Source organism: Zea mays, chromosome 7 (genome assembly GCF_902167145.1).
Source record: "Zea mays cultivar B73 chromosome 7, Zm-B73-REFERENCE-NAM-5.0, whole genome shotgun sequence".
NCBI lineage: Eukaryota > Viridiplantae > Streptophyta > Magnoliopsida > Poales > Poaceae > Zea > Zea mays.
In genome coordinates this window covers 127622150-127694238 of record NC_050102.1, presented here as the reverse complement: position 1 = coordinate 127694238, position 72089 = coordinate 127622150, and the positions used below count along the sequence as shown (strand labels likewise).

At 44.6% G+C, this 72089-nt stretch overlaps 3 protein-coding genes and 1 non-coding gene across 4 annotated transcripts; 3 read left to right on the top strand and 1 right to left on the bottom strand.

Annotated features, from left to right (window-relative positions):
• Positions 1-42484: 42484 nt before the first annotated feature.
• On the top strand, positions 42485-50538 carry LOC100276988 (uncharacterized). Its single transcript, NM_001150667.2, has 4 exons — positions 42485-42595; positions 42671-43010; positions 49393-49482; positions 50054-50538. Exons 1-4 carry the CDS (start codon positions 42579-42581, stop codon positions 50282-50284), a joined length of 678 nt encoding a protein of 225 aa, NP_001144139.1. The 5' UTR covers positions 42485-42578; the 3' UTR covers positions 50285-50538.
• On the top strand, positions 43017-49339 carry LOC118472968 (DNA-directed RNA polymerase subunit beta''-like). The gene has a single exon (XM_035961032.1). The coding sequence runs from the start codon at positions 46136-46138 to the stop codon at positions 47810-47812; it is 1677 nt and encodes a 558-aa protein (XP_035816925.1). The 5' UTR covers positions 43017-46135; the 3' UTR covers positions 47813-49339.
• Positions 50539-52811: 2273 nt separating the features above from the next.
• LOC100279065 (uncharacterized) lies at positions 52812-58823 on the bottom strand. The gene is made up of 9 exons (NM_001354577.1): positions 58211-58823; positions 55830-55967; positions 55672-55741; positions 55514-55584; positions 55343-55431; positions 55120-55252; positions 54811-55043; positions 53570-54046; positions 52812-53416 (listed from the first exon to the last, which is right to left on the bottom strand). Exons 1-9 carry the CDS (start codon positions 58715-58717, stop codon positions 53215-53217), a joined length of 1920 nt encoding a protein of 639 aa, NP_001341506.1. The 5' UTR covers positions 58718-58823; the 3' UTR covers positions 52812-53214.
• Positions 58824-69605: 10782 nt separating this feature from the next.
• On the top strand, positions 69606-69805 carry LOC111589888 (U2 spliceosomal RNA). The gene has a single exon (XR_004851704.1). It is a non-coding gene; the product is annotated as a U2 spliceosomal RNA (small nuclear RNA).
• Positions 69806-72089: the final 2284 nt, after the last annotated feature.

The following is a 72089-nucleotide window of genomic DNA, read 5'->3' as shown; positions in this document are numbered from 1 at the left end:
CTGGCTTCGGAGTAGTCTCTTCCCCACCAAAACGAACTAGCTCTTTCTTCGCTTCACTGAAATAGCCCAATTCAACAGTTTAGGCAGGTCATCTTCGGAGATGGTGGATTTCCCAAAATCCAGGTGGCTGGGTTTACTTGGCACCGCGCTGTAATCATCCTCACACTCAGTCTCCTCAACATCATCCTGTTCTGTTTCAACGGCAGGTGCATCCTCTGATACTACCAGCCCTGAGCGCTTCATCACTTTAGAGATTGGGGCAGTTTCAGCACCTTCGACTTCCTCTCCGTCGCGCGTAACCTTAGATGTGGAGCGCACTCTGACCATCTGTTGACTGAATTTTTTGTTTTTTGAATGTTGAAAATTTTTCTTTATCTTGTTGAAGCTCTTTCTTGCTACGAAGCTTGGGCAAAGAAAATAGCTTTAGTTGAGGATGCAACAAACAACCTTCGGTTTCGGTCAATATTTTGGCAGCACAACAGTGCAATAGCAATGAATGCTATGGTAACTTTACACCTACCCGTCTGTTTATATAGTACCACAGGAGGGAAGGTGAATCGTCAAGGTCTTCCGCACCGGGCAAATAGCCACCCACACTCACTGAACGGTGGGCCATAGGGTTTGAGAAGGTGAATCGCTAGGACGCGTGTAACTGCTGCAGAATGAGGACATTTCGCGCGTGGAATATTTTAATCGTTTCTCGCCAACGAGCTCAGGGAAGGTGTTTTTCGGATCTTCGGCATCCCGAAGCCAGAAAGACTTTTTCATGGATCAAGCTCGTTACAAAAAACGATCTAGTACCGCGAAGGGGCTACTGTTGGGGGTATGCTTCGTAGCCGAAGATCCTAAAGAAAGAGAACACCTTCAGAAGATCCTCTTAAAGGCAGCGCCGAAGCTGTCACCTATAAAGCTTCGGCAGAGTGGCAGATCTCAGGACGAAGGAGCGAACCGACTTAAAGATGAAATGGCTTAAAGACCCATGGTGTTTTGTGTCATTATTGTAGTTGATTTTAAAGGGCATAAATGTAATTTTACATGGGCTGCGCCCTGTGTCTATAAATAGATGAACAGTGCTCCCGTACTGTTCACGGAGATTGAGCATTGGCTTTGGCGTCACGATTGTACTTTCACTTTCTTTCAAGCCGAAGCATTTGAGAACAAGCCCCCAACACTGCCATCTCTCTTTTGGTATAATCTTCACTCATATTTATTTGTTTACCATTGGGGAGAAAGTATTAGGGCTTATAATTCACTCACAAGTATCCGTTTTTGGCGATTCATGCCAAAGGGGGAGAAAGTATTAGCCCAAAGCAAAAAGACCGCACCACCACCAACGAATTTTAAAAATGAAGTTTTCAAATTGGTATCTTAATGTGTTTTCAAAAGGGCGAAAAAGTATCTTCAAAAATTTGTAAAACCCTCTTGAATACTAAGAGGAGAATTTCATTGAGGGGGAGTTTTGTTTAAGTCAAAGGAAAAGCATTTGAAACAGGGGGAGAAAATTTCAAATTTTGAAAATGCTTCTTTCAATCTTATTCATATACCTTTGACTATTTGCAAAAGGTTTTTGAAAAGAATTTTACAAAGAATTTGCAAAAACAAAACTAGTGGTGCAAGCGTGGTCCAAAATTTTAAATAAGAAGAAAACAATCCATGCATATCCAGTAGAAATAATTATATTGGTTTCATTCCAAGCAACCTTTGCACTTACCTTATGCAAACTAGTTCAATTCTGCACTTATACATTTGCTTTGGTTTGTGTTGGCATCAATCACCAAAAAGGGGGAGATTGAAAGGGAAATAGGGTCAAACCTTTTCCTATATGATTTTGGTGGTTGAATTGCCCAACACAAACAATTGGACTAAATAGTTTGCTCTAGAATATATGTTCTACAGGTGCCAAAGGTTCACAACAAACCAATACAAAGTTAAAAGAAAGGGTTCAAAAGAAAGGAGCAAAGAAAACCGAAGGTTGCCCTGGTCTGGCACACCGGACTGTCCGGTGTGCCACCGGACAGTGTCCGGTGCACCACGGACAGTGTCCGGTGCACCAGGGAGATCAACTCCGAACTTGCCACCTTCGGGTTTCTGGAAAATGCTCCACGCTATAATTCACCGGACTGTCCGGTGTGCCAGCGGGAGCAACGACTACTGTGCCAACGGTCGACTGCAAAAGTGAACAGTGAACAGTGAACAGTGCGGACTGCGCGCGTAGAGTCAGAGTAGGCGCCAGAAGGCGCACCAGACAGTGAACAGGAACTGTCCGGTGCACCACCGGACTGTTCGATGGCCCAGCTGTCAGAAGCTCCAACGGTCAAACCCTAACGGTTGGGTGATGTGGCTGGCGCACCGGACTGTTCGGTGCGCCCGTCGACAGTAGAGTTCCCCAACGGCCACTTTGGTGGTTGGGGCTATAAATACCCCCAAACCACCACACTTCAAGGCATCCAAGTTTTCAGCCAACACATTCAATACAAGAGCTAGTGCATTCAATACAAGACACAATTAGAGTGAATCAAAATATCTCCAAGTCCCAATTCCACTCAAAGCAATAGTGACTAGAAGAGAGAGTTTTGCCGTGTTCTTTTGAGCTCTTGCGCTTGGATCGCTTTTCTTCTTCCCCATTTCTTGTTCCCTAGTCATTTGTAATCAAGGCAAGACACACCAATTGTGTGGTGGTCCTTGTGGGGACTTAGTGTCCCAATTGATTGAGAAGAGAAGCTCACTCGGTCTAAGTGACCATTTGAGAGAGGGAAAGGGTTGAAAGAGACCCGGTCTTTGTGACCACCTCAACGGGGAGTAGGTTTGCAAGAACCGAACCTCGGTAAAACAAATCACTGTGTCACACTCTTCATTTGCTTGTGATTTGTTTTCGCCCTCTCCTTCGGGCTCGATTATATTTCTAACGCTAACCCCGGCTTGTAGTGTGTGCTTAAGTTTATAATTTTCAGATTCCGCCTATTCACCCCCCCCCCCTCTAGGCGACTTTCAATAATAATGCTCCTATGCAGGAGTACCCATGAGGAGACTCTTGGGTCGTGTACTAGAAAAATGGTTCTCTATCAAGTGAGTGGTGTCACATTTTCTATGATGCTTTATAATAGTATGCTGATGGTGATGTATCTTCTAGATTGGCATCTGTGATATGCCAATGCTCTCTCAAGAGACATTGATTTGTGTACTCTGATGATGTGTCAATATGTGATGTTTTAACACATCGAAAACTTGTCTAGCATTAATATATGTATTGTTCATTTTCATGTAATCGTTGTGCATCAACATTTCATTGAATAATTTGTGTGTCGTCGCAACGCATAGGCATTGTACTAGTATACTAAATATCATGGTTTGAGATACTTTATCTCCAAACAAGTATTGCTTGGAGTGATGCAAAAGATATTATGGTTGTGTCATTTTAAAACTATAGTATTCCAAAAACATTGTTTTAAAATATTTTGCTTCTAAACACAGTTGGCTTATCTTTGATATTTAATACCTTTCTAAGGGGTGTTTGGCATGTCTTCACTTCACTCTAGAGCATATCTGTTTCAAAACTCTAGATGGAGCCACTCTACTCTAGAGTCTAGATTGCTTTCTCATAACCAGTGATAGTGGTGGGTAAATACCTTTAAACTCCATGTCTAGGTTATTATTTAAGGATTTTCACAGCAGCAAATGAGGTATTCCAAAAATTTATATTGTAGGTCTCAAAACTCCATGGAGTTCGCAACTCTAGAGTTATGGTGTTTGGATAGCTCTAAGGCTGTCTTTAGTGGATAGGGTAAAATAGGAAACGCGAAACTGTAGATAATATTGTTTGACACTATTTGCAGAGTGAAGTTTTAAATAAGAGATGAGATATGGGATATGATATAGAATCTGTTGGAGATGGCATAACTAAGAACTTTTGCTTTGAAGCCACCATGTCAAACAACGTAACTTTTAGTAATTGTAAGAACGTCTTCTGAAGACTTAAGTTTGCTATAATTTAATTACTTGCTAAACTATTAAATTTAACAAGTTAACAAAATAGCAATTTAGATTTTTCTCATTCTCCAATAACAATAAACCAAAGTAAAGGCTCGTATTTTTTTCATTTTAAAGCAAGGTTCTAAATCTCTCACTATAGTTGCCGATATTTCTAGATATTTATAGATATAGTTGTTTGCCTAGGTTTAAACTATGTATTTCAATGTATAATTTAGCTCTTATTAGATGTTATAGTCTGATTTAATTCACTATTAACTATTAAGAAAGATGATAGCTAGATATCTTAGCCCATTGTCACTGCATGTACGCCAAGCGTCCTAGGTGTGACCGGCCCACCTCCCGGCAGCCATGACATCCTTGTCAGTTGTAGAGAGGAAGCAGTAAAGACTGCCTAGGTTTAGTCAAGTTCTTTATTCTAATTGTTTTATGTCGGCGAACTAGTGACATAACTAGCAGTGGGGTAGGTAGGTCTCGAGTTTCTCTATCGCCCCTAGGTCATAGTCTCACTAAAGCCCCTCTATAATGTAGAGGAGTTTATATAGTATAGCGGTTTACTTCAATCTCTCCTAAATTTTTTCTGACTCTGTACTGAGACGAACTAAAGCATGGCAGCGGTGAAACTAAACGGCATCCAAGAACTGATTGTGCCAAAAAGATTGCTTGTGCAAAAAAAAGAATCGTTTGTCAAAGAAGTATAGCATAGAAACCGCCCGACGAAGAAGGGGTACGAGCCCTTGACTGCGAAAACTTACTAGCCATATATGATATTAATTAAGTTGATCGTGCATCACTACAGTTTCTATATATTATATACGATTTCTTTGTATAACATAAACCAATATGAGCTTCTTGCTTAAAGACTATGGTTCAAATTCTAGTGGGCACACCTTTTTGATATTTTGTGATATTTTGTTGAGTCGTGGAGGAGGGGAGCGGTTGTGTGGAGCGGATGTAGGAAGGGTGAAACTCCCACTTTATATTATAGAGATTTCATAACTTTTTATTTTTAAGGAGCTATTTGCCAAAGTGTTTAAAGACATTTTTTCTTTTAAAAAATCAAAACAGAAATTTGTTTTACATAACTCATATAGATGGTGTAAGGCTGTCCGCAACAAATCATGTAAAATAAAGGGATTTATACTGTATATTATACTATTTACAAAGTGAAGTTTAAAATAATGGATATGATAGATAGGTGCTGGAGACATCATAAGAAAGTAAGGAAAAATATATTACGTTTTCAAATCTAGAGCCTTTTAGTTGTTATGTGTTTGAAATCAGGGTCAATCTCTAGTTACCACCAAGTTGAACCATGCAAAAGAATGTACCGTTATGCTAGTTTCTTTCTTTTTTTTGACTCTAGATTGTTGTTGAACCTTAAATTTTACATTTATTTGCATCCTCTATCAAAAACTTTGTGTCGTAGACATTATTGGAGCTGCCCCGAGTGGCCGAGTACATCACTAGCGAACCAAACATTGGAATATATAGTGGATGGATGCAGCAGGTGCAGGACACAATGTCATAGACTAGGCTATAGTTCTGTGCAGAAAAATTTGCCAGCTGCTTGTACTTGTAAGATAGGTGTTAAAACCGAAATCAAACTATACTTAACTCTCATTAATTTTATTAGATCTAATTAGAACAAGTTTAATAATATAACTCATAATTGGCTTTATGATATTGCCATGTCACATATATTCAACTAAAAATCTACTCATATAATAATACTTCCATAATAAAAACTACACATTTAATATTTATCTCTTCCTCTCACAAAGTGTCTTGTATTACCGCATTCATTAGTGCAACTCTTAGCAAGAAAAACATCTCTCTCGCACTCTGATTGTCTTTATTATCTTTCTAACGCTAACTTGGGGTTAAAGTTTTTGTTTAAGTTTCTAAAATTTAGATTTCACTTATTCACCTCAAATAGGTGACTTTCAACATATATCATTAATTTAAAATTAACAAGCAAGTTAGCACAACTGTAAAGCGTATTAGGTCTACTTCAGCATAGTAGAAGAGAGAGAAAAACCCACAACCAACCCAACCCACCCCAGCACACTAGTTTTAGGTTAAACCTAAAACCTGCAAGCAACTTCTCCCATTCTCCCTCATGCCGCCGCTCTCATGTCTCTCCCTGAAAGTCGCTTAGAGGGGGGTGTGTTGGGGACTTGTTCTCAAATGCTATGAATTAAGAACAAGGCAACACAGAGAAGGTTAATGGTTAATGCCCTTCGTCCTTTGAAGCATTATTTCCCTCAGGATATAATGATCTTCAGACGAAGGTCATGAAGGACGTACCTTCATCATCACAGTATATATTAATGAAAGGAGAAGCATATGAGACATGAGAAATAACATAAATGATCATATGACATCATTAATATTTCTTTATTATATCATTATGAATGAACGTGAACAATATTGAATTACATTTATACCTTCGGCTTGACAGAAGGCAAAAGTCCAAGCGTGACGCACGAGCGAGTACAAGTCAACCTGAATAGTACGGGAGTACTGTTCATCTATTTATAGGCACAGGGCGCAGCCTGTGTAAAATTACAATTATGTCCTTCACATTTACTATTGTATTATGGACAACTCATCGAGGACTGGATGGCCTTTTCCCCTTTAAGTCGGTTCCTTTTTCCGCTGTTGAGCCGAAGCTATTCCGCCCATAGCTTCAGAGCAGCATCATCCTTCGTTCTGACCATGCTTCTTGCATTGTGTACGACTTTGATCTATATCCGAAGGTACCTGTTTACATGTTATACTTGGAAAACATTGTTAAACTACGTTTTTGAGGACCTTCGGAGGACGAAGGCCCCCAACAGTAGCCCCTCGCGGTATTAATTCATTTAAGATAACGAATTCAGACTGCGACCTGGACGAAGGCCTTAAGCCGAAGGTCCGAAAAAACACCTTCCCTTTGCTAGAATAGCAACAATCAATGACAGACGGGACCCTCCAACTCGGGGCGCGTCGAGCGTATAAATAAGAACTCACCCTAACCATATTTGGTACGCTATTTGCGCCGCTTGCTTTATTTGCTCAATTTTATAGCTCTTGCTCACCAATGTTTGCTTAGTCTTTCGAGTTCTTTAAGCTTCGTCTTGAAGAGCACGTTTTCGTTATTTCCGAAGAGCAGATGTCTCAAGACAAGAAAGTTGTTGCTGAGACGAAGCTAACCGAAGAGGAGAAGCTCTTTGAACAGAAGAAGGCTGCGGATCCTTATATAGCTGGGTTTCTGGAATCAATGGCAAAATCAAATATAGAGAAGATTACAAAAGAAATGTTGGAGGGCTTGTCTGAGGATACTAGTGACAGTGACAGCTATGATGTAGAGAGTGGGGGTGAAGATTCCGAAGATCGATCGTGGAGGCCAAGCCATACAATTTTCGGAAAGTCGACCATCAAGCAAAGTCACCTTGAGAGCATGAGGGGAAGGTACTTTCGGGATTTATCTATTGTGAGGGCTGGCGAAAACAATACCACTCCTGCACCTGAGAAGGATGAAGTTGTGATCTTTCGAAGCTTTTTTAAAGCTGGGCTTCGGTTCCCACTGAGCAGGTTCATGGTGGAAGTGTTGAAAACCTTCCAAATTTTCCTTCATCAACTGACCCCCGAAGCCATATTGAGGATGGGAGTCTTCGTCTGTGCAGTAAGGAGCCAAGGGATAGAGCCAAGCGCAAAATGTTTCTACAACATGCATGAACTTACGTATGAGACGAAGGCAGGGCCGGTCCTGACATTTCGGGGGCCCTAAGCAAAAATTTATATAGAGGCCCCATATAACTAGATATATGTATATATCATCTACACATCTACACATCTACTAAATACATATCAGTAAAGAAACTGTATATAAGTTACTGTAATATAGGATATTACACATTATTGTTTATAAAATAACATTGGCTGAAATAATAAAAATTTACTTGTCACTTCTCATCTTATAAAATTTCTTCTAACATTTTTGATACAAAATCATCGATTATACTATTGATATCGATATCATTCAATAGCTTCTTCTCGATCATAAAGGCGTCAAACCATTCAACCTTTCTTGACTCATTGCTGATCTTAAATAATTATTTAGTAACTTCAATTTTGAGAAGCTTCTTTCAGCAGATGCAACAGTAACAAACACAGTAAATAATATTCTATAAGCAATAGAGGCATTAGGATAACAATCCACAACTCTAATATGCTCAAAAATCTCCACAGCAGATAATGTGTCGTTAGGCAAAGTAAACTTTAGAATATTCAATTTAGAAATCAAATCATTTAACTCAACATCACATGAACCATCATGAGAGAAAGTGTTTGCAAATTTAGTGCAAAACTCTTCAAGTTCTCTATCATTTAGTGAGCTTAGTGTGCTTGAGCTCAATAAAAACCCAAATATACCTAAATATGGAGAGTTCTTCAAATCGGGTCCTCAAAGAAGTGCTCGCCATGTCAACTAATACCAAAAAATAGTTGACTTGAAAAGCTCTCTCATTTTCTAGAATTTCTTCGTGGCACCTACTTTCATCAAATTGTTTCTTTCTCACCGCTTTACGCTTTATTGGAAATGATGTATTTACACCAAAATCATTTGCAATATCTTTAACAATGGTTACCAGCGAGCAGCGGCTAGAGATTTTGGGAATAGAATAAATATATACCATACATATATATATAAGAGTATATATCTATTTAGGTCGGACTGAGGGCCCTACTAACTTTGGGGGCCCTGAGCGGCGGCATACTCTGCCTACCCTCAGGGCCGGGCCTGGACGAAGGCTACGGGAAAGGAACACTATCACAACAACTTCGGTTGTTACGGATTTACCGCTCGTCCCAACTCAAGCTACCCAGTACCAACATTTAGGAAAAGATGGCCGGGAAATTGGATGGAGGAATGGTTCTATGTGAAAAACGACTTAGCAGAGAGAGAGGATGTTAAGGAGGTCATTATGCATCCCATATGGTCCCGCTTCGGCCTTCGAAGGCCGAAGGTTGAAATCGATGAGGCCGCCGAAGCATGCCAGAAGGCCTTTGGTACTGTATGCTTCTTCATTGGTACAAGAGACCTAATTCAAGAACATATAGCATTCAGAGTATGGCCTCTTGTAGAGAATTGGGAGATGCCAAAGGAGACTATCACCGAGTCTGGCGAAGGTGACTTGGTTCGACTAAAATACACCTTCAGATATGGAGATAAATTTGATGAACCAAATAACGACTGGCTGAAATGTATTGAATCTATAAGTGATGAATTGCTTGGGTCATATTCCAAAGCAGAAGATGATGCATTATCCACATCCTTCGAGGGCCGAGGAAAAAAGAGATTGAATAGAGTTTTTGATGCCATTGGTTTTGTTTACCCTGATTACTGCTACCCGCTGCGGGGATGAGGAAGAAAGAGGAAAACCGCTGCTTCGGCCAAGACTGTTGCTTCGGCCACTCCAGATGAGCCCGCGCCGAAGAGCAGAAAGTTGAAAGTTCTCACCCACCAGCAACGCTATATCGAGACGGCCGTGATACCCGAGTTTGGTGGGGAAACTTCTTCAGCTGCTGAACCAAAGGAGCTTATTCCTCCTACACAGAAAGCTGAGGATCTGGCTATGATGCCGAAGGTACCTTCATCCGTGCTAGGTGAGTCAAAAGTCGATAAAAATAAGGTGGAAAAACCAAAAATTAAAGAAACAGAAGTGTTAGGAATTTTAAGCCCTTCGACAGAAGTAACCATGCCGAAGGTTGGAAAAAGTCTTGTGGCAACTCCCAAAAGAAGAAGGATGGCAAATGTACTAGATGTGTTAGAATCAGTAAAGGCTTTAAGCTCTACTCCTTTAGGGAAAACCGCCGAGGTTTCGAAACTGCAAGCCAAATCTGAATCAAAACCGGCTGAAATTGAAGCTGCAGCAAGCCAAGCTAGTGCCGAAGCTGGGCCTTCAGAGCTTGCCGAGAAAAAACCTTCGAAAACTGAAGACAAAGCAGCAGAAGAAAAAACCTCAGAGCAAACTTCGCCTGAAAAGGTTGCTACTCCTGCTCCCGAAGCATTGGAAGAGAGCATTGATTACATCATCCGCCATGCTTCGAGAAAGACACTTACTTCAGAAGAAAAACGAGAAGCCCAGCATTATGCCCAAAGATTGAAATTCCCGAAAGGGGCACTGGTGTTTAATGGCAGCGGAGAAGAAGACTTTTTATACTGTCTCCTGGATAACAAAGAGATATCCGTCAGCCAGGAGATAGGAAGAAGCTTCGGATTTCTGAAGCTAGAAGACAGCCTCTCCGTATTGTCAAAGGATGAGCTAGCTGACAGTTTAGCATATAATAGCATAAAGGTATGAAAATCAATTCTTATATTTGAAAACGGATTCTTTTATTTATTTATACTTAACTCTGTACTCCTCTTGCAGAGCTTGATCCTTAGCAATGCCCTCAGGGCACAGAAAAATATCGAAGATGAAGGGTATAGAATGGCTCTGGACAACCTTCGCTCAGAGGTGATTGAGCTAAGAAACGAAGGCCTTGAAAAAGATAAAATATTAATTTCATTGATAAACAAAATAAAAGAAGACGAAGCTAATTCGAAAGTTCAAGCTGAGGCCCAGAAGAGTGAAATTGAAGATCTTCGGAAACAATTGGCTGAAGCCAAATTAAAATGTGTTGTCGCTGAAGCTGATCGAGATGCCAGTGAGTATTGGAAAAATTATTTTGAAAAGACAGTTGCAGAGCTTCGCGCATCAAAGGAAAGGTGTTTCGAAAAATCTGTGGAGTGCATAAAAAAAGATGAAGACTAGCTTCACCAACGTGGGCGCCTACTCTAATGAAGACAATTTCATACGAGGCGACCCTGAGGGCGTTATTGAGTGGATCAGTTGTGAAGCCGAAGCTTTTGAGGAAATCCTAAGTGATCGTGGGGACGTTTGCGCCTTCTCTGGCGCGAGAGGAGTTGCCGCTGTCCTGGAGAAGGCGGGTTGCGAACATGTTAAAACCTTGGCTTAGACCAAAAGTGCTTTCTCTGTTGACGATACAAAAGACCCCTCAGCCAAAGCAAGTCTAATAGGCAGAAAATTTTTCACTGATATCTAGGAAAATGGCGGCCGAAAGATGGCTCATGAAATAATGAAGAAGAGCGAAAAAGATATTCATGACGCTCGGGAAGCAATGAAAGAAGCTGAGAAAGCTGCGGAACTTGAAAGACAGATAGGTATTTCTTAATAGTTTTTAGTTTTGTCGTTTATTTTCATGACTTCGAGCTGATTGATGCTTTCTACCACAGCTGAACTACCTCCTCCTCTAGAGCCGTTCGACCCATTGGCTGACCTAGAAATGAGGAAAGCAATAGAAGTCATTAATGTGGCCGAAGCCATTGTCGACGAAGTTGTTACTAAACTGCTTAACGAAGTCGCAGAGAAAGTTCTAAAGGAAGAATAGGAATTATTGTAAAAATATTTTCTAGGGTGTTAATGTAACATTTGCTGAACTAAGTTTGTAATATTTGATGTTTATATTTCTCAATGTAATATGTAAGTTATTTGTATGTCAACTCTTTGCGATGCATGAAATTTTATGTACATACCGTTTTTGAGCCGTTGGCGAAAAAACACCTTCCCTTCTTCTCATGCTTCGCAAAAAAGAATTTTATCCTTCGTAAGATCATCCAGACTTCGTAAAAATGTCGATGCCTCATAATCAATAGATCCCTTCTTCCATATCAGAATTGATGAAGCCATGATTCTTAGCTTGCTTTTGTCTTAGCACCTTTTCATTTTTGTAAGGCAATCTCCGAAGATCGGCTTTGTTTTAATTGATGTCATTGGTGTGGTATGATGTATGATGAGATGCTATGCGATATGATGTGATGATATGATGCAAAGAATGATGCTAATGTCGAAGACACATACTCCCACTGAAACACAATCTTTGCGTCCCCTTAGGAACGATCAAAATCTCTTTGTCGTTTATTTTTTGGCTTCATCTCTTATTTTTCGGTGTAAGTTCTGCATCCCCTTAGGAACGTATTTTGAACTTCTTCGCCTTCTATTTCAGCGATATTCACGTTGACTTTTCGCGCTTCGCCTTATATTTCGACGGTATTTGGCTCTGCATTCCCTTTGGAACGACTTTCGAGCAGAAAACTTACACTGCGCTCCCTTAGGAACGACTTTTTGTAGCTTCGACGAACTTACTCTGCGTTCCTTTGGAATGACTTTCTATAGCTTCGGTAAAAGTTACAATGCGATTTTTAGCTCTGCATTCCCTTAGGAACGACTTTTGAGCTTCGGCAATTTGGGGCTTCATAAATCTGTGAAAAGATATATTTCTCAAAAATGAAGCTATTTGAAAATGACAAGAAGACTAGATTTACATTGATTGTTCTTTATTAAAAAAGAAAATGCCAAGGAATACAAAAGTGCTTCAGAGGTAGGATATGTCTCAATAGATGTGTTTTGATTCTGGCACAGTACTGTTGACTGTGCGGGCTTCGGATTCCTCCCTGAGGTCTCGCTGCTGATGGGTCTAATGGCTCCCTTCTGGCTGCTGACCTCGTGAATAGGCAGGTTGTAGTGGCGGCAGAGGTGGAAGCTGTGGCCAAGAAGCCTGTGGCTGACTAGCCGAAGCAATAGAGGCTACAGAATGGTTGCCCACATACTCTAGTATGTAGGGTGAGTGACACGAAGCAGTGTGCAAAACCTGCTTCGGTTGGCTTTGCCGAGCTTCGGCTTCTGCGATCTCCTTCTGCTTTTGGATAGTAATTTGGCACATTCTTGTAGTATGGCCCTTGTCTTCTCCACAAAATAAGTAGTAGATCTTTCTGGGCTGATCCCCATATCTTCCTCTGAAGCCCCTGGCACCTCGGCCTCTTGGAGCTGGCGACCGGAAAGAGCTTTGTTGATGCCCCGAAGATTGTGAAGTATACTACGGCCTCTGCGGCTGACTTCCTCTGTCGTCACTCTGAGTGGAGTTATGAATTGACCTGACATGCCTTGGGTGGATTCTTCCTCCGAAGCCCCTGGTCATCTCAGAGAACCTGTAAGCCTCCTCCCTTCTTTGGCGGAAGTCGTTGTCAGCCCGGATGTATTCATCCATCTTTTGAAGCAGCTTCTCCAAATTTTGTGGAGGCTTTCTAGTGAAATACTGAGCAGTAGGTCCTGGACGAAACCCCTTGATCATGGCCTCAATGACAATTTCATTGGGCACTATAGGTGCTTGTGCTCTCAGACGCAAGAACCTTCAGACATATGCCTGTAGATACTCCTCATGGTCTTGCGTGCATTGAAATAGGGCCTGAGCTGTGACCAGCTTCGTCTGAAAACCTTGGAAACTTGTCAGTAGCATATCCTTGAGCTTCTGCCACGAAGTAATAGTCCCTGGCCGAAGAGAAGAATACCATGTCTAGGCCACATTGCGAACTGCCATGACGAAGAACTTGGCCATGATAGCTGCATTGTCTCCGTATGAAGATATAGTTGCTTCATAACTCATCAAAAACTGCTTCGGATCCGAATGCCCATCATACATAGGGAGCTGAGGTGGCTTGTATGATGAAGGCCATGGGATAGCTTGCAGTTCTACTGCCAAGGGAGAAGCAGCATCAAAGGTAAAGGTATCATGATTAAAATCATCATACCATCCATCCTCGTTGAATAGGCCTTCTTGATAAAGCTCCCTGTGCTGGGGCCTTCAATCTTGTTCATCTTGAACAAGATGGCATACTTCTTCAGTGGCTTCGTCGATCTGCCTTTGAAGATCAGCCAGTCGGGCCATCTTCTCCTTCTTCCTTTGTACTTGTTGATGGATTATCTCCATGTTTCTGATTTCTTGGTCCAACTCTTCCTCCTGGAGTGTTGGACTAGTGGCCTTCCTCTTCTGGCTTCGAGCCTCTCGGAGAGAGAGGGTCTCTTGATTTGGGTCCAGTGGCTGTAGCGCGGCAGCCCCTGGCGCTGAAGTTTTCTTCGGCGGCATGACGAAGGTCGGTGCTTGCCGAAGGTGGTCAAAAAAAGGGTTCACCGGAGGTGGGCGCCAATGTTGGGGACTTGTTCTCAAATGCTATGAATTAAGAATAAGGCAACACAGATAAGGTTAATGGTTAATGCCCTTCGTCCTTCGAAGCATTATTTCCCTCAGGATATAATGATCTTCAGATGAAGGTCATGAAGGACGTACCTTCATCATCACAGTATATATTAATGAAAGGAGAAGCATATGAGACATGAGAAATAACATAAATGATCATATGACATCATTAATATTTCTTCATTATATCATTATGAATTAACGTGAACAATATTGAATTACATTTATACCTTCAGCTTAATAGAAGGCAAAAGTCCAAGCGTGACGCACGAGCGAGTACAAGTCAACCTGAACAGTACGGGAGTACTGTTCATCTATTTATAGGCACAGGGCGCAGCCTGTGTAAAATTACATTTATGTCCTTCACATTTACTATTGTATTATGGACAACTCATCGAGGACTGGATGGCCTTTTCCCCTTTAAGTCGGTTCCTTTTTCCGCTGTTGAGCCGAAGCTATTCTGACCGTAGCTTCGGAGCACCATCATCCTTCGTTCTGACCATGCTTCTTGCGTCGTGTACGACTTTGATCTATATCCGAAGGTACCTGTTTACATCTTACACTTGGAAAACATTGTTAAACCATGTTTTTGAGGACCTTTGGAGGACGAAGGCCCCCAACAGGGTGAATAGGCGGAATCTGAAATTTATAACTTAAAAGACAAACTACAAGCCGGGGTTAGCATTAGAATTAAAACCGATTCCGAAAGAGAGGGTGAAAACAAATCAACCAAGAAATAAAGCGGATGACACGGTGATTTATTTTACCAAGGTTCGGTTCTTGAGAGCCTAGTCCTCGTTGAGGTGGTCACAAATACCGGGTCTCTTTCAATCTTTTCCCTCTCTCAAACGGTCACTTAGACCGAGTGAGCTTTCTCCTTAATCAAACGGGTCACTTAGACCCCACAAGGATCACCACACACTTGGTGTCTCTTGCTTTGATTACAAGTCACTTGAGAATAAGAATGGGAATAGAAGAAAGCACGATTGCAAAAGCTAAGCGACAAGAGCGACAAATAACACACGAATCACTCTCTCTCTCTCTCAAGTCACTAATCACTAATGATCACTTGTCTCAATTGTGGAACTTGGAGAGATTCGAAGCTTTGACTGTGTCTTGGAATGGATTGCTAGCTCTTGTATTGAATGTGAGAGATTGGAGTGCTTGGGTGAAGTGAATGCAGGTGGTTGGGGTTGTATTTATAGCCCCCAACCACTTCCTAGTCGTGGCTTCATTTCTGCCAACCGCGGACGGTCCGCGCCCCTGGTCCGGACGGTCCGCCCCTCCACATCAACGGCTGAAATCCCAACGGTCAGCAGTAACAGTTATATCAATGGCTATAATGCATTAAATGTGTCGTCAAATGTCGGGTACCGCAGTCGCGGACGGTCCGGTCGTGCACCCCGGACGGTCCGCGAGGACGCTATAATTCATTTTACCGAACCCGTCACCTTCGGGTTTTTTGGTTCTTCACCGACCGGACGGTCCGCGCCTGAGGCCGGACGGTCCGCGCTTGGTCTCGGACGGTGCTTGCTTTTCCATCGGACGGTCCGTAGTGTAGACTTGTGTTTTTGCATTGGTTCTGTCCGAGGCTCACCCTAGTGTTGCGGACGGTCCACCGCAAGGGCCTGGACGGTCCGTGCTTAGGTGATTTTCCAAAAAGCTTCTCCTGTCCGGAATAATCTACGGTATTCCAGACAGTCGACTTTAGAATAGTTGTAGATGAACTTATGCACCTGTGGAATGATCAACTAGACAAACTGGTTAGTCCACAAGGTTTGTGATGGTCGTCAAACACCAAAATCGATTATAGGAAATGTTGAGACTATTTCCCTTTCAATCTACCCCTTTTTGGTGATTGATGCTAACACAAACCAAAGCAAATACAAAGTGTAGAAATGTAACTAGTTTGCATTTTGATAGATGTGCATAAGTTATTTTGAAAATAAAGCATTTCTAAGTATATAAGTTTGATTTGATATTTAACATTTTGGACCATATTTGCACCACTTGTTTTGTTTTTGCAAATTCTTTTGGGAAAATATTTTCAAAATCTTTTGCAAATAGTCAAAGGTATATGAATAAGATTTGAAATTTCTCCCCCTGTTTCAAATGCTTTTCCTTTGACTTAACCAAAACTCCCCCTGAATGAAATTCTCCTCTTAGTTTTTAAGAGGGTTTTAATAGATACCAATTGGAACTTATACTTAGATACTAGTTTTGAAATTCCATATTTAAATATACCAATTGAAAATATCATATCAATTGAAGAAATTTCTATCATAAGATATCAATTGAAAAGACAAACATAAATCATCATTTTGAAAGTTTTTGAAGTTGGTGGTGCGGTCCTTTTGCTTTGGGCTTAATATTTCTCCCCTTTGGCATTAATCGCCAAAAACGGAGACGTTTGAGAGCCCTTTCTCCCCATTGGCATAAGTAATAAGAGTGAAGGGTTTATACCAATTTGGAGTGTGGAGTAACGTGGAGTGACGACGAAGGATAGAAGATATCGGTAGAGTGGAGTGGAAGCCTTGTCGTCGTCGAATACTCCATTTCCCTTTCAATCTATGACTTAGTATAGAAATACTCTTGAAAACACATTAGTCATAGCCTTGGTACATAAATAATAGGAATTATGCATTTGTACCAAAATGAAAGAGATATGATCAAAGGTATATAAATGAGCTATGTGTGCAATGTTTCAATCAAAATTCCGAGAATCAAGAATATTGAGCTCATTCCTAAGTTTGGTAAAGGTTTTCTCATCTAGTGGTTTGGTAAAGATATCGGCTAATTGTTCTTTGGTGCTAACATAAGCGATCTCGATATCTCCCCTTTGTTGGTGATCCCTCAAAAAGTGATACCAAATGGCTATGTTCTTAGTGCGGCTGTGTTCAACGGGATTATCCGCCATGCGGATTGCACTCTCATTGTCACATAGGAGAGGGACTTTGCTCAATTTGTAGCAATAGTCCCTAAGGGTTTGCCTCATCTAAAGTAATTGCGCACAACAATGACCTACGGCAATATACTCGGCTTCAGCGGTAGAAAGAGCTACTGAGTTTTGTTTCTTTGAAGCCCAAGACACCAGGGATCTTCCTAGAAACTGACAAGTCCCTGATGTGCTCTTCCTATCAATTTTACACCCTGCCCAATCAGCATCTGAGTATCCTATTAAATCAAAAGTGGATCCCTTGGGGTACCAAAGACCAAACTTAGGTGTATAAACTAAATATCTCATGATTCTTTTTACGGCCCTAAGGTGGACTTCCTTAGGATCGGCTTGGAACCTTGCACACATGCATACGGAAAGCATAATATCCGATCGAGATGCACATAAATAGAGTAGAGATCCTATCATCGACCGGTATACCTTTTGATCTACAGATTTACCTCCCGTGTCAAGGTCGAGATGCCCATTAGTTCCCATGGGTGTCTTGATGGGCTTGGCATCCTTCATTCCAAACTTGTTGAGTATGTCTTGAATATACTTGGTTTGGCTGATGAAGGTGCCCTCTTGGAGTTACTTGACTTGAAATCCTAGGAAATACTTCAACTCCCTCATCATAGACATCTCGAATTTTTGAATCATGATCCTACTAAACTCGTCACAAGTAGATTTGTTAGTAGACCCAAATATGATATCATCAACATAAATTTGGCATACAAACAAATCTTTTGCAATAGTTTTAATAAAGAGTGTAGGATCGGCTTTGCCAACTTTGAAGCCATTAGTGATAAGGAAATCTCTTAGGCATTCATACCATGCCCTTAGGGCTTGCTTGAGCCCATAAAGCGCCTTGGAGAGTTTATAGACATGGTTAGGGTACTCACTATCTTCAAAGCCGGGAGGTTGCTCAACATAGACCTCTTCCTTGATTGGTCCATTGAGGAAGGCACTTTTCACATCCATTTGATAAAGCTTGAAGCCATGGTAAGTAGCATAGGCAAGTAATATACGAATTGACTCAAGCCTAGCTACAGGTACATAGGTTTCACCGAAATCCAAACCTTTGACTTGTGAATATCCTTTGGCTACAAGTCGTGCTTTGTTCCTTGCCACCACACCATGCTCATCTTGCTTGTTGCGGAATACCCACTTGGTACCTACAACATTTTGATTAGGACGTGGAACTAAATGCCATACCTCATTCCTCGTGAAGTTGTTGAGCTCCTCTTGCATTGCCAGCACCCAATCTGAATCTCTTAGTGCATCCTCCACCCTGTATGGCTCAATAGAGGACACAAACGAGTAATGTTCACAAAAATGTGCGACCCGAGATCGAGTGGTTACCCCCTTATGAATATCGCCGATGATGGAGTTCACAGGGTGATCTCTTTGAATCGCTTGGTGGACTCTTGGGTGTGGCGGTCTTGGACCCTGTACTTCTTGATCATCTTCCTTGTCTTGATTATTGTCATCTCCCCCTTGATCATTGTCCTCCTCTTGAGGTGGCTCATCCTCTTGATCTCCATCTTCATCATCTTGAGCTTGATCCTCATCTCGGGTTAGTGGAGATGCTTGTATGGAAGATGACGGTTGATCTTGTGCATTAGTGGACTCTTCGGATTCCTTAGGACACACATCCCAATGGACATGTTCCTTAGCGCGACGCATGGAGCCTCTTCATCATCTAGCTCATCAAGATCAACTTGCTCCACTTGGGAGCCATTAGTCTCATCAAACACAATGTCACAAGAAACCTCAACTAATCCAGTGAATTTGTTGAAGACTCTATATGCCCTTGTGTTTGAGTCATATCCTAGTAAAAAGCCTTCTACAGCCTTAGGAGCAAATTTGGATTTCCTACCTCTTTTAACAAGAATAAAGCATTTGCTACCAAAGACTCTAAAATATGAAACATTGGGCTTTTTACCGGTTAGGAGTTCATATGATGTCTTCTTGAGGATTCGGTGAAGGTAGAGCCGGTTGATGGAGTAGCAGGCGGTGTTAATCGCCTCAGCCCAAACCGGTCTGGAGTCTTGTACTCATCAAGCATGGTCATTGCCATGTCCAATAGAGTTCTATTCTTCCTCTCTACTACACCATTTTGCTGAGGTGTGTAGGGAGAAGAGAACTCATGCTTGATGCCCTCCTCCTCAAGAAAGCCTTCAATTTGAGAGTTCTTGAACTCCGTCCCGTTGTCGCTTCTTATTTTCTTGATCCTTAATCCGAACTCATTTTGAGCCCATCTCAAGAATCCCTTAAAGGTTTCTTGGGTTTGAGATTTTTCCTGTAAAAAGAATACCCAAGTGAAGTGAGAATAATAATCCACAATTACAAGACAATACTTACTCCCGCCGATGCTTATGTAAGCGATCGGGCCGAATAAATCCATGTGGAGTAGCTCAAGCGGCCTGTCGGTCGTCATGATGTTCTTGTGTGGATGGTGGGTACCAACTTGCTTCCCTTCTTGACATGTGCTACAAACCCTGTCTTTCTCAAACTGAACATTTGTTAGTCCCAAAATGTGTTCTCCCTTTAGAAGCTTGTAAAGATTCTTCATCCCAATATGGGCTAGTCGGCGATGCCAGAGCCAACCCATATTAGTCTTAGCAATTAAGCAAGTATCGAGTTTAGCTCTATTAAAATCAACTAAGTATAGCTAACCCTCCAATACTCCCTTAAATGCTACTGAATCATCACTTCTTCTAAAGACAGTAACACCTATATCCGTAAAAAGACAGTTGTAACCCATTTTGCATAATTGAGAAACTGAAAGCAAGTTGTAATCTAAAGAATCTACAAGAAAAACATTGCAAATAGAATGGTCAGGAGATATTGCAATTTTACCAAGTCCTTTGACCAAACCTTGATTTCCATCCCCGAATGTGATAGCTCTTTGGGGATCTTCGTTTTTCTCGTAGGAGGAGAACATCCTTTTCTCCCCTGTCATATGGTTTGTGCACCCGCTATCAATTATCCAACTTGAGCCCCCGGATGCATAAACCTACAAAACAAGTTTAGGCCTTGTTCTTAGGTACCCAAACGGTCTTGGGTCCTTTCACATTAGAAACAAGCACCTTGGGCACCCAAACACAAGTCTTTGATCCCTTGTGTTTGGCCCCAACATATTTGGCAACTACTTTGCCTGATTTGTTAGTAAGCACATAAGATGCATCAAAAGTCTTAAATGAAATATTAGGCTCATTTGATGCAATAGGAGATTTCTTTTTAGGCATTTTAACATGGGTAGAATGCCTAGAACTAGATGTCTCATTCTTATACATAAAAGCATGATGAGAACCAGAATGAGACTTCCTAGAATGAATTCTCCTAATTTTATGCTCGGGATAACCAGCAGGATATAAAATATAGCCCTCGTTATCCTAAGCCATGGGAGCCTTACCCTTAACAAAATTAGTCAATTTCTTGGGTGCATTAAGCTTGACATTGTCTCCTTGTTGAAAGCCAATGCCATCCTTAATGGCAGGGCATCTCCCATTACAAAGCATGCTTCTAGCAAATTTAAATTTTTTATTCTCTATCTCATGCTCATTAATTTTAGTAGTTAGTTGAGCTATGTGATCATTTTGTTTGTTAATTAAAGCTAGGTGATCATGGATAGCATCAACATTTACATCTCTACATCTAGTACAAATAGAGACGTGATCAATAGTAGATGTAGATGGTTTGCAAGTATTTAATTCTTCAATCTTAGCATGTAAAATAGCATTCTCATTTCTAAGATTGGAAACAACATCATTGCAAACATTTAAATTCTTAGCCTTAGCAATTATTTTATCATTCTCAATCTTAAGGCTAGAAATTGATTCATTTAATTTGTCAATCTTAGCAATTAAACTAGCATTATCATTTTTAAGATTGACAAGAGAATCATCACAAACATTTCCCTTTTCAACCTTAGCAATCAAATTAGCTTTTTCAATTCTAAGGTTGGAGATAGTGTCATGGCAAATGCTAAGCTCACTAGTCATTTTTTCACATTTCTCTATTTCCTGAGCATAAGCATTTTTAACTTTAACATGCTTTTTTGTTTTCCTTAATAAGGAATTCCTCTTGGCTGTCCAAGAGTTCATCCTTCTCATGAATGGCACCTATCAATTCATTCAATTTTTCCTTGTGTTGCATGTTTAAGTTGGCAAAAAGGGCAAGAAAATCATCTTCATCTTCACTAGAGCTACCCTCATCACTAGATATTGTATATTTAGTGGAGGCTCTAGATTTTACCTTCTTCTTTTTGCTGTCCTTTGCTATGAGGCACTTGTGGCCGACGTTAGGGAAGAGGAGGCCCTTATTGACGGTGATGTTGGTGGCGTCCTCATCGGAGGAGGAGTCGGTGGTGCTCTCGTCGGAGTCCCATTCCCGACACACGTGGGCATCGCCGCCCTTCTTCTTGTAATATCTTTTCTTCTCCTTCTTCTTCCCCCTCTTGTCATTGTCCCTGTCACTATCACTAGACATAGGGCATTTAGCAATAAAATGACCGGGCTTACCACATTTGTAGCACACTTTCTTGGAGCGGGGTTTGTAATCCTTCCCCCTCCTTTGTTTGAGGATTTGGTGGAAGCTCTTGATGATGAGTGTCATTTCCTCATTGTCGAGCTTGGAGGCGTCGATGGGGAGCCTAATTGATGTAGACTCTTCTTTCTTTTCTTCTGTCACTTTGAATGCGACGGGTTGCACTTCGGGTGTGGAGGTGCCGCCTTGCTCGATGATTTGTTTGGAGCCTTTGATCATCAACTCGAAGCTCACAAACTTTCCTATCACTTCCTCGAAAGACATTAGCTTGTATCTAGGATCACCACGAATTAATTGAACTTGTGTAGGATTATGAAAAACAAGTGATCTTAGAATAACCTTGACCATTTCATGGTCATCCCATTTGGTGCTCCCGAGGTTGCGCACTTGGTTAACCAAGGTCTTGAGCCGGTTGTACATTGCTTTTGGCTCCTCTCCTTGGTTGAGGACGAATCAACCGAGCTCCCCCTCAATCGTCTCCCGCTTGGTGATCTTGGTCACCTCATCCCCTTCGTGCACGGTCTTAAGCATGTCCCAAATCTCCTTGGCGCTCTTCAACCCTTGCACCTTATTATACTCTTCTCGACATAGAGAGGCGAGGAGTATAGTAGTGGCTTGAGAGTTGAAGTGTCAGATTTGGGCAACCTCATCTGAGTCATAGCCTTCATCCCCCATGGATGGTACCTGCGCTCCAAACTCAACAATGTCCCAAATGCTAGCGTGGAGTGAGGTTAGATGATGCCTCATTTTATCACTCCACATACAATAATCTTCACCGTCAAAAACCGGTGGTTTGCCTAATGGGACGGAAAGTAAAGGAGTGCGTTTGGAAATGCGGGGTAGCGTAAGGGGATCTTACTAAACTTCTTGCGCTCATGATGCTTGGAAGTGACGGACGGCGCGTCGGAGTCGGAAGTAGATGGTGACGAAGAATCGGTCTCGTAGTAGACCACCTTCTTCATCTTCTTTTTCTTGTCGCCGCTCCGATGCGACTTGGCATGTGAAGGGGATCCCTTCATTTTGTTGCTGGACTCCCCTGATGGAGCCTTCCCATGGCTTGTAGACTTGTCACCGCCGGTCACGATCTCCTTCTTGGCGTGATCTCCCGACATCACTTTGAGTGGTTAAACTCTAATGAAGTACCAGGCTCTGATACCAATTGAAAGTCGCCTAGAGGGGGGTGAATAGGCAGAATCTGAAATTTATAACTTAAAAGACAAACTACAAGTCGGGGTTAGCATTAGAATTAAAACCGAGTCCGAAAGAGAGGGTGAAAACAAACCAACCAAGAAATAAAGCGGATGACATGATGATTTGTTTTACCGAGGTTCAGTTCTTGAGAACCTAGTCCCTGTTGAGGTGGTCACAAAGACCGGGTCTCTTTCAACCCTTTCCCTATCTCAAACGGTCACTTAGACTGAGTGAGCTTTCTCCTTAATCAAACGGGTCACTTAGACCCCACAAGGATCACCACACACTTGGTATCTCTTGCTTTGATTACAAGTCACTTGAGAATAAGAATGGCAATAGAAGAAAGCACGATTGCAAAAGCCAAGCGACAAGAGCGACAAATAACACACGAATCACTCTCTCTCTCAGTTACTAATCACTAATGGTCACTTGTCTCAATTGTGGAACTTGGAGAGATTTGAAGCTTTGATTGTGTCTTGGAATGGATTGCTAGCTCTTGTATTGAATGTGAGAGATTGGAGTGCTTGGGTGAAGTGAATGGAGGTGGTTGGGGTTGTATTTATAGCCCCCAACCACTTCCTAGTCGTGGCTTCATTTCTGCCAACAGCGGACGGTCCGCGCCCCTGGTCCGGACGGTCCGCCCCTGCACATCAACGACTGAAATCCCAACGGTCAGCAGTAACAGCTATATCAACGGCTATAATGCATTAAATGTGTCGTCATATGTCAGGTACCGCAGTCGCGGACGGTCTGGTCGTGCACCCCAGATGGTCCGCGAGGACGCTATAATTCATTTTACCGAACCCGTCACCTTCGGGTTTTTCGGTTCTTCACCGACCGGACGGTCCGCGCTTGGTCTTGGACGGTGCTTGCTTTTCCATCGGACGGTCCGTAGTGTAGACTTATGTTTTTGCATTGGTTCTATCCGAGGCTCACCCTAGTGTCGCGGATGGTCCGCTGCATGGGCCCGGACGGTCCGCGCTTAGGTGATTTTCCAAAAAAAGCTTCTCCTGTCCGGAATAATCTACGGTATTCTAGACAGTCGACTTTAGAATAGTTGTAGATGAACTTATGCACCTGTGGAATGATCAACTAGACAAACTAGTTAGTCCACAAGGTTTGTGATGGTCGTCAAACACCAAAATCGATTATAGGAAATGTTGAGACTATTTCCCTTTCACTCCCTCTCCCTCGACGTTGTTGCTCTACTCTCTCTCTCTCCCACTCCTGCAGCTCTCCTCTCTCTTCCTCCCCACCGCTGTCGCACCTCTCCTAGAGCTTTGCGCACCGCCACTGCTTGCGCACCATCGTGTCTCCTCTCGCCTTACTCTCGCGACAAGGCGAGAGGACACCTTATGACTCAAGCTCGTGTTATCACGATGCTTAAGCGACACCTTAACAACCTTGAACGAGACCACACAAACTGTTGTGCGCATTGTCACACTGATTTCTTTAAGAAATACTATGATATAAAATTATGATGCACATTGACACATGTTGTACTTCTGACTTCTGATGAGGACGCAGCACCCATCGGTTCACAATTCAACATTCGGCCCATCAGCTTGTACAAAATACTGGAAATCCCATTACCACTCGAGTTGGAATTTCACATCTAGATTTTGGAATTTAGAATTTGAACTCAACATAATTTAGAGGAGTAAATGTAAATTTGGGAGCAGAGCTATCCATACTCCATGTGCGCATTCTGCATGGAAAATGGGAGATTTAGGGACACTGCTGTACTCAACAATTCAGAGCAAGGGCACTGCTTCGTCCTTTACAGCATCCAACGACTACCAAATAACTACTTACATTCGTAGATGAGGAGGAATAGTTGGATCTTAACAACTAAAGATACCAATTATACACGTGAAAAAATCCACTCATCAAACTGTCGGCGTTTCGACCCTGGGGGGTCCCTGGACCGACGAGTAAATTGTCGCTGCGTGTCCCAGCCCAGATGGGTCAGCGCGAGACGGAGACACAAGGGGGGAAAACAGTAAGGGGAACCCCGGCCTCGTGTTGTCCTGCGCCCAGGGCGGATGCGCTTGTAGTAGGGGGTTACAAGCGTTCACGAGGGAGAAAGAGAGAGAGAGAGAGCCTATGCGTCAGCCCATCCTCCCGCGCGGTCACCTTTTCGTACGAGGGCCCTGGACCTTCCTTTTATAGACGTAAGGAGAGGGTCCAGGTGTACAACAGGGGGTGTAGCAGTGTGCTAACGTGTCTAGCAGAGGGGAGCCAGAGCCCTATGTACATGCCGACGTGGCTGTCGGAGAGGTGTTGGAGCCCTGTTCATGTGGCGTCGTGGCCGTCGGAGGAGCGCTTGAGCCCTGTAGAAGTACAGCTGTCGGGGCTGTCGGATCCTTGCTGATGTCTCCTTGCTTCCGTAGGGGGCTGAGAACCGCCGTCGTCATGGAGCACGCGGGGTGCCATCATTACTTGTTTTACCAGGGCGAGCCAGATGGGACGCCGGTCTTATTCCCCGTAGCCTGGGCTAGCTAGGGGTAGGGTAATGATGGCCCCCCTTGTGGCGTGGTTGGTCCGAGCCCAAGGTCGGGCGAGGCGGTGGCTCCTCCGAGGTCGTGGCTGAGTCCGAGCCCGGGGGTCGGGCGAGGCGGAGACCGTCGTCCGAGGTCGAGGTTGAGTCCGAGCCCTGGGGTCGGGCGAGGCAGAGACCATCTTCCGGAGTCGAGGTTGAGTTCGAGCCCTGGGGTCGGGCGAGGCGGAGACCGTCTTCCGGAGTCGAGGTTGAGTCCGAGCCCTGGGGTCAGGCGAGGCGGAGAACGTCGTCCGGAGTCGAGGTTGAGTCCGAGCCCTGGGGTCAGGCGAGGCGGAGATTCCTATGGCGCCCGAGGCTGGACTTGGCTGCTGTTAGCCTCACCCTGGCGGGTGGCACAGCAGTCGGAGCAGCACAGGAGGTGCTGTTTTCCTGTCAGGTCAGTCAGTGGAGGGGCGAAGTGACTGCGGTCACTTCGGCCTTGTCGACTGGAGAGCGTGCGTCAGGATAAGGTGTCAGGCGATCCTTGCATTGAATGCTCCTGCGATACGGTCGGTTGGCGTGGCGATCTGGCCAAGGTTGCTTCTCCGCGAAGCCTGCCCATGTTGGGCCTTGGGCGAGTCGAAGGTGCGCCCGTTGCTTGAGGAGACCCTCGGGCGAGGCGTGAATCTGCCTTGGTCTACTGTTCCTGCCCGAGGCTCGGCTTGGGCGAGGCGAGATCGTGTCCCTTGAGTGGACGAAGCCTTGACCGGAATTGCGCCCATCAGGCCTTTGCAGCTTTGTGCTGATGGGGGTTACCAGCTGAGATTAGGAGTCTTGGGGGTACCCCTAATTACGGTCCCCGACAGTAGCCCCCGAGCCTCAAAGGGAGTGTGGGTACTCGCTTGGAGGCTTTGTCGCACTTTTTTGCAAGGGGACCGGCCTTTCTCGGTTGCATTTTGTTCCGGTGGGTGCGCGCGAGCGCACCTGCCGGGTGTAGCCCCCGAGGCCTCGGAGGAGTGGTTTGACTCCTTCGAGGTCTTAATGCCTTTCGTGATGCCTCGGCCGGTCTGGTTGTTCCCTCATGCGAACTGGTCGTTGCCCGGGTGCATAGTCAGGTTCCGAGTTCTCGGGCTGGTATGTTGACGCTATCAATGGTTTGGCCGGAGCCAGGTTTGCGAGAGCAGCCCCCGAGCCTTTGCACAGGGCGAGAGGACGGTCAAGGACTGACTCGGCTTTTTTCATACGCCCCTTCATCGCCTTTCCGCAAGGAGGAGGGGGGAAAGCGCCATGTTGCCCTTGGAGGGCGCCGAACATGGTGTCTCCGGTGAGTTGCTAACGGGTGATCCGAGTGGACGCCCGTGCCCCATTCGATAAGGGTCGGCTAGTGGCCCAGAGGCGCGTTCCAAAAGTACCTGCAGGTGATTTGCCGGACCCGGTCCCGTTCGATAGGGTCCGAGGGCTCGATGCCTCCCTCTGATGGGATTCCGTTACAGAATCGCTCCTGCTGGTCTCGGAAATGTCCTAGGGTACCTCGGGAGCGTAGCCCGAGCCTCGGCCATGTATCGGATGTACCCAGAGTCATCCCTCGCTCTACGTGTTCTGGGGCGGCTGTCGAACCCTTCGAGAGGCCAGCCTGCGAACCCCTGATCAGTAGTGGGCGCGGAGCCCGAGTGGCCTGAGGCGGCTGTTGAACCCTTCCGAGGGGCCAGCCTTCGAACCTCTGACCAGTAGTGGGCGCGGAGCCCGAGTGCTCTGAGGCGACTGTCGAACCCTTCCGAGGGGCCAGCCTTCGAACCACTGATCAGTAGGAGGGCTTGGGGCTCGCTTCCTTCGCGGAGAAGGATCCCTTTCGGAGTATCCCCTTTCCCGGTCCCTGTAGCAAGAGAGAGAAAGGGGAAGCGAAAAAGGATACGAAATTGAACGACGTGGCGTACCTTTTTTTGACGCGGTCATTATGGCGGAGGTGAAGCGTCGCCCGCTTCGCCTGCCAAAAGTGTCGCCTGCCCTGCCGCAGAGTTAATGCGACGGGACGAGTGGTTCGCGGGGCAGTCGTTGTGCATGCGCGAGCCGTTCGAGGAACGGAACACGGGCGCGTCGTCTTCACGCTGTGGGAGAGGGCTCTCTTGCTGTTCTAGGAGGGGACGTGAGCCTGCAGACGATTTGACCGCCGCTTCCGCTCGCCTACTGCCGCCATTACTGTTGGCCCACTTCTGGCCATATCGACCGTCGTGCCTTCTCCCGCGGCTGACCGACCCATGACTGGCGTGCCTGGTTGGCACTGCTGGGCCGTGCACAGGGTTGCCTCGAGTCACGGCACCAATTCTGCGGTCGAGGATGCGCGGCACTGGCGCAAGTGGCGGTGCAGTTTCTCGCACGTAGTAACCGGCGCGCCGGTTACATGACGTGTGGGCCTGGGCCTCCATGCTGGATGCGTCGAAGTCAAAAGGGTGCGCCCCCTTGGTGTAGTTGCATGCCGCCTGCATGGCGGTCCGCCCTTTCACCCACTGGTCTGGGCGAAAGTGGAGGAGTGCTTGTAACCGCTGGGCCCCCGCGGAGTCGGCTGGAGAAGAAACTCCGTCGGCCCAGGAGTAGGGGACTTCCCAGGCCGAGGAGGCGTAGCAGCGGTGGCTAGAACCTGGCCAGGTTGTCCACTGGCGGGACCAACCCTGGAGTCGGGCTGCCGAGGCTATGAGCCGGGCCGGTGTCCTCGGGGGACAGCCGGCTGAGGCTACGGAGCGGCCAGTCCGGCCGTCTGCTTGGGCCGGGTTCCTGGAGGAGACCCTGGTGATGATGGCCCAGGCGCGATGCTGACATCTTCCTTCAAGGTGGAGATCCTCCGACCGTGACGCCATCCGAGGCCGGGCCAGATTCCGCCGAAGGTGGAGTTGATGCCGGGGTTGCTGTTGCTCCCCCTACTGACGTCTGATCCTGCAGGAACAGTTTGTCTATAGTGTGCGTATGTTTTTTGCGGCCGCCGAGGCCAAAACATGTCGTCGTCGTGTTGTAAAGTTGTGTTTCTTTTCCCCTTGTTTCGAGTATCAGGACTTGTTCGTCGGTAACAGAATTGTTTATCCGAGCGAGAGTTACTTATCGTAGAAGGTGATGAGTGAGGTATCCGTATCCCGGAGGCGTAGGAGTCCCTCGGCTCGGTCGGCCTTGCCGCTTACGTGTACTCTTACTCGTCCGTAGGATTCTATTATCGATATAGTCGAGATGGCACGAAAAATCGTTTCGGCCGAAAAATTTTCGAGCGCTAAGACTTGTCCGGACAGCGGAATCGCTTATCCGAGCGTGAGTTACTTATCGCAGAAGGTGATGAGTGAGGTATCCGTATCCCGGAGGCGTAGGAGTCCCTCGGCTCGGTCGGCCTTGCTGCTTACGTGTACTCTATCGTTTTCAGGATTCCACTATCGAAGTAGTCGAAAAGCATGAAAGATGTTCTGGCAGGAAGACTTTTTCCGAGGAAAATTTTGACGCAGAGGGGGTTCCCCCCTTCTAGCCCCCAAGGGAGGGTCAGGCTTTGCCGAGGCAAGGTTGACCCTTCCTTGATGGTTAGACTTTATTTATGTATGTGAACGAGGTATATGAATGACTTGAAGACATCTTAAGGGTAGAAGCGACGTAGCTGTCGGATGTTCCAAGCGTTGCTGTAGACCTCGCCTTGATTGTTGGCTAGCTTGTATGTTCCGGGCTTCAGAATCTTGGCAATGATGAACGGCCCTTCCCAGGGAGGCATGAGCTTGTGGCGCCCTCGGGCGCCTTGTCGTAGCCGAAGCACCAAGTCGCCCACCTAGAGGTCTCGGGACCGAACCCCTCAGGCGTGGTAGCGTCGCAGAGACTGCTGATACCTTGTCGAGTGTAGTAGGGCCATGTCCCGAGCCTCCTCCAGCTGGTCCAGTGAGTCTTCTCGGCTGGTCCGGTTGCTCCGGTCGTCGTACGCTCTTGTCCTCAGGGAACCGTATTCTAAGTCTGTGGGCAAGATAGCCTCGGCCCCATAGACTAGAAAGAACGGCGTGAAACCCGTGGCTCGGCTTGGCGTCGTCCTCAGACTCCAGACCACCGAGGGGAGTTCCTTCATCTATCGCCTACCGAACTTGTTGAGGTCGTTGTAGATCCTCGGCTTGAGTCCTTGCAGAATCATGCTGTTGGCACGCTCTACCTGCCCATTCATCATGGGGTGAGCTACGGCGGCCCAGTCCACCCGGATGTGGTGGTCCTCACAGAAGTCCAGGAACTTTCTACCGGTGAACTGGGTGCCGTTGTCGGTGATGATGGAGTTTGGGACCCCGAAGCGATGGATGATGTTGGTGAAGAACGCCACCTCCTGTTCGAACCTGATGCTGTTTAGGGGTCGGACCTCGATCCACTTGGAGAATTTGTCGATGGCGACCAGCAAGTGCGTGAAGCCCCTGGGTGCCTTCTGCAAGGGACCAACGAGGTCCAGACCCCACACAGCAAACGGCCAGGTAATGGGTATTGTTTGCAAGGCCTGAGCGGGCAGGTGCGTCTGCCTTGCATAGAATTGACACCCTTGGCAGGTGCGTACAATCCTAGTGGCGTCGGCCACCGCGGTTGGCCAGTAGAAACCCTATCGGAAGGTGTTTCCAACGAGGGCCCGAGGTGCTGCGTGGTGACCGCAAGCCCCCGAGTGTATTTCTTGCAATAGCTCCTGTCCTTCGGCGATGGATATGCATCGCTGGAGGATGCCTGAGGGGCTACGGTGGTAGAGCTCCTTTCCATCACCCATCAAGACGAACGACTTGGCGTGCCACGCCAGTTGCCGAGCTTCGGCTCTGTTGAGAGGTAGCTCTCCTCGGTGGAGATATTGCAGGTATGGGGTCTGCCAGTTTTGATTAGGCATGACCCCATTCCGCTCTTCCTCGACGCACAGTGCCTCACCCTTGGGGGCCAAGGGTGCCTCGGGCGAGGCCGAGGCTGCCTCGGGCTAAGCTGAGGGTGCCTCGGGCTGAGCCGAGGGCGCCTCGGGCAGAGCCGAGGCCTTCTCGGGCGTGTCGTCAGTCTTGACGGAGGGTTGATGTAGGTCTCGGGAGAAGACGTCCGGAGGAACCGTTGTCCGCCCCGAGGCTATCTTAGCCAGCTCGTCTGCAGTCTCATTGTATCGTCGAGCGACGTGGTTGAGCTCGAGCCCGTAGAACTTGTCCTCCAGGCGCCGGACCTCGTCGCAGTAGGCTTCCATCTTCGGGTCGCGGCAATGGGAGTTCTTCATGACTTGGTCGATGACGAGCTGCGAGTCGCCACGAGCGTCGAGGCATCGGACCCCTAGCTCGATGGCGATGCACAACCCGTTAACCAGAGCCTTGTACTCGGCCACGTTGTTGGACGCCGGGAAATGGAGGCGCAACACGTAGCGGAGGTGCTTCCCGAGGGGTGAGATGAAGAGCAGGCTCGCGCCCGCTCCTGTTTTCATCAGCGACCCATCGAAATACATGGTCCAGAGTTCTGGTTGGATCGGAGCTGCTGGAAGCTGGGTGTCGACCCATTCAGCCACAAAGTCCGCCAAGACTTGGGACTTGATGGCCTTCCGAGGGGCGAACGAGATTGTCTCGCCCATGATCTCCACTGCCCACTTTGCAATCATACCCGAGGCCTCTCGGCACTGGATGATCTCCCCCAGGGGGAAGGATGACACCACAGTCACCGGATGAGACTCGAAGTAGTGTCGCAACTTTCGCCGCGTCAGAATTACTGCGTACAGTAGCTTCTGAATTTGCGGGTAGCGGATTTTAGTTTCGGACAGTACCTCACTGATGAAGTAGACCGGCCTCTGGACGGGCAATGCGTGCCCTTCTTCTCGTCTCTCGACCACGATCGCGGCGCTGACCACCTGATCAAGAGGGCTTCTCCGGCAGCGGGGGGCACCAAGATGGGCGCGCTTGTAAGGAGCGCCTTTAGGTTCCCAAGGGCTTCCTCGGCCTTGGGGTCCAAGTGAAGCGCTCGGTCTTCCTCAAGAGGCGGTACAGGGGTAGGCCTCTTTCACCGAGGCGCGAGATGAAGCGGCTCAGAGCCACAAGGCATCCCATGACCCTCTGTACTCCTTTCAAGTCCTTGATGGGCCCCATGTTGGTGATGGCCGCGATTTTCTCCGAGTTGGCCTTGATGCCCCGCTTGGAGACGATGAACCCCAGGAGCATGCCTCGGGGGACTCCGAAGACACACTTCTCAGGATTGAGTTTTACGCTTTCGCCTTGAGACACTTGAATGCCGTTTCAAGGTCAGAGAGGAGGTCGGAGGCTTTCCTCGTCTTGACTACGATGTCATCGACGTAAGCCTCGACCGTTCGACCAATGTGCTCCCCGAACACATGGTTCATGCACCTTTGGTATGTCGCACCTGCATTCCTCAAACCGAATGGCATAGTAATGTAGCAGTACATGCCAAAAGGCGTGATGAAAGAAGTCGCGAGCTGGTCGGACTCTTTCATCCTGATTTGGTGATACCCTGAGTAGGCATCGAGGAACGATAGGGTTTTGCACCCAGCAGTGGAATCCACGATTTGATCGATGCGAGGCAGGGGGTAGGGAACTTTCGGACATGCTTTGTTTAGACCAGTGTAGTCTACACACATCCGCCATTTCCCTCCTTTCTTTTTCACAAGCACAGGGTTGGCTAGCCATTCGGGATGGAATACCTCTTTGATGAACCCTGCAGCCATCAGCTTGTGGATCTCCTCGCCTATGGCTCTGCGCTTTTCTTCGTCGAATCGGCGTAGAGGCTGCTTCACGGGTCGAGCTCCAGCTCGGATATCCAGTGAGTGCTCGGCGACATCCCTCGGTATGCCAGGCATGTCTGAGGGACTCCACACAAAAACCTCGGTGTTTGTGTGGAGAAAGTCGACGAGCACTGCTTCCTATTTGGGGTCGAGCTCGGAGCCGATCCGGATCTGCTTGGAGGTGTCGTTGCTGGGGTCGAGAGGAACAGACTTAACCGCATCAGCTGGCTCGAAGTTGCCGGCATGGCGCTTCGCATCTGGTGCCTCCCTGGAGAGGTTTTCTAGGTCGGCGATGAGGGCCTCGGATTCGGCGAGGGCCTCAGCGTACTCCACGCACTCCACGTCGCATTCGTACGTGTGTCGGTACATGGGGCCGACGGTGATGACCCCGTTGGGGCCCGGCATCTTGAGCTTGAGGTAGGTGTAGTTGGGGACGGCCATGAACTTGGCATAGCATGGTCTCCCCAGCACTGCGTGGTAGGTTCCTCGGAACCCGACCACCTCGAACGTGAGGGTTTCCTTTCGGAAGTTGGAGGGAGTCCCGAAGCAGACGGGCAGATCGAGTTGTCCAAGGGGCTGGACGCGCTTCCCGGGAATGATCCCGTGAAAGGGCGCCGCACCAGCCCGGATCGAGGACAAATCGATCTGCAGGAGCCCGAGGGTGTCGACGTAGATGATGTTGAGGCTGCTGCCTCCGTCCATGAGGACCTTGGTAAGCCTGACGTTGCCGACGACGGGGTCGACAACGAGCGGGTACTTCCCCGGGCTCGGCACGCGGTCGGGGTGGTCGTCTTGGTCGAAGGTGATGGGCTTGTTGGACCAGTCTAGGTAGACTGGCACCGCCACCTTCACCGAATAGACCTCCCGGCGCTCTTGCTTGCGGTGCCGAGCCGAGGCGTTCGCCACTTTCCCACCGTAGATCATGAAGTAGTCGTGGACCTTGGGGAACTCCTCTGCCTTGTGACCCTCCTTCTTGTCGTTGTCGGGGGCTTTGCCACCTTCCGCCGGGGGCCCAGCCTTGTGGAAGTAGCGCCGAAGCATGATGCACTCCTCAAGGGTGTGCTTGACGGGACCCTGATGATAGGGGCACGACTCCTTGAGCATCTTGTCGAACAGGTTGGCGCCTTCAGGAGGCTTTCGAGGGTTCCTGTGCTCGGCGGCGGCGACAAGGTCTGCGTCGGCGGCGTCGTGTTTCGCTTGCGACTTCTTCTTGGCCTTCTTCTTCGTGCCGCGCTGAGCGGACGCCTCGGGGACGTCTTCCGGCTGGCGCCCCTGAGGCTGCTTGTCCTTCCAGAAGATGGCTTCGACTGCCTCCGGACCAGAGGCGAACTTGGTGGCGATGTCCATCAGCTCGCTCGCCCTAGTGGGAGTCTTGCGACCCAGCTTGCTCACTAGGTCGCGGCAAGTGGTGCCGGCGAGGAACGCGCCGATGACATCTGAGTCGGTGATGTTGGGCAGCTCGGTGCGCTGCTTCGAAAATCGCCGGATGTAGTCCCGCAGGGATTCTCCCGGCTGCTGGCGGCAGCTTCGGAGATCCCAGGGGTTCCCAGGGCGCACGTATGTGCCCTGGAAGTTGCAGGCGAAGGCTTTGACCAGGTCGTCCCAGTTGGAGATCTGCGCAGGAGGAAGATGTTCCAGCCAGGCTCGGGCGGCGTCAGAGAGGAACAGGGGGAGGTTGCGGATGATGAGGTTGTCATTGTCCGTTCCACCCAGCTGGCAGGCCAGCCGGTAGTCCGCGAGCCACAGTTCCAGCCTTGTCTCCCCTGAGTACTTGGTGATGGTAGTCGGGATTCGGAACCGGGTTGGGAACGGCGCCCGTCGTATGGCCCGACTGAAAGCTTGCGGACCGGGTGGTTCGGGCGAGGGGCTCCGATCCTCCTCGCTGTCATAGCGTCCCCCATGCCTGGGGTGGTAGCCTCGGCGCACCTTCTCGTCGAGGCGGGCTCGACGGTCGCGGTGGTGGTGCTCGTTGCCGAGGCGACCCGGGGCCGCAGGCGCTGTGTCCCGCGTGCGCCCGGTGTGGACCGAGGCTTCCCGCATGAATTGGAAAGTTGCGGCGTGATGCTCTGGGGGTATCCCTGCCTTCGGGAGGCAGAGCTTTCGGCCCGTCGGACCGCGACATCCTCCAGAAGATTCTTGAGCTCTCCCTGGATACGCCGCCCCTTGGTGGTGGATGGTTCCGGCATCGCTCGGAGTAGTATTGCTGCTGCAGCCAGGTTCTGGCCGACCCCACTGGAAGCCAGGGGCAGCCTTGCCCTAGCATTGTCGGCGATGCGGTGCTGGACGTTCTGGGCCAGATGATGCGCTTCTCCGGCCGGTGCTCGGCCTGCCCTCTCCTGCCCGATATTTTGCTGGAGCTGCACAAGTTGTCCTACTTCCTCGTCGAGCCTGGCCTGCATCTCGCGGATTTGCTCGAGCTGTGCGTCCTGACCCCCCACAGGGACTGGGACCACAGCTAGCTCTCGAGGGATGTCAACGCGAGGCGCAGGCCTAGGGGGATCACCGTTCTCCGGCATGCCAAGGTGGTTGCCTTCGTCGAGACCCCCTAGATCGATGTGGAAACATTTGCGACTTGGGCCACAGTCCTCGTCGCCGAGGCTGTGGCCACCATTGGAGCAATTGGAGAGGCAGTAGTCACATGCGGTCATGAAGTCCCGCATGGCACTGGGGTTATCGAGCCCGGAGAAATCCCAACCAGAGTCGGGCTCGTCGTCTTCCTCGGAACCCGGGGGCCCATAGGTCGAGACGGTCGTCAATCTGTCCTAGGTTGACCAGATATGGTACCCCGGAAGGTTTGGATATGCCTTTATGAAAGCGTCCACCGAAGCGGGGTTGCTTGGTGGGTCGAAGCTGAATCTAAAAGGCACAGGATGGGAAACGGACGATACCTCTTGATCGACGGATGGTGACGAAGTCACGTCGGGGACGGACTGCACCGTTATCTCAGGTACGAGGCTAACGCTCAGCAAGTCCTTCGCGAGCGTGCTGGCGTCGTCCGTCTGCTTGGGGTTGGCGTGTTGCGGGGAAACGACGCTCGTCTTCGTCTCAAACGCGAGGTCAACGCCCGACGTGTCCCCCGCTAGGGCGCCGACGCTGTCGACTCGCTCGACAACCGACGAGGCGCCGCCTCCTGCTTGGCCATGGTTGCCCCGCCTCCTCCTCCGTCGGCGGGGGAGGTGATGGGACAGACTCGGATGTTGTTCTTCTGTCACGCGGGGAAGACGTCGTCGATTCCGCCGCCGGCGGGCGGGCTGACGGCCGCCATTGTCGTTGTCACGTGGCGGAGGAAGGAGTATCATGCCGTAGCTGCCGTCGAGGGACATGAACTCAAGACTCCCGAAACGGAGAATCGTCCCGGGTTGGAGAGGTTGCTGGAGGCTACCCATCTGGAGCTTGACGGGAAGCTGTTCGTCAACACGCAGCAAGCCCCTACCTGGCGCGCCAACTGTCGGTGTTTCGACCCCGGGGGGTCCCTGGACCGACGAGTAAATTGTCGCTGCGTGTCCCAGCCCAGATGGGTCGGCGCGAGACGGAGACACAAGGGGGGAAAACAGTAAGGGGAACCGCGGCCTCGTGTTGTCCTGCGCCCAGGGCAGATGCGCTTGCAGTAGGGGGTTACAAGCGTTCGCGAGGGAGAAAGAGAGAGAGAGCCTGTGCGTCAGCCCATCCTCCCGCGCGGGCACCTTTTCGTACGAGGGCCCTGGACCTTCCTTTTATAGACGTAAGGAGAGGGTCCAGGTGTACAATGGGGGGTGTATCAGTGTGCTAACGTGTCTAGCAGAGGGGAGCCAGAGCCCTATGTACATGCCGACGTGGCTGTCGGAGAGGTGTTGGAGCCCTGTTCATGTGGCGTCGTGGCCGTCGGAGGAGCGCTTGAGCCCTATAGAAGTACAGCTATCGGGGTTGTTGGATCCTTGCTGACGTCTCCTTGCTTCCGTAGGGGGCTGAGAACCACCGTCGTCATGGAGCACGCGGGGTGCCATCATTACTTGTTTTACCGGGGCGAGCCAGATGGGACGCCGGTCTTGTTCCCCGTAGCCTGGGCTGGCTAGGGGTAGGGTAATGATGGCCCCCCTTATGGCATGGTCGGTCCGAGCCCAAGGTCGGGCGAGGCAGTGGCTCCTCCGAGGTCGTGGCTGAGTCCGAGCCTGGGGGTCGGGCGAGGCGGAGACCGTCGTCCGAGGTCGAGGTTGAGTCTGAGCCCTGGGGTCGGGCGAGGCGGAGACCGTCTTCCGGAGTCGAGGTTGAGTCCGAGCCCTGGGGTCGGGCGAGGCGGAGACCGTCTTCCGTAGTCGAGGTTGAGTCTGAGCCCTGGGGTCGGGCGAGGCGGAGACCGTCGTCCGGAGTCGAGGTTGAGTCCGAGCCCTGGGGTCGGGCGAGGCGGAGATTCCTATGGCGCCCGAGGCTGGACTTGGCTGCTGTCAGCCTCACCCTGGCGGGTGGCACAGCAGTCGGAGCAGCGCAGGTGGCGCTGTTTTCCTGTCATCAGTCAGTGGAGGGGCGAAGTGACTGCGGTCACTTCGGCCTTGTCGACTGGACAGCGTGCGTCAGGATAAGGTGTCAGGCGATCCTTGCATTGAATGCTCCTGCGATACGGTCGGTTGGCGTGGCGATCTGGCCAAGGTTGCTTCTCCGCGAAGCCTGCCCGAGCTGGGCCTTGGGCGAGTCGAAGGTGTGCCCGTTGCTTGAGGAGACCCTCGGGCGAGGCGTGAATCTGCCTTGGTCTACCGTTCCTACCCGAGGCTCGGCTCGAGCGAGGCGAGATCGTGTCCCTTGAGTGGACGGAGCTTTGACCGGAATTGCGCCCATCAGGCCTTTGCAACTTTGTGCTGATGGGGGTTACCAGCTGAGATTAGGAGTCTTAGGGGTACCCCTAATTACGGTCTCCGACACAAACCGAGCGAGAAATAAGAATGGAGAAGCCACCAAACTTATCGAAGCAGCAAACTCTACTCACCAAAAGTGAAGGTGGCTCCAATGGGCACATGATGGCAGGAGAAGCCGGTGGTCGACCTAATCGGGACCATCTCCTGACCACCCCTCTCCTCCTCCCTCCTCTGCACTAGCATCCCTCCAGGCTAGGGATTACGGTGGATAAGGTACCCAATAGGCACATAAAGCCATACCCATACTCACTAGAGAAAAATAGTCATACCCATACCCGCTACCCATCATGGGTACAAAATTACACCATATCATACTCACTAACATTACAGTAGGCAAGATTATTTGAATCGCAAAAATAAATATCGAATAAAAATTGTCGAAACCACACACCTCATCAATATTGAAAGACGCTAAAATAATATATTATCTTTGTGCTAGCAAGATAAATTCATCGAACCCAACATTATTTTATCACAAGGTCAACAACATTTAGCACATTAAATGGCAACACCATATAAGTCAATGCATCAGAGAGAATAAGTCCCTTAATCCAACCCACATGTCATATGTTAGCAGGTTTTCTATTAGGTATCAGGTATGGGGTAAGAGAGAATATACTCATGCCCAACATACCCGATGAGTATAACAAATGATCCAATAGAATACTCATGGATTTCAAAATTTACCATACCCATACCCTAATAGGTTTTTATCCATCGAGCTATTGGGTTTCGGGTACCCACCTCCCACTCGATCTCCCAACGTCACCGCCACAGAGGTGGCTAGCAAAGCAACCTACCTAGCCTTAATGACACGCTTCTTGCCAGCTACCGTGGAGGGCACGATGGACCGAGATCTAGTCCTCACTGGCGCCAAGGCCATGCGTAGTCGTGGCCCAAGGACCATTACGGGGTCGCACCCGTCCGCAGCCTCCGTGCGCCGATGTCGACCCTCATGGAGCCGTGCGACACCAAGGCTGGCCATGCTGAGTCGTGCGGTCACGTTCCTAGGTAGGCCGTATCAAGACCCCTGGAGCTACGTTGGCAGCGTCGTCGCTGTCACTCCAAGGCGCGGCCTCGTGCTGGATCTTGGATCCCATGGCAACGAGCAGGGCGGAGAGCTGGGAGAGTGAGTCGGCGGAGGAGAGTGATTGCGTGTTATTTGTGTTAGTATCATTATCCCTTCTATTTGTTATACAAGATGTAAGGGGGAGAGAAACAAACTTACGTGTTTCGCTCGTGACACACGACGATAAAAACACGTGCTTTAAAGGAGGAGAGACCTCTGCAAGAAGCTACAAAAACTTTGGATTAGATTAGGAGTTTTAAATACTCCAAAAATACTATGGTAACTACTAAATTATAGTATTCAAAATATAGTTTTTTATAAGGTTCAAACATCTTTCGGCAAAAAATACAATGATATTGTTTAGGGAATTCTCAGTGTTAATTTTATTCTCATTAAATGACATGCCACATAAGCAAACAAGGTCACATGACATACAATTTAATGAAGAACAATATGAGAGAGTTTCATGAGAGTTTGATAATTTTAGGGGATGAAATTCTAGATAAATGTTGACATGATAACTTTACGATAAAACTATTTATAGAATAACTTTAATACCATAAAATTTTATCTCAATACTCTATTTGGATATAGATATTGGAGCACGAAATTGGGAATGAGAATCAACTTTCCTGAATTCTGTTGTTTGGTTGTACATGGAATTGAGATTTAAAATCAAAGATCCAGTTCCCTGAAATTGGACTATTAACTTGAAACTCACTCTCCCAATATAGAGCATCACTCCTTTGAATTGTGTGGAATTATACTGCATAATTTTAAACTCCAATTCAATGACATCCAAATAATAAAATTGAAATTTCATCTTATTTTAATACTATAGCTAATTTGATATTGAACCCCATTCAATTTCATATCTTCAAATATGACATCCAAACGAAGCATAAAAATAATTTGCCTCCAAACATCCAAAACTTTGAAGACACATGTGCGAATGAGCCCAATAGGTTTTTATTACTCAACACAGCCTGTAAAGGCTCCTGTACCCTAAATATAGAGGATCGAACGGTTCTCTACTCTATACAACAACATCCTCTAAATAGTCCTCTAAATTTAGAGGACGCTCCTGGATTCTCTAAATGGTCCTCTATCCATTTGAATACTTTAAGCAACCAGTTTAGCAAAACTAAAAATATGTATAATATATTTGAGAGTATGATAAATACGTATGTATGAAAATTTAAAGATAAAATGTCTTTAATATAGATATTTACATATAGAGGACGATATTTAGAGAATATTGTTGAGAGAAAGAAGATATAAAGTATAAAATCTTTTATATGAAACTATAAAAGATAAATCTCTACTACTTATTAAGGCGGTAAGGGGTAGGCTGCCATTCCATGTTCTGTCATTCCCATTCTGCTCTCTTCCACACTGTCCTTCTCATTCCTCCCTCTCCGCAAAGGTAGGCTGCCATTGCGCTCTCTCCCACACTGTCCTTCTCATTCCTCCCTCTCCGCAAAGCGCATTCACATTCCCATTCCCACGTGCATCCCACGCCTAGCTAAAATTAAATTAAAAAACACAAATATGGCCCCAATGGGATTTGAACCTGCGACCTCTCAAGCAAATATGCTTGTAGCTACCACTACACCACATGTGTGTTTATGTCAATATTTGTTACAGTAAAAATATCTACTACATCTCAAGTCTACCTGTTACCTTTGCACAATGTGTAGTAGTAGATAATTATCAACGAGATTCCTGAATTATATTTTTGGATGGAGGGAGTAGTATTAAAAGAAGAGCCTTGCATGCAATTTCTTTTGTTTGAATAATGTTTTCAACTTAAATTCTTTTTTATATGTGTGACATTTATTCTCCGTAATATTTTTTTCATGGATCTGACTTGTGAGTCGTTTTCATAAACCAACGCTAAAAATGAATCCATGTTTCTTACTTGGAAACCCCGAACAAACACCACTGGCAGGAGGTGCTCGCGTTGGCGTCGCTCATCGACGATGAGAAGAAGCTTGGCGACTGCCAGCTCGACCTCTGGAAGCAGTACTACGTGGCCGCATGCGTCGTTGTGTTCGGTAAGCTCCGCCGCAGCCGCCGCTTGGACGCGGTCCAGAGAGGCTGCACCGTGCTTTCCATCTCAAACAGGGGGACCTCATGGTCGTCACCAACGCCGGCGACTCTTGGGTTATTCTGGGACCGCATCTGACAACGATGTCGTCACACCGTCCAGCTCATCATCACCTGAAGCTCAACCTGCCACGTAAGTCACTACTGATCGGCCATGAATTCTTATGCGCTGCGACGACGGCCGTTGCTGACGTTGTGTGAGTGTCCTCAAACAAGATGTATGTAGAGGAGTAGCACATCCGGTGGTGCAACGGCTAGGTGTACTACCTCGCTGATGAGATTGGGGTGCACTTCGTTTGGCAGCCCAACCAAGAGTCATCGATACTCGTCATGTCGTGCGCGTTTGATGACTACTATATCAAGGACTATGGCATCATCTTGATGCAAGAGGTGACGCAGAGGAGGACCGACAGCAATGACCACTCGCCATCGTCGGGGTAGCTTTTGTGCCGGCCTGCCTTTAATTCTCTTCGCAAACACATACACTTGCTTTTTTTTGTTTAAGCAAGCGTGTATGGTGGTGCGTACCTGATGACTGACAATATACGAGGGAACTTCTACCGGCAGGTGTTAGGGGTGAAACAGGTCGGGTATACCCGTCGGGTACCGGATACAGGTAGTGCTAATACCCGTTTTTCGGATACGGGTTCGGGTAGTTTTATATTCGGGACGGATACGGGTAATACCCGGATACTGTAGCTTCGGATTCGGGTTGGATACGGAGCAAGAACTACCCAGAAAATACCCAGATATTCGGGTCGGATACGGGTACCCGGAATTCGGGTACCCATTTTTTCTTTTTCTGCATAATATAGTTATAAAATCATAACTTTTACATATGAAATCAGATGAAGATAAAGTTTATATGAAAATTGTAGAGCTTGAAGAGATCTATAAGTTTGTAATACATCATTTTTTGTTTAAATATATCTTTAGACCAAAATCATTGAAATAATGTCCAAATTTATATCAAATTAATAGACTTTATCATTTTTATGTGTGGGCTTAAAGTTATCTCCATGTGGGAACTTAAGTTTATCTTTTTATTGACTATTTATTAGTATTGATAACTTATTTGTATTTTTCGGTCGATACTACAATATTTTAAGGATTTAATTGTATTTTGATGATTTTCTATGACAAGAAATTAATAATACATAAATAGCCTCAAAAAATCGTGAAATTTTATGAAGACACAACATATATCCATATATAACAATAAAAAATGTTTGGATCATAAGATCTATAAGATACCCGCGTTTATTCTATTTCACTTTCACTTATTTGTATGAGTTACATGTGAAATCAGTGTAAATATCTAAGTTTCAACATAATTAGTACTTTACTTTATCATTTTCATGAGGACTTGAGTTATCTTTGTATAAAATGTTTATTAGTTTTTGTAACTTATTTGCAAATTTTGAGTGAAACTAGAATATTTTATGAATTTTAAATATTGCGGTGTTGGTTCTATAATGTCCTTGTGATAAGTAACTTTGAACTGCATGATGTCAATTTTATCGGTTTCCTTTCTTACATTTGATCCATCATATACATGATTATGTATTGCTTAACTTATGTGTTTGTTGGATGGTTGGACAATTAATATCATCGGACGAACTACCCGACAATTATTCGGTACCTACCCGAGTAGTATTTGTTATCCGTTTCTTACCCGTCCGGATTATTACCCGTTCTCGTCCTGTATCCGTCCCGAATCTTAACTACTCGTATCCGGTCCCGTATCCGAGAGAAATACATTAGGGTAGGATACGGGATGACCCTGTATCCGACTGTATTTGTCCCGTTTTCATCCCTAGGCAGGTGTGGCACGTGCTCTTCAATGATGAGACCATGCAAATTATGGCATATATCGAAGTCTGCATGATACTGATGGTTGCAATGTAGTAGTAAAACAGCTAAATTAAAATAACAAAAATTATGTATGGCTAGGATTACAAATGGATTATGAAACATTTTCTTATAACAATATAAGACACATTTTATATATAAGTTATTATGTTATTATATGTTCCCGTTGCAATGCACGGGCAATCACCTAGTATAAATTATAGATAAAGTATAGATATAGAGTACGTCGCTGAACTCACAACTATAGATGGCCAATAAGCACGAGGCCTGCGAGCCCGGCACGAAGCCCGCCTTTTGGGTCCGGTCCGAGCCTGGCCCGCTATTCGTGCCGTGCCGGGCTTGGACAGGAAACTAGGCACGGTGAGCTAGCCCGGCACGACCCGTTTACCTCTAAACCCGTTTTTTTACACTAAAACGTGCTTACTGGCCCGTTTAGCCCGCTTTTCGGCCCGCTTTTTTTGTGCTAAACGGGCCGGCCGGCCCGCTGCGGGCCGGGCTTAGACAGGAAATTGAGCCCGCGGGCTCAGCAGCCCCGGCCCGGGCCGGGCTGGGCGGCCCGTTTGGCCATCTCTACACAACCCACACAAGTACCTGCAACCTTCTAGCCTTCACCAACCCTGCCCCCTCGTCCCTCGACGTAGCCGACGCCGACGCCGGCGCCGGCGCCTCTCCGAACCGACGCCATGCCCCCCGTCAAATGGTACCGTACTCACACATCGCGAACTTTCTTCTCTCTCCTCCCACTCCGCCTCAAACCGCGGTTTTCGGCGCGCAGGTTGATGCACTGGCATCCGAGTCCCGGGGCGACGCTCAACAGCCAGATCCTGGCGGAGGCGTGTGGCTGCGCCGAGTCCCTAGGCGGCTCCAAGGACGGGCGGTGGAAGACCTCCATCTTCTTCTACCGCGCCATGACCCGGGACGGCGCGGGAGGCCCCGCGGTGCAGCAGCACCCCGACTTGCCTAGGGAGCTCCTCGGCGTCGCGCTCCACGAGCGCCCGGGTCTCTACTTCTCCATCGTCCGCGCCCAGCGCCTCGTTCTCCAGGCCGATGCGGCGTTCCCCCAGGTCATGGAGAAGCTCCAGTCATACAGAATCCGCGTCGCCCTCAACTTCGAGGTACCTTTTGCTCTTCTGGTTCCAGATTCGACCCCTGTATTTAGAGTTTTGCTCTTAGGAGTCTTATTTTGCTTTGATTCAAGCGATAGCGGACAAATGTGTTTGTAATCGATCTGAAACTGTCAATTATGCTGAACTTCAGTTTACTCATTTTGTCTTCCCTTCTGCTAAGTGAACAAATCTGTATTTTCTGTTCAAATTGGACTCTGTCTGACGCTTGCTTAATATATAGTCTCAAATTTCCTGGCGAGAACTTCATGAGGAAAGCCACAGCAGGTGTTGAGTGAAACAGGAGAACTAACAAGGTTGATAACTGACAAGGGCAAGCAGCATGTGGCACATATGAGTTAGTAGCTTAGTATACCTGCCACTGAAGAGGGTTTGGGCACACCAGTACTTCCCCACACCCAAATCCAGGTCATCATTGTGCATACCTTGTTACCCTCCGCAAACTCCTCCATACACATTTGCCCAAACCCACCGGATAACGATCAAGCAATAATGGGGAGGTGCTTGGAGTTGGAGTTCCCTACACTAGTGGGTATACCCATTTCTAATGGTTAAATAGTTTTCTACCCATACCAATGGACCTCACTATCACCGACCGAAATCAAATTCACTCACAATTCAAAAACCACAGCACCAATCAAACTAGTTTCTGGAAGCTTATAGAGGATATGGGTACAACTGTGAAGTATCTAGGAGAAGAAGACTGAAAAGGTAACTTGAGTCTGCAGGCTCGCCTCAAGCAAAGCTCGCCGTCGGGTTCAGGGTCTGGTCGCTCAATGACCTGGTGCTGTTGCTGCTCCTTGGTATATATAGTATCTGCAGCTCCTTGGGTTGGCAGGCACAGGCTCAGTAAGTCAGCCAACGCTGTGCTTTGTCCATGTCCCCATCCGGTACACACTACAACTCCTGGTCCTCATCGATGTGGGCGATGTGGATGGGGATCGATGAAGGCGAACAATACTCTTCTTTATAGGTGTACATTTGGGCCGGACCTGATGGGCTGGCCCGAAGCATGAAAAAAGTACGGCCCAAGCACGGCACGACCCGTATTTTAGTGTCGGGCCGGGTTTGGGCCAAGGTCGCGGCCCACGGGCGGGCACGAGCATGGCCCGTTTAAGGCAGGCACGAAATTGCCCATATAGAGGCACGAAAAGGCCCATATATCATTAAAACCACACTTCAATCCACACTTTCATGTACTTGATAAAAAAACACAAAGCTAGAGATGATGCTTTTTTGCAACTTTGAATTAGAGTATGTGATGTATTTACTTTTGTTATGAACATTAGACAATGAACTGAATTTACGAACTCTGTATGGATTTGATTATACTCTTTTTCCTTATAACAAAAGGATTTTTTAACAAGGTAGTCATTGCATAGCTCTAGTAACTTAATAGAAATATTAAGTTTTCTTTTGGACTTTTGGTCAAATTTAATTGTCTTATCTTTTTTTTAATTTGTTTTGAAATTTGGGCTCTGACGTGATTTTCGGTCCAGAAATTCTTCTTACTTCAATTAAATTATTTCATTTCTTAGTCGGAACCTTAGGTGGTTCTCGGAAGAAGATAGCGAAAAAAATTATCCCTAAAGTCGAAACTAAAAGGAACGTATAAACCAATGCTTCCATAGATTCGATCCTGGTTTATTTACAATTATAACTTCCACACCTATTCACTTATCATTTGGGATCATTTCCCATATAAAAAAAGAAAAAGAGTCAAAGAAAGGACAGGAGATGTTCCTCATGTCAAATCAAACAAAAAATGGAGGTGAAAGATACCATAGCAATGTGGTATCAGGCTGCCTGTCTCCTTGTAGTTGGATCTCCAACTTTTTGGAATGTTCCAAATTCCACTTGAGCATCCAAGTCTGGATCAATACCAGCAAAAACATCTCGGAACAAGGTTCGAGCGCCATGCCAAATGTGTCCGAAAAAGAAGAGCAAAGCAAAGGTAGCATGACCAAAAGTGAACCAACCCCTTGGACTGCTGCGAAAAACACCATCTGATTTCAAAGTAGCTCGATCTAATTCAAAAATTTCCCCTAATTGAGCACGCCGCGCATATTTTTTTACAGTAGCAGGATCAGAATAACTTACTCCATTAAGTTCGCCACCATAGAACTCCACCGTTACGCCTACTTGTTCAACACTATATTTGGATTCTGCTCTTCTAAAAGGAACGTCCTCTCTCACAATTCCCTCTTCATCTACCAAAACGACCGGAAATGTTTCAAAAAAAGTAGGCATACGACGTACAAAAAGCTCGCGTCCTTCTTTATCTCTAAAGACGGGATGTCCTAACCATCCAACAGCTATGCCATCCCCATTGTCGCGCTATCTTCTTACGAAATTTTGTTAGGGCATCTATAACAGCCTCTGGTTTAGGCGGGCAACCCGGCAGGTAGACGTCCACAGGAATTAACTTATCAACTCCTCGAACAGTACTATAGGAATCTGTACTGAACATGCCCCCTGTAATAGTACAGGCTCCCATAGCAATGACGTATTTCGGTTCAGGCATTTGCTCATATAATCGCACTAAAGATGGAGCCATTTTCATTGTTACCGTACCAGCTGTTAAAATTAGGTCCGCTTGTCTAGGACTTGATCTTGGTACCAATCCATAACGATCAAAGTCGAATCGTGAGCCTATTAATGAAGCAAATTCAATGAAACAACAACTGGTACCATATAGAAGGGGCCATAAACTTGAGAGTCTTGACCAATTTGAAAGATCGTTTGGTGTAGTTGAAATAACGGAATTGGAACTTGTTTGGTCGAGTAACGGAAACTCAATCAAACTCATAATTGTCTCAATGGAATCTTTTCCTTCTTTTTTTTTCTGAATATTCAGTTAAGACCATTCCAAGGCTCCTTTTCGCCATGCATAAACTAAACCAACAACTAGGATAAGCACAAAAATGAAAGCTTCGATAAAAACGGATACACCCAATACGTCGAAACTCATTGCCCAAGGGTAGAGAAAGACTGTTTCCACATCAAAAACAAATAGAATAAAAAAAAGGAAAAATTGGGTTTATGTTCAACGGAAAAAATTTCTCAAAAGCAAGGAAAAGTATTTTGTTTCGGTTCGACCTGCAGTCGCATATGAAATGGACGAAGGGATAAATTTAGCAACACTTTTCCCGCAGGATCTCCTGCAAGAAGAGGATAATCTCCAACTTCGACTTGTCAATTTTATTTCTCATGAAAATAGCAAGTTAACTCAAAGAATTTATCACACGAATAGTCAATTCGTTCGAACTTGCTTAGTAGTGAATTGGGAACAAGAAGAAAAAGAGGGAGCTCGTGCTTCTCTTGTTGAGGTAAGAACAAATGATCTAATTCGCGATTTCCTAAGAATTGAGTTAGTCAAGTCTACTATTTTGTATACACGAAGAAGGTATGATAGGACAAGTGTAGGATTGATTCCCAATAATAGGTTAGATCGCAACAATACCAATTCCTTTTATTCCAAGGCGAAGATTCAATCACTTAGCCAACATCAAGAAGTTATTGGCACCTTGTTGAATCGAAATAAAGAATATCCATCTTTGATGATTTTGTTGGCATCCAACTGTTCTCGAATTGGTTTATTCAAGAATTCTAAATATCCCAATGCGGTAAAAGAATCGAATCCTAGAATTCCTATTCGAGATATTTTTGGGCTCTTAGGCGTTATTGTACCTAGTATATCGAATTTTTCTTCATCTTACTATTTATTAACGCATAATCAGATCTTGTTAAAAAAATACTTGTTCCTTGACAATTTGAAACAAACCTTACAAGTACTTCAAGGACTTAAATACTCTTTAATAGACGAAAATAAAAGGATTTCGAATTTTGACAGTAACATCATGTTGGAGCCATTCCATTTGAATTGGCACTTTCTCCATCATGACTCATGGGAAGAGACATTGGCAATAATTCACCTTGGACAATTTATTTGTGAAAATTTATGTCTATTTAAATTACACATAAAAAAATCTGGTCAAATTTTCATTGTTAATATGGACTCCTTTGTTCTAAGAGCAGCTAAGCCTTATTTGGCCACTATAGGAGCAACTGTTCATGGTCATTATGGAAAAATCCTTTACAAAGGAGATAGGTTAGTTACGTTTATATATGAAAAATCGAGATCCAGTGATATAACGCAAGGTCTTCCAAAAGTAGAACAAATCTTCGAAGCGCGTTCAATTGATTCACTATCGCCGAATCTCGAAAGGAGAATTGAGGATTGGAATGAACGTATACCAAGAATTCTTGGGGTTCCCTGGGGATTCTTGATTGGAGCTGAGCTAACCATAGCCCAAAGTCGTATCTCTTTGGTTAATAAGATCCAAAAGGTTTATCGATCCCAAGGGGTACAGATCCATAATAGACATATAGAGATTATTATACGCCAAGTAACATCAAAAGTAAGGGTTTCCGAAGATGGAATGTCTAATGTTTTTTTACCTGGGGAATTAATAGGACTATTGCGAGCGGAACGAGCAGGGCGGGCTTTAGATGAATCGATCTATTATCGGGCAATCTTATTGGGAATAACAAGGGCTTCCCTGAATACCCAAAGTTTCATATCTGAAGCAAGTTTTCAAGAAACTGCTCGAGTTTTAGCAAAAGCTGCCCTACGAGGTCGTATTGATTGGTTGAAAGGTCTGAAAGAAAACGTAGTTCTGGGGGGGATTATACCTGTTGGTACCGGATTCCAAAAATTTGTGCATCGTTCCCCACAAGACAAGAACCTTTATTTAGAAATTCAAAAAAAAATCTATTCGCGTCGGAAATGAGAGATATTTTGTTTCTCCATACAGAATTAGTTTCTTCTGATTCTGACGTAACAAACAATTTCTATGAAACATCAGAGACCCCGTTTACCCCTATTTATACGATTTAAGTATACATAAAGCAATTTTTTTTACTTTAATTTAAACTATACTTTTGACCTTAGAATGCTAACAGGTCTGATTTTCGATTTTGTACTTAAATTTAAATTGTGTTTCGGCTTTTTATAATTTTGGGTCACCCGAAATGAGCCCGTCACGTTTAAGCAATTACGTGCCAGACCGTGGGTCGAGGGCTAGGCCCATGGGCCGGCCCGAATTAAATACGGCTCGGCCCGAAATTCAAACGGGCCAGGTCAGGCGGCCCGAATGTACACCTATACTCCTATTTCTCAGTGGGGTTGTGCCACTGAGCATTCATTTCGCGCAGCTTCTCTAGGATCACGGCCATCAACTCCTTCGTCGTCATCAACTTATTAGTGGGGCTCCCTAGATCGGAATTGGATCTGGTACCAATTGTCGCTGACCCAATTGCTTAACTCAACCACACAAGGAACAATTTGGTTTACTGGAATATACTAGGAGGTTGTGGATGCATAGATCAAAGGAAGCAGAAAGGGATAGGAACTCTAGCCTAAGCTAGCCTCGAGCAATCACTTGCCTCGACTTGAGCTCGCGCTTGCCGCTGGTTCTGGTCCTCGGCACCCTTCCATTGCTACAACTCCAGTATTTGTACGATGCATCTCGTGGCTAGCCGTAGTGGGCTGAAATAGGATCAGTCCAGCCCACATGCCCTTCGTTTGGCCCAATCTACAATATACCTAGTACCCTGACACTTACCCTCCCCAATCTTGTTCATACTCACCCAAACAGCAACAGTAAAGCTTTTTAGTCCCAAGCAAGTTGGGGTAGACTAGAATTGAAACCCAACAGAGACCATATGTCAAGGTTTAGGCACATTGACATTTGTTTTTCATGCACTCCTATTTAAGGCTAAAATTTTGGGTATATTCCATCTTTTTAAGTCTCCTTTTACTGTTTTTTTCCCATATCAACTTCGGCTTCCTCTTGCCTGTCTGTCTTCTCATTACTATCGTGCTTTAGGATTCCACTAATCCACTATGAACTGGTGTGTATGGACTATGGAGATCTCCTTTGGACATCTCAACCGGTGTTGTATGAGCTTTTCTTCAATTGGGGATAGGTGCCCAAAGCCACTGGATAATTATCAAGCAACAGGGGAGAGGTGCTTGGAGTTAGAGTGTTCCTTGCATGATCCGTTACTAGGGGGTATACCCATGTGAAACCTATTTCGGATGGCTAAACAATTTTCTACCATTACCAACAGGTATAAGAGTTAGGATGGGCTCAACTAATACCCAAGAGTTTCCACAAAGATCTCAAAGCTACCTGAAATTAAAATATTGGGTTATCAAAGGTGTATATTTTTGTTCAAACTCAACTAGCTAGGTCTGTTTTCTGTTGATTTTGATTTGCTTTCTGTTTTTCTATGTTAACCTCGTCACTTTTCTGTCATAATCTTGTATACAACTTCAATTATTTTCATGTGTTTGAATATTCTTCAGGGGTTTCAGTATCAACTGGGTGATTTCTGCCTGAGGATAGGAAAATGTGTTCCCAATAATTCTGAAGCACTGAGAGGAATCATGATGGAGGTATCATTTCATTTTCTTCTTTTGAATTCTCTTGTACTGATGTGAGTCCTGTGATTGGTTCTTTGCCTTTTCTTACTAAATATCAAAATCAAACTAAATGATATACTTAAGATTTAGATTTGGTAAAATACTATTTAAAAATATGCTAGTCTAAACCAGTAATCCTTAAGAGCATCCTCTACTCATGACATGGTACATTGGTACCTATGACCTGGTTCTTTTCTTTGAAAGTTTGACTCTGAGGTCTACTACTAATTATAAATTGACTAATATAAATTTAAGCACTAACTTATTGTTAGCTTGATGAACTTTGGTTGGTGTAATACCAGTCTTTAGTATCTCTGCTTTACCCGTAAAACATGTGAGCCTGTTCACTTGCTTCGCTACTATGACTGCTGTTAAAGCATGTTCAGTATCTTCTCTGCTAATACCAACAATAAAAAAAATCTGGACAAAAAACAATAGTTGAAAAGTTCATGTTATTTAAACTGGCCATGCAAACCTACTTTAACTAATGTTGCTCAAATTTACTGGCAAGCTTGTTTGAGTTTTATTCTTACCCTTTATGCAGGTAGAGTATTATCCCCTAACTTCCATTGAAAAATCCAAGGCAGTCATGGAGGACTTCTTTGACATATGGCAGGAAACAGTTGCGAAGAAGTCATTACCTGGTCAATTCATTCATGTAGACTCAAACTTTTCAGAATATGGTCTTTCAGATCAATATTCTTTTCAACATACTGCAGTTCAATATGCAACTTGCTTGCAGCAGCTCATGGCTGCAGTAACAGTAAGGGGTTAGCTCTAGAGAGATTCTCAAAACCACTCTATAACGTCGTAGGTTGATTGTGGCAGCATTCACAATGCCTGGATATATGTTGTGTAATTGACATACAATTTACAAATGGGTTCCCTTCCTCATGTTCTTTTAAGATGCCCACTACAGGTAATTGGCAAATTGCAATGGTCACATTCTGCGTACGTGGTGGGGTTGCAGGCTGAGCCTCCAGCCTTTCTGAAAGCACTATTTTGTGCTTGAAATGGTGCACATACTAGTCAATCTGACAAAGTTACCGCTGTCTCCATTACATCCAAATTAATGATCGTTTTGCCCTTTTTTAGGTACATACAAGGTTGTCAAATTCTCAATTGTAGATTCTAAGGGGGTGTGGGGTGTTTGTTTGGGATTATAATCTGCATAGATTATATAATCTAACAACTTTTAAATTAATTATATAATCCGGACAGATTATAGTCCCAAACAAATACCCGCTAAGGTCATTTGTTTCCTTCCAACATTATATAATCCTACTTATGGATTATATAAACGTTTAAGCATCTGCTTGATTATCATAATCTAAGTATCTAGATTATACTCTTCCCGTCCTATTATATAAGGTGTAACCACCTATGGTTCAGAGACTAAAAATACATTTAATTATCTCTATACCACTGTATCGATGCACGTGTGTATAGAGAGCACGTCTTATATTGACAAAAACAAAAAATGGGTACACTTGGATTCTAAGACGGAGGGAGTATAATCTATCTAATAATATGTATTGTTTATCTAGATTATATAATCTATCAATAATCTGTGTTATTTGTTTGTACTTTAATTTATTTAAGCAGAATCATATAATATAGAGGGTAAACAGACATGACCAATCTCTCTCAATGAATTACAGAGGTCTTCAGGTAATATTGTAATCATAGAACCGGTGAAATGGACATACAAAGTTACTGCTTTCCATTACAATTAAATTATAATTCATTTTGGCTTTTTAGTACATCCAAGGTTGTCAAAGTCATAGATTCTAAATATCTAAATCGAAAAAAAAAATCTCAAAAGATTGTAATCATGGGACTGTGTACATAAAAATTGTAAAAACTAAGCACGCGTTGTGAGAATTGTGCGTGATTTTTGTCAAAGATGTGGGCCGTGGATGGCCCAGTGGGAATTGTGCGTGATTTTGTTATGGGTGTGGGCCGAGGACGGCCCAGTCTGGGTGTGGTCTATAACGCCCTTGCTAAGGAAGAAATAAGGACTAGAAAAAAAGATTAGAATAGGTTAATTAGAGGGATCTAATAGTTAGAGAAACTATTAAATTTAGGTTAATTAGATATAGGATTGGATATTATTGTTATGGTTTAATTGGGCTTCCCTTCAGTGATTAGTAGTATTAGTGGGGTTGAATTGTTTGTTTTTTCTTCACTCCTTTCTTCTTACTACATCATCTCTCTTTATATAAAGAGAACTTCTGACCACAAAAGACTCAATTAAATTATAACTTATCATACCCACTCATATCTCTAGTTGATCTAAATCTAACAGTATCTCTAGTTGATCAAATCCCTTTAATTGACCTAAATCTAGATTAAATGATTCTAATTGATCTAATCTCTCTCCTAAATCGTATTTCTTGCTCCTTCCTCCGCAAGATTAAAAACAAGCCATTGACCACTTTAGTATTTTTATTGAGTTATGCAGAGTACAATAGATATTCTTGCTCCCAAAGTTACATCGATAGTTTATTTATTTCATAAATTCGATTAGACAAAAAATAGAAATCTTAATTTATGAAATAGATTGCCTTATTCATCCTCACCTCTTAGGCATCATGGTCCCTACATGTGCCATGAACTTTATTAATATTAATTTATAATACTTTATTTCCTCTTATAAGTAATTACATATAGTCTAGTTTCATTCTAAATCTGTTATGGGTGTTGGGCCTAGGACAGCCTAGCTAGGGCTGATGTGAACAATATCTATTGTACTCTAGCATGACGATATTCTTCCATTATTCTTGCTCCCAAACAAGACCTTAACTCTCTTAATATATTCCTCAACTTCCACACATCATAATGGTTGGTTGGGTGGTCGGTACCATTTTTTCTTTTTATTTGAAAGAATAATGGATAACTTATAATTTTGGGGAACAATTATCTGTCACACCATGGTACCAAGCACAGCCCCATAGCAAAGGCACACACCAACTCAACTTTGGAGATGAGTGTGCATAACCGAGTGAGCACCCCCAGCTCCACCAGGCACTAAGCCAACCACGATATACTACCGAACCAATTCGGGTCCGGAAGCGACCAAGCACACCCAATCAATTTGAGACGACGCAGTGGGGGATACAAGGCCAGTTTCATGTAAATTAGTCGGATATATGGATAGCTATAACCTGACACATTTTGCACAAGTTCAAACTGTTTTCTTGAGACTTGAACATATAAGCTAGGGTTGTATGCACAATCAAAATCCGTTGCTGCATTCTGAATGGCTAGCACTGGAAATGTATGTTGTATGTACCATTGTATTTGCAAATGTAGTTGTGCAATTCTGCAAACAATGTCTTGTTACAAATAATCAAGTACAAAAGTTGTGGAAAATTATAAGCCCTCGGCATACACTCCTCCAGTGTGTGTATCTTTTATGTACCAATTGCAGCAAATTTCATAGCCTCATAGGCCTAGCCACTCATACTACAGTCGTGCAAAAACTGATTCAGTCACGCCCGTTGCAGAACATCCATTATCCATACTGTGTAGTCCAGTAAGGGCTGAGACTGGAATTAATTGTCCCAGCAGTGGTGTATTCATTGGAACGAATTCACTGACCGTGGCTCGACAACGGTGTAAGTAACATCTGGCAGGCAGTAAGAGGCCTATATTTTCTGACTTCAGAGGCGTGGGTTAAGAACCATCAGCACACCTGCATCTTCATTCTTCACTATGTTGCTCACATATACAGCCAGGCAAGGGATTTGCAAAGAAAGACTCTTCTAGCTTTGGGAATTCGCCAGGCTCCCTAAAATATGGAGCACCTATTCTATCTTTGTGTAATCTTTTCACTTCTGAGCTGAATATATCCCAAGGCACTCTTCCTCCATCGAATTCATCTATCAGGTTCACAAAATTCATCCTGCAGGACAAAGAATCAGATATTCAGAAGAGAAAAAAAGAGACGAAGAAGTGGATGACCGCTTGTCTACAACACAAACCACAAGGCTAGATGTTCATTCGGCGCAAAATTAAATTGACCATAACAGACCCATCTAACAGTTTAATGTATTACCTGTCTGGATTAACAGTCTTTCTGAAGTTCTCAAAACGACGATGTCCTTGTACAGCTTTTGCCATATTTCCATCATAAGTGTAAATAAAGACATCACTCTGAAGAGCCACGATGTAATCAAGACCAGCAAGCATATTCTGATGGTTTTTGAAGGGTGCAAGTTCCTCTTCTGTTGCCAGCGTAGAATGAGAATAAATATTGGGAAAATCGTCCTTCAGAGCATTCATGCTTCCATTGCCAAAAGCTTCACCAGCAACCAAGTAAATTCTGGTGCTTCGAGTGAAACCCAGTCCTTTGAGTAAAATTGAAGTTTCCCTTGGCGTCAAAGGACAGCCACCAAGGCTTCTTCTCTCAGTAGCATTGATTTCTTTCTCTTTCCAGTGACTGACTTCATACCGCATTTTACGCAGTTCCTCCTCTTCTTCTGATGTCAAGTTATGGCTGCAACCAGTAAAAGCTAGCATGTCCTTCTCGTACCTGAAAGAAATCAAAACTGACACAAATTAATCAAATGAGCAAAGCTTGAAAAGTACTGCAGCTTACTTTGTGCATGATTACTATAATATGTTAATACATGATTTATCTTAATGCGCTAGAAGGTGTAGATAGAGAGTTCAGTAATAAGATGTATTAGTATGGTTACTTAAGGATTCGAGTAAAAATTCTGTTTTGCTAGACTAGCTAAACAAACTTCGGATATATGGAACCATACTTTTGTAGAATTATTTGCTGCTGTAGTTCCAAGAACTTATGGCTAAAATTTCAAAGCAATTTTCTAGACTAATTAATGATTGATAAAATTTAACTTTGTTAGAGAAGATGATATCATAAAATACTGTCAAGCACTCAGGCAGCAGGCCTGTTTAAGATCATCCATCATATACTCATATAGGCAATTCACTCAATCTATCAAAAAGATTACAATTACAGCGAGATCCACAACATCTTTTGATTGCAACCTCAGTTGTCTTTTCTTTAAAGAGACAAGATAGTAATTCTATCTGTGCTTTCTCTGATATAGCAAAATGATTTATGTATTCTGTCCATGCAATACAAGATTTATCATTCAATATTTTGAACATAGAGAATGTAAGATTTAAATCCTCATATTGTTACAAATATAAAACAACAGCTAAATGGAGAGTCAGGATTAAGAAATAAAATAACTGACTGCACTAATCATGCACAAAAATAACAATAGAAATATGCAAACAGAAGCATCCTTAGATCAAGGATCTTGCCTTAGATGGAGAGCAAGATATGGGCTTCGGTCCTGACGCATTCTTGAAACTAGGGTATTACCAAGATCTTCAATTGTATGAGAATACTTCAAAGATCTGTAATTAACTCGGCATCTTAATTTCTGAATGTAACTAGGAAGGCCATTGTTAGCAAGGCGAGAATCTGTATGTGTAAAGTAAATGACTTTGTGTTTCTTCAGAAGGGGGAGGATTTCATCTCTGTAATAATGCACCTGCCCAGAATAAAATACTGAGTGAGTGCTTTCATCATATCTCAATACTTAAAGACATCGAGTTTCAGGCTTCAACCTTCGACCAAGATACCGGAGCTTTAGCCAAAGGTTCAATGTCACTGTATTCAGGGGGAAGTGTTTCAACAATATCAATGTCTTCTTTCAGTGACTCAATGAAGTGCCTCCAGTTGAAAAGGTCCTTAAATTCACTAGTGAAATGAAGAACCAAGAATGAGTGCATTGATTGACAAGCCTATAGTGGATTTAGAGATAAGAAGGTTGCCGCTGGAGATCCCAACCTGTCATCTGCCCAGTAGGATGTATGATCGAGTGAAGGAAGAACCAGAGTTGCCTTCAGGATCTTAGCAACAGCAACCATGTCACATATCTACAATGTGAGGAACAATGCCATCAGATATCAGCCATCAAATACAGATACCTAGAACAGATCTATACAATAGTAGCCGCACCCCAAATCTCATTTGATTCAAACCTCCATTTGCATTTATGAGAATGTAACCATTCGTATGAGAATCTTGCTCTACAAAATTAAGAACAAGAGACTAAATTATGTCAAGAAAGGCCAGAAGAAAGGCTAGATATATTACTGACATACAAACTAACTTACTTTTATGAGAGTTTGAAACAATGCATTGTCTGAAATTTGTACTGCTTGGCTGAGACCAGATATCAGAGGCCTACATGAAGCACCAACAAAAAAGAAAGTAAAGTTTCATAAATCATTGCTGACAAAAGGATGGGTCTAGGCAGAGATATACTACTAGCCTCAGCCACACCGTCTTCTCTTCCACCGATGCTAGATTCCACTGTCATCAAAGTCCTGTCACTCTCTTTTCCTCCCATGTATACGAAGTGATGATCAGCTTGATGCACTTTCTCACCAGAGAAGGAGATAGAGAGATCCTACAAACATGTAAAAATGCATCCAATTTGCATTATAATATAATAGTACCAAACCTTCTGATACTTAAATCCATTATATGGATCAACAATAAATTTGGATTAACTATAAAAAATCCAGGTTATATAAACTTCATGAAATGCTGAAACAATGTAATAAGCTCAGGGCATACACAAAAATACAACACGATTGGAAATAAACTATTGCTAATAAAAGCTCAACCAAGGGGCAAAGACACCCTGAGGGCCTGTTTGGTAACAATGTTTTTTAAAACCATAGTTCTACAATACTATACATTGCAATTGTCATGACAATACCATAGTTTTGGTCACTTCCAAGAATACCGTAGTTTTGCAATATTGTATGGATACAATAATGTAAACCATAGTATTTAGACAAAAGCTAGCCATGCCATGAAAACTTTGGGTTGGAGCGGAGTTTTAAATACTCCAAAAATATCATGGTATCTAAAATACCATGGCTTTGAAACATAATTTTTAGGATTGCAACCAAACACCTCATGGCATAAAATACTTAAATATTCCTATAAACCATGGTATTGCTTAGAAACTATAAAAATACCTTGCTTCCAAACAGGCCCTAAAGGCATTGCTTCAAAGGTCAAGACTCAAGAAAAGGCACCTGACAGCTTGTTCTTACCGGTAAGAGGGCATGGTTGCCACAAGCACTCATGCTTTTGGGGAACACAGCAAGGGGCCTTTTTGTGCGAACCAGGGTTTGAGCCCTGGTTGGTAGCCTCACAACTGGAGGACTTGTCCTTATGCTACAAGAATGTTCACTGCCCAGACCAAACAGTCTTTATGTATAAATTTAGGCATAACAGAGGCGACTCTAGAAAGATTCGGAAGAGAAATTTCCGAAATTGGTCGTTGATCAAATCCAGCGTATGGAAGTCTAGCATTGGCTAATTGCTAGACTAAATAGAGAGATAAGGGCACTACTCTAGTCAATGGTGAGAGGCAATAAGAAGGTTGCAGTTTTGATCTGGCAGTACTCAGTAAGGAATTCTTATGTATAAGCCCAAGCAATGAACACAGAGATTAATCGTATTAACTAGGGGTGCAAATGATACAGATATTTTCTGACCGTATCCAAGTTTGAATCCGTATAGAAGAGTACAGATCCATCCATACCCATGTTCTGATGTTCACACACACGCACCCACATGCCCCCCCCCCCCCCCCCCCCCACACACACATGACACAAGAACTATCCGACACAGTTGACACCATCGGTATTTGAATCCGAAACCAAGACTGTAGCTATCTGACTGTTTGCACCCCTAGTATTAACTACCATATGCACACCTATGGCTAGTAAAGACCATGACCATTGATGACAAAGACAAAAGGTGTCTATATGAGACCATAGACATATACGGGAGAAGAAAACGAAGGTGCACAAACAGCCTACAGAAACCAACTGCCAATAGAGTAATAGACAGTAACATTAGAGCTAGTGTCTCTTTGTAAGCCAACTGCCAATACCTGTCCGTCTGTACCGAAAGCTTCTCATTGGTACCTATCTAATGAAGTTCCATAGAACAGTATAAATGTAACATATCAGGTGCAAGTCAACCTATTGGTGCAAACCAACAAAAGAATGGAGGTGGGAGAACCTTTTAAAAAAAATCATATAAAAAAGGTCTTGCCACCTCCATTCTTGTCTCCATTCTTGTGTTGGTTTGCAAGTTTTGCACCAATAGATTGGTTTGCACTTGATATGCTCCCTAACTCAAATGGTCCAACCTAACAGATCCAAAACCAGATTATTTTTGCTAGGCCGGTCTCTTATATCTCCCAGCTATTTCATTAAAATGATTTTTTATACAATCCAAACTAAAAGGATCACAACAGAATGCAGGTCCCATCAGATATCTGTTAAACCATTGCGGTCCTAATCCCACTGAGTGAAATTACAGCTGGAAATTACTAGGCTCGCAAAATGCATTGCTACAATTGGGAATGCTAAGGGTAATAAATTCTATGAAAAGGGGCATCTGATAAACAAATTCAGAAAATCGTGATGCTTTCTGCAACGAGACCACCGAGCTTGCAAGTAACTGAACAAGTAGGCTGAGAGCATGTTTATTCATCATGACAAGTTGGGATAAGACATTTAGGTGACTCTCCAGGAGCTGTTGATCATGACTCAGGAGGGTGAACAACATAGGCGTATCAAATAATAACAGCTACCATTGCACATAAAAATCCTAATTATTTACCTTCAAATCGGCGTCTTTGTCATTGCCAGGGAGGGCGAACCAGCCGCCCGCCAAGATCTTGACGACGCCGAGGAGCAAGCACACGCCGCAGAAGGCGAGGAACAGCATGTTCCCGAGCTTCCTCCTCTCGCGGATCCCCAGACCAAGTCCGACCGCGCTGCCGCCGGAGACCGGCGGCTTGAAGAGCCGGAACCGGAGGTGCTGGTTCTGCTGGCTCTGGTGGAGGAGGAGGCCGCTACCGGACGACTCCACGGAGTCCGAGGGAGGGCTCCCCAACCCGTCGCACCTCGGCGAGCGCGGAGAGCCGATCTGGAGCTCGATCTCGCCGCCCCCGCCGCGCTTGAACGAGCTGGCCCGGCGCGTCATGGAGCCTCCGCCGGCCATGCGGGGGCTGTGCAGGCGCTGCTGCTGGTGGTGGCGCAAGTGGTCTCCGCCGCCGCCGCCGCCGGAGCCTGATGTCCCGGCACCGGCTGTCCCGCCGTTGCCGTGCATGGGCTGGTACCCCATGTGGATGCGATGCAGCCTCCCAGGCCGACCTCTGAAGTGGCAGTAGCCTTTCCTTCCCAGACCCCACGTGGTCTCGGCACTTATGGCAAAATTAGGGGAGGCGCCATTAATGGAGCTCGGTGGGGAGGTGAGGACTGAACTCGAGGAGCGAGCGAAGACCGCGTAGTGGGAAAAAAGGAGACGGGACACGGGAGTGAGGAGACAGACACACAGGGAAACGGTCAGACGTGGCACTGCAATTACGGCCTTGCCATTTGGACGCGTCGGCGCTCGTTCTCGTTCGCATGCAGAAATTTGAGAAACTTCCATTTCGTCCGAGATCTCGTCTTGATCTCTCAGCTGCGGTAGTAACTGCGGACTCTGACAAAGGGAGGAAAAGATCAGCTCAGGTGGGCCGCGTGGTTCGAAAAACAGCTTCCGCTAGATTCTCGGATAAAGCTGCTTTCTAGAATAGATCTCTGTATCGATTGGTTGGAAGGAGCGAACACGGAAGATGAAGGGTATTTAGAGGGTGTTTGAATGCACTAGAGATACTTCCTCCAGTGCAGTAAAGGTAGTCGTTTAGGACATAATTGTGCATACCAAGGAGTGATTAATTATCATAGAGTTTTCCCTGTTTGCCCCTATTAAATAGGGATATGAGTGCATTAATGTCACTAAAACAATCAGGCTTGATTGGTTGCTGCAGCAGCTCCAAGGCATTCTAGACTGGAGGTCTCAAGTTCGATTCCTCTTAAATGCATCTTTTTTTGTGCAATTACTAGGGGCAATAACGTCCAAATCCCAGACCCACGCGCGCTATGACTTCTTTTTGTGCACGCTCGGTCACGCGCAGGATGACTTCTTTTACTGCACCGGAGGGAGTAATAGTTAGTGGTTAAAATTAGCTAGAGATATTCAAACACCTTAGCTTATAGTTTAGCTATTAGCTATTTTTAGTAAATTAACTACTAGTTAGCTAACTATCTGTTAGCTAGCTAATTCTACTAGTATATTTTTAGCTAATTAACTATTAGCTCTAGTGCATTCAAACACTCCCTTAGATGCACTATAGATAATAGTTAGTTGACTAAAAAATTCTAGTATAATTAGCTAATTAACAAATAGTTAGTTAAGAGCATCTTCAAAAGATTAGTCAATTAACTCGTCAAGCCAAATTTTGGCTACTTAGTAGCAAAATAAATCTCCAACCGACTAACAATGTGACTCGTCAAGCTATTTGACTCTTTAAATTGGTTCCGTCACTGGCCAAACTTGGCTAGCCACTCTGACTAGTCAAACTAGATCCTGTTGGACTGATGAGATGCTACATATAAAGTGTAATCTTTATGAAAAGATAAATATAGAGTCAAATAGAGAGCCAAAAATTAAGAGTCGCTTGGAGATGCTCTAACTAGTAGCTAATTTACTAAAATAACTAATAGCTAAACTATTAGCTAGTGTTTGGATGACTTTAGCTAATTTTAGCCACTAACTATTATCTCTAGTGCATTCAAACACCACCTAAGACTAAAAAAGTGAGTTGGCAGTGAGTAGGGCCAACTTTTTTACAATCTAGCCCTTTTGGGTTTTTTTTTGCACAATTATGCCCTTTGCAGTTTCATTTTAAAAAATGGACCCCCCGGCTCGGCGCCATTATATCGCCGAGCTAACGTGTGACGGCGCCAACATTGATGGTGCCTGACTGGGTGACGTGGATGGTGAGGTGGTGGGGGTCGGCGCCATGGATCTTGGCGTCGACCCCTGGTACCGGCAGAATCGTGTCAGGGGGTCGGCGCCATAGATCTTGGCGCCGACCCCCTTTATACCGCGCGGGGTCACCTTCTTCCCCGTTTTTCTCACTCTTGAAACCACGTCGCTGCCTCGCCGCCCACAGGCCCACGCCGGCCGGCCCGCCACCCACGCGCCCCGTGGCCCCGCCACCCCGCCGTCATCCGACCTCGCCCCGCCGTCACCACGCCACCGTTGCCCCGGGCCGCTGTCGTCCGACCTCGCCCCCGGCCATCTAGGTAATTTTTTGAGTATTTAGTTAGTATTTTTAGTTATTGTGTTAACATTTTTGTTAGGTATGTTAGTTTTGTTGCTATAATTAGTTGTTTGTTGAATGTGAGTGTCATGAAAATGAATGTGATAAATGCGAATTTGATCGAATATGATGAATGTGAGTTGAATGTGCAGGTTTTAGTATCCTCCCCGTGCAGGGGAGGTGCTGTCAAAATTTATACTTAGTTATTAAGTAGTTAGTTATAAGGTGGTTAGTATTTTAGTGGGTTGTGGTTATAGTTATAGTTATGTAGCTAGTTATTAGTGGGTTGTGGTTAGGCAATAACCATCCATAGTGGATATTGAATGTTTAATTCGTGTTTCAAATAGATGGACAATTTTATGAGCTTATATCATGGAGGCAATGTGGAAGAAGATCCCTATGAAAATGCCAAGTTCATTGACATGCGACACATGTCTGTACTATTTGTTGGTAGACCCTCCTTGAGCGATGTGTTTACAAAGGCTAAACAAAAGCTAGGTTACCATGAAGATGATGACATTGCGGTTGATGGAGTGCTTAACATTGGTCATCCACCAAATGTCATAAGACGAGTCATCCCAATTGATTCTCAACTGGATTGGGATAATTACGTTACTTCGGCTATGAAGACCTAGTTGCAACTCATGGAGGTTATGATGCGGTCGGTTGTAGTAGATCGTCCCCCTGAAGACTATGATCGTGCTGTGGATGACGTGCCAACTGTGCCTGATGCTCAATCTGGCCCTAATTTGATCCCATTAAGTCAGCCAGGAGATGGCCTACAGACATATTCTGCTGCGTGTATCCCTTTGGCATAAACCAATTGCAGTAAGTTTCATTAGCATTACATCTTCATTTTGGACCATGAGCACTTTGCTCATTCCATTTGACGTGGGACTGATGATCTTGTACATGTTGCAGGAGAGACCGCTGCTCTTGTGGTTGATCCTTAGACCGTGGCACGTGGCTGCTTCGGTGATGGATTTATTGCCTCGAACAATCCTGAGTTTAGGAATGAAGAGGAGCCATATGCCTTTGCTATGGCTGCTGATTCAGATGATGATCGTCTGGTTGGTGAACTCGCAGAGAGTGACATTGAGATGTTGCAACGTGTTTTTCCAGACGGCCGGGATCCAAGAGTGCATGAGTTCAGCGATCTGTCTTTCTCATCAGGCAAATGTAGAAGGAAGGGATGATGAGCTGCTAGATGCTCCTGAGGTCGGTCCTAGCATGATGATTGAAAAGGGTAGGGTCTTCAAGGACCTGAGTGCCTTGAAGAGGTGGTTGCAACATTATGCAGTCTTACGTAAGAGGCCGTATAGAGTAATTCATTCGTACGAGAAACATCGTTACACGGTTGTATGCAACAAGGATAACTGTGCATGGAGGGTCTGTGCTAGGATACAAAAGATCACCGCAAAGTGGAAGATAACAAAAGTAGTGGGGCCACACACCTGTGCTGAACACGAGTTAACGATGAAACATCGCTAATTGACATCTACCCTCATTGGGAAGCAGCTTATGGGAATACTGCAGTCGGAACCAAATATGAAGGTTAGGTCAATCATGAGGATTGTGGAGAATGTGTTTGATGGGTATAAGGTAACATATGGTAAAGCTTGGAGGGCTAAGCAGTGTGCGTGGAAGATGATATATGGGGACTGGGAGTCTAGGTACGAGCAGCTACCTATTCTTTTAAATGCAATGAAGGCGGTTAATCCAGACATGCATTATGAGTACATCCCTAAACCAAATGCATGGATTGATGGGAGGCAGATATTCTTCCGTGTGTTCTGGTGCTTTCCCCAGTGTGTGGATGCCTTCCGACATTGTCGTCCTGTCTTTTCAATTGACGACACGTTTCTGCTTAGCAAGTACCAGGGCACTCTTCTAATTGCCATATCCATTGATGCAAACAACAAGCTAGTTCCCCTAGCATTTGCTCTGGTTAAGAAAGAGAACAAAGACAGTTGGGGTGGTTTTTGCGACTGGTCCGGATACATGTGGTTGGCCCAGAACGGGAAGTTGGTGTAATATCAGATCTGCACCAGGGAATACTCAACACGGTCCGTGAACAGATCGATGGGTACCCTCCTTTGTATAACAGGTGGTGTACTCGACACCTTGCTGAGAATCTTCTGCGCAAGGATGGTGTCAAGGATAACTTTGAGCTTTTCTAGGAGACATGTCGCCAGTTGGAAGACAAGTTCTTTAGAGAAAAGTTAGAAAAGCTCAAAGTCACAACAAATACCGAAGGCAGGGATTGGTTGACTGGATTGATGCCGGATTTGGAGAAGTGGACAAGAGCTCACGACTTAGGTGGATGGAGATATGAGTTCCAGTGTAGTAGCATGGCTGAGTCATTCAACAAATTATTGTTGGGCATACGTGGTATGCCAGTCACTGCTATAGTATCCTTTACCTTTTACAAGCTTGTGACATGGTTTAATGATAGACACACCCATGCAGTTGGATTGCAGAATGAGGGAGAGAGATGGGCTCCAAAACCTAAGACTTTTCTAGAGAAGGCAAAGGAAAGGGCGAACACACACACTGTTGATTGTTTTGACTTATAGTCAGGGACATATGAGGCATTCCTTCAAGCTGGTACTACTTCCAACGTCGAGTCACAAGAGTCTAGGAAGCATGTGGTTGTCCTTAATGACTTGTCATGTACCTGTGGGGCACCGAGGCAGTACCATTTTCCATGTTCTCATCTTATCGCAGCTGCCTGAGCTTGCAACTTTGACTTAGAGAGGAGGATACCCCAAGAGTTTACTATTGACAAGCTTGTGTTGACTTGGAGTCCAAGATTTATTCCTTACCATGACCCGAGTGAGTGGCCTACATACGATGGCCCAAAGTATGTCGCTGATCCAAGCAGTCGTTGGACCAAGCATGGATCCAGGAAGAGGACGAGGCACGGGATGGTTATGATCTGGTAGGTGGTACGAGTAGGAGGGGAAGAAGAACACCATTTCTTACCGACCCCAAATAGTATGAGTGTGGCAAATGTGGTAGACTTGGTCATAATTCACGCACTTGTCGTTGGCAGATTAGCGAGGTTTGTATTGTTTATTATTTTTATATTACCTTATTTTTATTTAATAAGTACATATTACTTACTAACATTAATTTGATTTTGTAGGATGGCACAGTTCCACCTGCTCAACCCGTTCTACAACGAGAGCCATGGGGGCGCCTTCTGGCGGAAGGCTAGGTATTCAATTGTAACTACTTTTGTAGAATTGTTGTTGTACACATATTGTTGCTAATATAACCTTTTTCCGTGTAGGACCTAGCAACCCTTTGTTCTAGGACACACAATGGGTTCCTAGACATGGTGTTCGACGAGAGGTACACTCCTTACCTCAGACGAGCAGGTCTAGATGTAATATCATACCAGTTACGCCGAGGGTTGCCAACTATTGACTTGGCGGCCATTACTGCACTTGTGGACATGTATTGTTTTAGGATTTTGTCAAATTATTCTTGAATCATTGAGCTTGTTTACACTAAATTGTTTTTAATTATGTAGATGGCGGTCCGAGACACATAGTTTTCATCTTCCTTTTGGTGAGACGACAGTCACATTAGAGGATACACAGAAGATACTTGGACTCGGTGTTTCTGGCAGAGCAGTGACATGCCAATGTGACTCTGAAGGTTGGAGGGCTAGAGTTGAGGCCTTTCTTGGTAGAGAGCTTCCTATTGAGGGCGTTGACAGGACTGCTGGAGTACGCATCACATGGCTCCGTCAGTCGTTTGGTGTGTGCCCTGTTAATGCTGATGAGGATACAGTCCAGTTCTACTGTTGGGCTTGGATCCTGCACATGTTTGGTTGTGTCCTCTTCCCATACGCAATAGGAGACTACACGTCATGGATGTACATCCCATGTCTAACCGACTAGGATACAGCTGGACACTACAGTTGGGCCTCCACCATGCTTTCTTTTTTGTACCGACAGCTTTGTGAGGCTTGCCGTCGTACGTCCTCCTCTTCGTCTATAGGCGGTTGCGTCTACCTCCTGCAGATATGGATGTGGTTTCTCATACCAGTTGGTCGGCCACGTGTTTTCCAGCCTAGACCATGGCCATGGAACATTGTTAGAAATGACCGTCTTCGACCGACATATGCTTATGTTTGGGACCAAGTGGCAGCTCCTTTTGCCAGAGCTAAGAGGGCATATATGGAGTATGTGAACGAGTTTGACACGCTCTCGGCCTCTAGTGTAAGTACTCAACATTTATATCTTATCATTATGAAATTTGTTTCTTTATACTTAACATAGATTTCTTCATTTATTTCAGGTCACATGGCAACCATACAACGCACTTGAGTTGGATGGGATGATCTTTAGTTCAGTATGCAATAGCGAAGATGAACTCTATAGGATGCAATGTCCTATGATCTGTTTCTGGTGTGTTGAGTGGCACCTATCGCACAGGGTTCAGAGGCAGTTCGGTAGGAACCAGATATGGCCGATTAAAGATATTCCAACTTCTAAGGAGCTACACAAGTAAGTTTGCAATATACAAATTCAATTATTCCAGTTGACTTCATAACATCAATCATTTAAATTTTTGTGTGTAGATTTGACCGGCGGAAGCAAAAAAAGATAACAAACTTTCGTCAACATCATCTGACATTTATTGAAGAGTGGGATTTGGCTGCGGAGAATGTGCATAACAACGATGAGTTGCACAACAACAATGACTACAGGCGGTACCAAGCTTGGTACCAGGGTGCGACTTGTTGTAAGCTTCACCAGCAGTGGACATCGGATGACTACGCCGACATTGATTCTTCCGACGATGAAGACACAGAGTACGACTAGTCCACTAGACTAGGAACCCAAGTGGAGGCGGCACCCATCTTGGATCAAGTGGTAAGTTTTACTCAATTTTAATACTAGACATGTATCAATTGTATGTTTGATGCAAATTGTGTTGTACAAGGTAACACATTGAGACGCTCGGTACAGGACATTGATCGCCAGCTTTTGACTGTGGGCGACAACAACATGCGTAGCTTCTTAGAGGTAAACCTACCTGCAGCGTTTATAGCCTTTAGCTTGTTATGATTATAGCTTTGATATGTTGTAAACTAATATGTTTTTGCCATGCAGCGTTTATCTAGGCGCCTACGTGGAGCTGCTGCTTGCTGTGGCTGCAGGACCAATGTTGCACATGACGTTCATGTACCATCGTATAGCCACATAGCAGCGCCGTCCATAGGGCTAGGCGTTGGCTTCGACTACGATCAAGACGAGATTGGAGCTTCACAGCTTCAGGGGGCTCCTTCGACACAACTGTTACAACCAGAACATCGTAGGCTACACCGCTCTCCACAACGTTACACTCCAGGCATCGACGCTTTAAGCAAGGGTAAGACTAGGAGACGTTGACTTGGTTTGCGCTGGTATGGACTCTATGGAGTTGTTATGTAGCGTATGCACTGGACAAGAATTGTAATGGACTTGTTTGGCCTCTACGGACTTGTATGGCCTTTTATGGACTTGTATGAACTCTATGGACTATTATGCACTTGTTTGGACTTTTATGAGCTTGTTTGGAATTTTTTAAACTTATATGCACTTGTATGTTATATGCTTATGTATATGTTGGATTGATATAAAACAAGGAAAACTCTGCCAAAATTTTGTGAAAACTGTGAATATGTCATCTAGCCTTTTCGGAACTATTACATAGCCTTTTCGGAAGCATCAATATCCTATATTATGAGTATGACATCTAGCCTTTTCAGATCTATTTCATAGACTTTTCAGGAGCAATAATATCCTACAATGTCGTTGTTACATATAGCCTTTTCAGAGCTTTTACATAGCCTTTTCAGAAGCATCAATATCCTATATTATGAGTATCACATGTAGCCTTTTTCAAATCCATTTTGTAGCCTTCTCAGGAGCAATAATATCGTACGTTGTCGTTGTTACATCTAGCCTTTTTTAGAACCTATACATAGCCTTTTCAGAGTGTGACTTGTAGCCTATTCATAGACTGTACATAACCTTTTTTCAGAATCCATTACACTACTTATCCTTTCGCCTATATATACATGATCCTTTGTACATTTGCTTTATTGTGCAATACAAATGTCTTCAGGGTCTTCTAGGGGCAAGGGCGTGGGAAATGAGAGACGAAAGGATGGAGGGAAGTTACCTCCATTGTGTTTCGATGGCCCTCTTGGTCCAGATTTTTTTGAGGAGGCGGTTTTTAACTTTCCAGTTCAAAGTAAAAGAGATTTCAACAAAGAGGTTAGACTTAGGTCCTACGATAACAGGAGAGAAGATTGGCCGAAGTGCATGCATGGTGAGGATTGCTTGGTGCAAATGTTCGTCGAGGGGGGGGGATTGATGGAGGCCGGCGTTTCTTTAGATGTCCTTATGCATATGTAAAAATGAATTCTAATCCTTTGTTCTATATGATTTTGTTGTTGAGTGAAACTAACTATAAACATTTATACAACATTCATTGGTCAAGGAGAATTGTGGGTTCACTCGTTGGGTAGATCCTCGTCCGATTTTTCCGCATGCGGAATACATATCCTACCTATAGAATAGGATATTTAATCTAGAGAGGGAAGTAAGCAACATAAATGACAAGGAAGAAAGAGACAACAACAATGGAGGTGGTTCACAGGTGCAAGCATGCTCAGATCCATATTGTTGTTGCCCTTGTCACAATAAGAAGGTTTGTCCTCCAACTTCTCTATTGCAGCCACAACAGACAACAACAATGGGAGGATACTATGGAGAAGGGTCCACACAATTTGGAATGTGGGAGCACTACTAGAAAACTCTTCTGTATCAATTGCTTTAAGCGTGTTGATTTTCTTTATCAATTGCTTTAAGTCGTCTTCAACAATTGCTTTTAAAGTCCAATTTGAATCCATAATTGTTCACTAATTGCTTTTTAAATCGTCTTCATCAATTTTAAAGTAGTTCATTACCTAATAACATTGTTCGACACTAAATAATACAGAATAAGAAGTTCATTACTTTATAATATCAAATAAGCACCTAGACTACTGAGTGCAACGGGGCCATTTGCCCTTGCGAAATGCATTAGGGTTCTCCTCCATTGCTTCCTTTGCACGATGTGCACGCTCAAGCTTCTTCTCCTTCTCTTCCCTGCATTCAGCAACATGCCTCATTTCCTGCTCGTCTTCCCATTGTTGCTCGGCAGCAAGCTCCTCTCGTCTTTTCTCCATCCTCTCTTTGTCCTCTGCATCCCACTTTTTAAGATTCTCCAACCACTTCTTGTCTTTCTATGAGATTTCTGTGTCAATCCACTGCTCAAAATCACAAAGCGGTGGAAGAGTCTACAAAACATGCAATGATTAGTAGGCAAAGAAAACATGCACCACTTCGAGTCTTCAAATTGTTAACATATTAAAAGACTATTCTCACCATTAAATTCATCTAGCGCTGAACAATCGTTGGCTCAAATGCATAGTTAGCACACATTCAATACCTCTGTCGATAGGTGTCATGATCCTCAGACTTGTCAACCATGCAAGGATCACCACAAAAACACATAGGCACTGGAACACCAGTTGGCAAAGGCAGTGGGTCGAAGGCAGTTCTGGTCAAAGGACCCTTCCTAAATTTCGATAAAATCTATAACAATCACAAATATAATATACTCACAAAATATGATTTAATACAACGCTTACCTTTGTTTAGCAGGTTTACCATGCCTAGACATCCTACAATTTAGGTTGATGTTTCTCGTTTCGAAGAATAGAAATAAACACAAAAACTGACGGTCAAAAGGGCTTATTTATAGGCGCGTACCTCGGCACCGTAGATCTTGGCACTGAGGTAGGCATCGAGATCAATGGCGCCTACCTTGGCGCCAAGATCTACGATGCGAGGTACGTGCCACGTCAGTTCCACCGTAGCCCTCAAACTGACATATGCACGCAAAAAAAATTGACGTCGACACACAGAACCTAGGCGCCAATGATGACGGCGCCGAGTTGAGGGTCTATTTTTTGAAATGAAACTGCAAAGTGCATAGTTGTGCAAAAAAACCAAAAAGGGCTAAAATGCAAAAAAGTTGGGTGAGTAGGGAAGGTAATGGATCACGATCCAAATGCTTGTTCACAAAATGGTAGGGCTCTAAATAAATTCTAGTTCAAAAATGAATAAAAATAGAGTCCAATCCTAATTCGATCCGGTCTTTAAATCTTATAGTGCAAAATTTAGAGCACATTGTCACTTGTAGTGGTGAGAGACCTAAAGAAAGCCATTTAAAAGAACGATGATTAGCATGACTCTGCTTTTTTCGAAAAAACTAGAACCAAAGCCCTACCAAATCAAAGCTCTTCTCTACTATATTAAAGCATCAGTTTTAACGGTTGTCCCACGCCATTTTTTTTACAAAAAAACCCCTTGTATTTCTTCAAAATCAACCCGCCGTCTCAGATCATATCCCATCCCTATCCTATTTGTTCGCACAGCAGCATTCTCGTAGTTGTCGCTCTAGCAACAAATCCCGTCTATTTCGCAACAACCTCCGACCACTTCTTCCACCGTTGCACATTGAATTTTAAGTGAAACCAACTATGCAAGTAAGCATGTTAATCATTAGAGGATAAACTTGTTGTATTTAGTATTTCAATAATGATCTTATTGGCGTACTTGTGCTTTTCTATGTCTTACTAAACTTGGAGAAAATTGTTATCCATCACCATAAATGAATTTGCATGTGTTACCAATGGAATCTCAATGATGATTTTGGTTAGGGCATCAGATCTACACCATCTTCTCGCTCCCAAGTCCTAAACCAAAACATTGGCTATAATTTAATTTGAGCATAGGGGCTCCTTTTCAACTTATTTTTCGGTCTTTTGGCTAAGATCAATTGTAATATTTGTTTTACCGGTTTAATATTTGGTATATGAACAATATGTTTAATTTGACATTAAATTCATTTATTATGGTATTTTTATGTGGAGGGCCCATTAAGACTTAAGTGTCGCTTAGTCACTCAATCAATATCATCAAATATGGTTGGGTACCGTCGCAACACACGGGTATTAGACTAGTAGGCTAAATGCAGCGGTGGTCGTTTGTCACACCCGGATTTAAGGGGTAAATCCAGGTGTGTCTCATATGTGCGCCAAAGAATAATAACATATATAATGACCAAGTGTATAGAGATAAATGTCACAAATATTATTACATAGTGGAAGTATCTTACAAAAATAAATGATAACAATAAAGCGAACTAATATTTATTCCCTGGTGCCATAAAGCTGACTGGGAGACACCACCTAGATTAGCTCGTACTCCTCGTTGTAGACTAGGGATGGATTCGGATGTCTGGAGATTCGAAATATCCGTATTCGTATTCGGATAAAGCACTAATATGGATATATGTATTCGTATTCGATTTTAATATGGATGTTAAATAGACATATCTGAATTCGTTTCTTCTCTATCTGGTTTATGGTTCGTATTCGACAACATTCGACAAAACCATGAAATATCCGATACTATTCGTATCCGAAAGAAAAAAGTACTCAATAAAATCAATTTAAACTTACTTTTATTACTAATTACTAATTACAAGTGATTTTAAACATTAAATAATATACTAAAAACTAAAGTACACCATTTAAAATGTTAAAAATATTTATATCATAAACAAATGACTGTGTTAATCTTACAGTACTAGTGATATACAATGATAAATTTTAATAATATTAAAAAGTCTAATTTTGAATACATTAGATTATTGGAGTTTGGGTCCAAAATACAAATATACTTAATATACAAAAAGATTATAATTAGAGTCCAAAATATAAATATATCAGGTATAAATATTTTATTTAAAAATATGATATTCAACTAAGTTTCAACTAAAATAATGTGTATGTACTATTGTTCATAATTTACTTGTAATGTGATTTTTATCAACTATAAATCCATCGATAAAACAAATTAATACTTGTTATGATGCTATGTTCTAAATCAAGTAAGTATCCGAATGTAAATCCAAATTCGAACTATCCGTTTTGTATTCGTATCCGATAGTATTCGTATTCGTATCCGTATTCGGATTAAAATATGGTAAATAGTGACATTCGAATCTGTTTCCATGCGTATCCGATCCGAATCCATCCCTATTGTAGACCTCCTCCTGGACTACCTGCTCTTCACCTGTGGGGGGTTTATATATCGCAAGGGTGAGCTCACAAAAGATCATAGCTCAACAAGTTGTGGGGAATAATGTGCATGAACTCACCAAAGGTGGGAACTCATGTGAAGTGTAAGGCTGATCAACAAGTAATGGTTAAAGCTGAGTATTGCTTTTAAGAAGTTGGTCAAATTTTATTAGCCCTTACTAAATATAAGTGTATACCAACCCAAAGTAATAGTAGATCAAAATTAATAATAAACCACAATGCAATGCAAATGACAAATTAAATTTACTTCCATAAATTAATCATGTGAGTGTCCGAGCCGCTCATGACCGTGAGCACGGCTGATATACCAGTTTTACACTCTACAGAGGTTGCACATCTTTACCCACAAGCCATGCTACCCGTTTTCCAAGGGGTCTAGAAGTCCCATTCATCTCTACCGAGGAGACGAGGTAGGGTAGCACTATGAGGCCTTTCCAAAGTTCCACTTGTTCGAGAAAACCCGCTACGGATTCAGAAAGAAGGAAGCATAGGAATCCCCCGTCTGGAAAGCTAAACAGACAGTCCGACCCAAGAACGGCCTATACTCTGCAGCGACATCTTCCCGCTTGCCCCTTTCAGGTAAGGTAATCTCTCCCTAGCTTTCCTAATTACTTGGCCAAGGGTGTCCCATTCCATACTTGTGGTAGCACTGTTTTCCCGAGTGGTTCTCCATGTTCCAATTAACACAGTAATCTTATCATGAACAATAAATAATCAACAGTAATAATAAATAATGATCATGTGTCAAATTTATCTTAACACCCAAAACCACATATAGCAATAGCAGGGCTACCCAAAAGTTCAGTGGTGATCAAGGCATAAGGTAAAGGAGACTAGGGTGATCTATTGGGTCCCATCAAAATTAAGCCTAAACATGCCAAAGTGATTATAGAGAACATTATTAGGTAAATAAAAGTGTTCAAGGGCACAACTTGCCTTCAATGAGCTCCTGCTTAGAATTTTCCACCTGCTGGGTACCAGGGTCCTCGGTCACTTGCTCGTCTACTCGAAGCAATACAAACAAATATGGTATAGGATAAATTAACATCACATCAAACATCAAAACAGAATGTATGATAATATTCTACGCATCGTAACGAGATCGTAGGTTCGAGAATCACTAAATT

Coding starts and splice junctions, on each gene's coding strand:
- LOC100276988 (NM_001150667.2), top strand. Junction 43,011..49,392: donor GCGTCGCCCTCAACTTCGAG/GTACCTTTTGCT, acceptor AATATTCTTCAG/GGGTTTCAGTATCAACTGGG. Junction 49,483..50,053: donor TGAGAGGAATCATGATGGAG/GTATCATTTCAT, acceptor CCCTTTATGCAG/GTAGAGTATTATCCCCTAAC.
- LOC118472968 (XM_035961032.1), top strand. CDS start 46,136: ATGGACGAAGGGATAAATTTAGCAACACTTTTCCCGCAGGATCTCCTG.
- LOC100279065 (NM_001354577.1), bottom strand. CDS start 58,717: ATGGGGTACCAGCCCATGCACGGCAACGGCGGGACAGCCGGTGCCGGG. Junction 55,742..55,829: donor GAGAAGACGGTGTGGCTGAG/GCTAGTAGTATA, acceptor TGCTTCATGTAG/GCCTCTGATATCTGGTCTCA. Junction 55,585..55,671: donor TGTTTCAAACTCTCATAAAA/GTAAGTTAGTTT, acceptor TTAATTTTGTAG/AGCAAGATTCTCATACGAAT.